At 37.0% G+C, this 72,089-nt stretch overlaps 1 protein-coding gene and 1 long non-coding RNA gene across 7 annotated transcripts; one reads left to right on the top strand and one right to left on the bottom strand.

Moving 5' to 3' along the window:
- Nucleotides 1-9,442: 9,442 nt before the first annotated feature.
- Nucleotides 9,443-31,058, bottom strand: LOC114281297 (uncharacterized). Of its 5 annotated transcripts, none has more exons than XR_014342275.1 (5): nucleotides 30,922-31,058; nucleotides 30,539-30,818; nucleotides 30,061-30,435; nucleotides 29,430-29,973; nucleotides 9,443-9,871 (listed from the first exon to the last, which is right to left on the bottom strand). It is a non-coding gene; the product is annotated as an uncharacterized LOC114281297 (long non-coding RNA). The 5 variants fall into 5 exon arrangements; XR_014342274.1 differs by lacking the exon at nucleotides 9,443-9,871 and adding an exon at nucleotides 26,374-26,578; XR_014342277.1 differs by lacking the exon at nucleotides 9,443-9,871 and having other exon boundaries at nucleotides 29,257-29,973; nucleotides 30,061-30,120; nucleotides 30,219-30,435.
- Nucleotides 28,643-42,321, top strand: LOC114281295 (DNA glycosylase/AP lyase ROS1). Of its 2 annotated transcripts, none has more exons than XM_028223741.2 (20): nucleotides 28,643-28,930; nucleotides 29,443-30,045; nucleotides 30,929-32,665; nucleotides 32,818-33,216; nucleotides 35,282-35,372; nucleotides 35,455-36,892; nucleotides 37,015-37,094; nucleotides 37,200-37,284; nucleotides 37,368-37,459; nucleotides 37,541-37,609; nucleotides 37,758-37,794; nucleotides 37,888-37,970; nucleotides 38,548-39,027; nucleotides 39,424-39,460; nucleotides 39,557-39,614; nucleotides 39,891-40,030; nucleotides 40,122-40,187; nucleotides 40,285-40,399; nucleotides 40,478-40,516; nucleotides 41,964-42,321. In XM_028223741.2, exons 1-20 carry the CDS (start codon nucleotides 28,915-28,917, stop codon nucleotides 42,086-42,088), a joined length of 5,790 nt encoding a protein of 1,929 aa, XP_028079542.2. In that variant the 5' UTR covers nucleotides 28,643-28,914; the 3' UTR covers nucleotides 42,089-42,321. The 2 variants fall into 2 exon arrangements, with proteins under 2 accessions (XP_028079542.2, XP_082747880.1); XM_082891754.1 differs by having other exon boundaries at nucleotides 40,332-40,399.
- The last annotated feature ends 29,768 nt before the right edge of the window (nucleotides 42,322-72,089 follow it).

The raw sequence follows: 72,089 nt of genomic DNA on the forward strand, positions 1-72,089 counted from the left end.
GCTCCATCCACAAAGAGCTTCCACATCTCTCCAACGAACAACTTCCAACAAGTGGAGGGGTCAGATGATGTCGTGGGGTCAAGAATGTTGCTAGTGTTTTCTTCAAGGTCCATGCTTGCTGACTGCCCCTCGCCATCTGATTGTACTGTCGGTGATTCTTGGTTTGTTTCTTCCTTGCTGTCTTTAGTTTGGTTTGCCTTGGAGTCTGACCGAGTGCTTTCTGCTAGGGGTTGCGCTATTCCGGCGTCAACTTCAATCCCTAGTTCGGTTGTGTCAGTTAGGTCGACTGGGCAGATATGATGACTACCAGGAGTAAACTCTGCGACGAAGTCTGCCAAAGATTGGGCCTTTACTACGGTTCTGGGTTGGAACTTGATGTCGAATTGTCCCAACTCTACTGCCCACTTCAAGATTCGCCCAGAAAAGTTCGCCCTCTCAAACAAAGCTTTTAGTGGAAAAGCTGTGAGGACGACTATGGTGTGGGCATGAAAGTAGTGTGCCAATTTCCTGGAGGCCATCATTAAGGCCAATGCTAATTTTTCCAAGGGCAAGTACCTTGTTTCGGCCCCTAGCAATGTCTTGCTGACATAATAGATGGGCAGATGTTGAATTCCTTCTGCACGAACCAACACTGCGCTAATTGCGTGCTGAGAGACTGCCAGGTACAAGAAAAGTTCTTCACCAGGTACTGGGGTAACAAGCAGTGGTGGGGAAGACATATATTCCTTCAAGCTTTCCAGAGCTTGGTCGCATTCTTCATCCCACTCAAACTTGGCCTTTAAAGCTTGAAAGAATGGTCGTAGTCTGTCTAACGACCGGCTTATGAACCGATTGAGCGCAGCCGCCATGCCGGTGAGATGCTACACTTCTTTGACTGAGTTTGGTCTCTCCAAATCCTGGATTGCTTTGATCTGAGAGGGATCTGCTTCTATACCTCGGTTGGTCACAAGGAAGCCCAGGAATTTGCCAGATCCTACTCCGAATGCACACTTGGACGCATTAAGGCGCAACTTGTGCTTCTTTAGGATCTCAAACATCTCGCCTAGGTCCTTGAGATGGTCATTCTCATCCTTGCTCTTGACCACCATGTCGTCGATGTAAGCCTCCATTGTTCTGCCTAACAATGGTTCAAACATTTTGGTGACCATCCGTTGGAATGTTGCCCCTGCGTTCTTTAGGCCAAAGGGCATGACCTTGTAACAGTACAGTCCTCTTGGAGTTGTAAAGGATGTGACCTCCTGGTCTGGTTCATGCATGGCGATCTGGTGGTAGCCGCTGTATGCATCCAGAAAGCTAAGTCGATTGTGCCCCGCCGTTAGGTCTACCAGTTGATCTATCTTTGGTAGAAGAAAGCTATCTTTTGGGCACGCTTTGTTGACTGTTTTGTAGTCGACGCAGACACACCATTTGTCATTCTTCTTTGGCACTACGACTGTGTTGGAGATCCATTTTGGGTAGTGCACCTCTCTAATTGCTCCTGCCTCCAGCAGGTTACCTACTTCTTCTGCCACTATTTCGGCATGGTGAAGTGTCGATCTGCGAGTGCGCTGAATGACTGGTCTGGCGGATGGGTGGACATTGAGTTGGTGACAGATGAAGTTTGGATCAATGCCTGGCATGTCGTAGGGTGTCCAGGCGAACACTTCGATGTTAGAGGTTAAGAATTCCAAGACCTCTAATCTCTCAGTGCTGGACAATAACGAACCGAGCAAAAAGAACTTATCCGGGTTCTTTTCATCTATTTTTACCTCTACCAAGTCCTCCACTGCTTTCTGATCCGCCGCTTTGCCGACATCTGCGAATAGCTCATTACTTTCTGGTTCTTCCACCGAATGAACGTATCCTTTGACATCGCGGCTACCATTCACCGTAACGAAGCATTGCTTTGACATGATCTGATCTCCATAGACTTCTTCAATTATACCGGTGTCGTTGGGGAACCGCATTACTTGGTGGTAGGATGACGCCACCGATCGCATGGCATGCAGCCATGTTCTGCCCAAGATGATGTTGTAAGTGGAGGGGACCTTCAATACCCAGAACTCCACTTGTTTCGTCACGCTTCCTACTCTGACTGGAAGAATTATCTTACCGACGGGCCATTCTGGCATGGAGTTGAATCCAATTAGGGGAGATACGACGGGCGCCAAGTCTTTGTCTTGCAGTTTTAATTGTTTAAATGTTTCGTAGTACATGATTTCACATGAACTACCCTGGTCGATCAGAATCCGCTTGACGTCAAAATCCTTGACTCGGAAAGTGACGACTAGGGCATCATTGTGAGGACAGTATATTCGATCCAAGTCTTTATCCGAAAAAGACATGACGTTTGTTGCCTCTGTTTTCCCCTTCTTGATGGAAGGTTGGGCACTTAGCACCTCTCTAAAGTGCTCAGCCTTTTTGATTGATCCCCTAAGCTCGCATACACGCTCAGGTTCAAAAACTCCATGTATCGCATTGATAATGCCTTGAGGCGGGGCGTCGATTGGCATCCCATTGGGGTTATTATGGTCCTGGGGGGCTGGTTGCGTCCCTCCTTCAATGTACTTATCCAAGTGACCTGCTGCCACCAACTCCTCCAGGTGCTGTCTCAATGGTGTGCAATTCTCAGTTCGGTGCCCCTTTTCTTTGTGGAAGTTGCACCGTGATCTTTCGTCATAGTCCTTTTGAGCTTCTCCTAGCTTGGCTGGCCACTTGCCGAAAGGCTCATCTCTTATTTCGCTCAGAATCCGATATATTGGTTTCTTGAACACCGTGGTTATAGCAGTACAGATTCTCAACCATCTTTTATCTGGGTCTTCTCCGTTATCTCGTCTGCCACGTCCGTTTCTGTTCTGTCGAACTACCGTATTGACCTTTGCTGAGGTTTTCTTTTCTAGAACTGCGGTCGCACTAGATTTTGCTTTGGCACACGCGCCATCCTCTTCTACCCTGATGTGCTGATGCACTCTTTCCATCAGGGCTTCCATGGTAAGGGGTGGTGTCATGGTGATCGAGTCCCTTAGTCTGTTCCCGACTGGAAGGCCTCTTTTATACTGTGCAATGGCGAGATTGGTGGGGCAGTCCCCAATCTGATTGAATGTCTCCCAGTAGCGACTATTGTAGGATCTTAGGGTCTCTTTATCGCCCATGTCGATGGAGAGTAGCTGGTCGATCTCCACCGGGGTTTTAGTGTTTGTTCGGAACCTTGTTACGAATGCTTCTGCCAATTGAGCCCAGGAGGCTATGCTGCCCTCTGGAAGTTTCTCGAACCAAGTCAAGCCTAGGTCGCCGAGGCTTGATGGGAATAGTATACACATTAAGGCCTCGTTTCGCCTGTACACAACCATGACCTGGCGAAAGTGGCTCAAGTGTGAGTAGGGATCCGTCTTCCCTTCATATGTAGTGAATTTGGGCTGAAGGAAGCCTGTTGGTAAGGGCGCGTTTTCAATCGCCGGAACAAATGGCGAAGTCTGCAGCCTTGCCAACGCTTTGTCCGTTGGTTCATAGGCAGGGCGCGGTATTGGCATTCCAACCTCGACGCTTCCATGCGTCTGAGGAGCCAACCGCTGTAAGGCAGAAACTCTGTGTGGATCCCGTGCCCTGGCATCCTCCTTGCATCGTACCTTTTCTTCGAGCCCGGTTCGTAAGTCGGATGATCTGGGCAACTCTGTCTGTCTAGATCTGGTTTGGTGCGAATGTGAGGGCCAATATGTGCTTCCTTCAGTGTACGATCTTTCAGATCTCGTCCTCTCAGACTTGGAGTGACGAGTTCTGGAAGACCAGGATTGAGTGTCGCCTGTCCTGAGGCTTCTGCTCTCTCCTTGCGAGGGTGTGGTATTCCTATTATGATTTTCTGAGTGGCGATGGGGCGTCTTGTTTTTGCGCCCCTCTCCTGTCGCCACTTCTTTTTTCTTCATCTGGCGCTTTAAGGCCTCCATGTCCGCCGCCATTTTCCTTATTAATTCATCTTGCTCCTTCACGCGGTCTTCCAGAGCTTGAGGATCAATCCTCCGCCTTTGCTTATCAGGACTTTGCGAACGAGAGTGACGGGGGCTGTTAGTTCGCCTCCCCCTAGTATCCCTCCTGGCGTTATGTCGTTGGAGCTCCAAATCTGCCATGGGAGGGATAGAAGGTAGTCCTTCACGCCTTGCGCCCCATTCTGGAGTTTGTCCGTCAATGGCGGACTGTGGCAATTCTTCAATGTGCGCCATTGTTTCTGAAGAGGAGAAGCTTAATCAAGAGGTTTTGTCCTGTCTGTTTTTCCCACAGACGGCGCCAATTGTACGGGAAAGAAATAAACCTTCTCGTATAATCCTGTTGATCAAGTCTGTGCTCCTCCATACGACGTCATCTTATCACCTGAAAACACAAACGTGAGCTAACCGGCGGGTGTGTGCCGGAAACCTCTCCGATGCCTAAGTCAGCAAATTTGACAAATAGACAAAGCCCTGTGTGTTCAGAAAGCAAAGTTGTGTTACCTCCCCAAATGTGATGTTTGTGAGCTTTTATAGGTTTCGTATGGCACAATCCTAGTAGGACTTCTATTCCTCCATGCAGAGTCCTCCTAGGATTCATATTCTTGAAAGATAATGCTTATCCTTCAACACCCCCCTCACTGCTCAAACCAAGTGAGATGGTTATTATCATGGCCGAACTCCCACATGACCGAAGTACCCATGGCTATGCTGAGCCACAGAGTAAGCCGTACTATCATTAGTTCGGTTCTTCCTCTCGTTACATCTTATCTCGGTTCTCTTATGCACGAACCATGGTGTGTTTAAACCGAGCTACCAAGTAACAAGGTTCTAGCTGTTTTAGCCATAATATGCCATGACCGGACTACCTCTAAGACCGGCCTAACTTCAAGTCACTGCCAAACCGGAGTGTCTTTACATTTATCTTGGGCCGAAGTAACTTTATACCTCTATTGGGCCGGAGTAACTTTATACCTCTATTGGGTCGGAATAACTTTACGACCTTTTTACTCAGTCCTTCGTATTGTGGGCCATAATGACCCATCTCCCAGCTCGGCCCAATTTTTAAAAAAATTACCCTCTCAGTCAGTAATTAAATAAAAATTTTCATCAAAATAATAAAATTAATTTTATTATATTATATTGATCACCGATATAAACGATTTCTCCCATCAAATCATATCAAACTATACTTATTAAAATAATTCATTCAGGTGTAGATTAATTATTATAGTATCTTTCAAATTTGAACAATTTTTTACAACTATAGTATAATCACTAATCTATGTAAAAATATTAAATTAGTCATTTATCCAATACTTAAAACATATTTAATCCATCCATTTAATAGTTTTATTTTTTTTTATTTTTTTTAGACTAACAAAAATATAAACAAAAATAATAATAATAAATACTAAAGTTTTAAAGATAATGACTTGGAATTAAAATTATTTATAATAAAAATTTACAAACTCAAGTTATAAAGAAAATAATGTTAATTAATTGAACTTAATAATATCATTATTTACTATACATATATATTTTATAAATATATTATATGTTGAATCGATCACACTACAAGAAAAAGCACCTTTGGCGACTAAATTTTTAGTCGCCAAAAGTTGACTTTTCATTTTTCCCGACTAAATATTTTAGTCGCCAGTTTTGTCGCGAATACATGGTCGCCGGAGGTATTGGCGACTGAAAAAGTTTTAGTCGGCAAAAAACAGGTCTTTAGCGACCAAAGCTTTTGTCGCCAGTAGTCAATTACATTTTTGAAAATTATACATTTAGCGACTAATCTTTTAGTCGCCAATAGTTAATTATTTTTTTTATTATTTATACATTTGCCGACTATTTTTTTCGTCGCCAATAGTCAAGCTTTTGGCAACCACACATTTTAGTCGCCAAAAGCATATTTCAGAAAAAATAAATAAATAAATAAAAATAAAAATAAAAATTACCTTCTCTTGTTCCCAAGTTTCGAACCACCAACCTCCCACATTCTAAACCTTTACCAACACTCTCCCCACTATGCCACTGCAACATCACATGAATATAAATGCAACATATATTATTTATATAGTATATTGACCGGTATTAATACAAAACTATATATATAAAAATAATTATTTTTATTTAAATATAATTTATGTAAAAAAAAATTATTTACTAAAAAAAATAGGAGACCACTTTTGGCGACTAAAGCTGTTTTTTAGTCGCCAATTCTATACTTTTTGGCTACTAATTACTTTTTTGTCGCTAAAAGAATTAATTCCCGCCTAAAACCTCCACTTTTGGCGACTAAACTGAATTTTAGTCGCCAAAACCCTCCACTTTGGGGGACTAAACTGAATTTTAGTCGCCAATTGTTGACTTTTAGCTACTAAATATTTTTTAGTAGCCAAAAATCTTCACTTTTGGCTACGAATTTTTTTTTTGTCGGTAAAACACGTATAATCGGCGACCAAACTATTTTTTAGTCGCCAAAACCTATACTTTTGGCTATTAAAATTTTTTTAGTCGCTAAAACCCATATAATCGGCGACTAAACTGATTTTTAGTCACTAATAACTATACATTTGGCTACTAAACTGTTTTAGTCGCAAACTTTTGGCTACTAATTCCATTTTAGTCGCCAAAAGTGCTACTTTTAGCGACGAAAATTTTTTTTTTAGTCGCCATTTGTGCTTTTTGTTGTAGTGTCAGTTCTAATTTAATTTGATGCACGAAGTGCTTGAACCAATACCGAATAAAAAATAAATTTAAAAAATCAAATTAAAAAACCACACAAAACCATCCTTATTTAAAAAAAAAACCAAAACAAACAAACAAATATAGCCAATTTGTTACGATTCAACCAATTTAATCAATTTTTTCAATTTTTATTATACAACCCTAACGCCCATAATAGACAATTCACAAGCTCACACGTGACAGGTGTCTGGCCTGATTCGCCAAGTAATTCCCTTAGGTCATGTTTGTTTGGGTGGACATGAGTTTGGAATTGGACTAATAGTCCAATAAAATTATTAATCCGATGTTTGGTTAAACAATTAAAATAGGGACTAATTATTTTAAACTTGACTATTAGTTAAGATAGGATACATAATCCAACGGATTCGTAGTCCTAGGACTATTAGTCATGGGAATGCTAATTCAGTCCGCCCAAACAAACATGGCCTTGGGGTGTAGTTCAATATCACGTGTTGGAGTCCTGCTTGAATAATGCTATATATATATATATATATATTAATTAGTATATTAATTAATGATATAATATAATTTAAGAGATTTTTAATATTTATAATTTGTATAATAAATAGAATCAGTAATAATATCATAATTAATATTGATACATTAATTAATATATTAATTAAAATATATAATACCACCAATCCTGCTTAGACGCACAACCGCCATTACTCAAAATGTACATATATACCCACTCTACATACCCTAAATACTCAACTACCTTCCGTATTGTGTATCTATCATGCCATTTATATGATTTAATAATACTAAATAAAATTTGACATTATTTTGAAGGAAAAAAAAAAAAAAAATTGTTTAAAAATCCGAGCTAAGAAAGGTATAAAACATTGTGAGTGTTTGGCAAATTAGTTATTTTAGTAGATTCTTTTATTTTTAATTATTTTAATAGACTAAAATTTTTGTATTTCAAAAGATGATTGGATTAATTTTTTTTATAATTGGATGTGATATTTATGAAATAAAAAGTGAAACAATTATAGATTTTATGTGACATTTTGTCTTATTAGCTATTTTATCCTATTTTATCTTTGTGAATTTTAACCCAAAAAGCAAAAAATAACCTTTGCCAAACAAGGCTAACGTGTCCAACAGATTGTTTTTGCTAATGAGAGCTCCACCATTAATGAAATAATTTGGTGAGAAATCTTTTTGTTTGTTTTGGACGACATTTTATTTTTAATTTTATCCCTTAATTTATCTATTAATTTTTTATCTGTTACTTTTTTTTTTTACTATCTATTCAAATTTTAAATTTTTTTTGATTATATGTTTAAATTTTTTTTTTTATATGTTCAAATTTTTTATCTGTTTAAATTTTTTGATTTGAGAATCTGTTCAATTTTTTTCACTTATCTTTTGAAATATGTTAATTTTTTTAACTTATGTGTAAGTTATATTTTTAACTTACCTGTGCAAATTATATTTTTAAACTATCTGTGCAAGTTATATTTTTAAACTATCTATCTCTCACTCATCTGTTCAAAATCATCAACAACAAATCCTATCTATTCATCGTATTGGTTCATCAACATCACCAAATCTTGTATGTTTATCATCGTCTTCGTCATCGTCGTCATCATCATCATCATCATCAACAATATAATTTTTTAAAAAAAAGAATAAACAAATTTTTGTTGAATGATACCATTAGATTATAAATGGTCCAAGTACACACACACACACACACACACACACACAAAAACAAAAACAAAAATATATACATATAGAAATGTATGTATGTATGTCTGTATATTCATGAGCTATACATATATAGAGAGAAGGAGAGAGATGGTGTGTACAAAAGCCATTGGCCCAATTACAGCCCAGCCCAATCCTCCGCCGCCTACAACAACAACGACAATCTAATGCAAGTCGACGAGGACAATAAAGAAATTGAAAACTTCAAACCCATATCTGTTTCATTCAAAACAAGCGACTGAAAATGCCGAACTTACCGCCGTGGCTGAGAGGCTTGCGAGATTGCCAACATCAACATTCCTCTGCTATGCAATCAAATTTGGTCACTCTGACCAGATCTCCACAGTACTACAAGGCCATGTTTGTTTGGGCAGACTGGATTAGCATTCCCATGACTAATAGTCCTAGGACTACGAATTCGTTGGATTCTGTATCCTATCTTAACTAATAGTCAAGTTTAAAATAATTAGTCCGTATTTCAATTATTTAATCAAACATTGGATTAGTAATTTTATTGGATTATTAGTCCAATCCCAAGCTCATGTCCACCCAAACAAACATGACCCAAGTGTGTAGCATGATTAGCAACGTCGAGTTGGAGCTGAGAGCCAGGCTAGACCGACACCGACGACGATGACTTCGGTTCTCCATTTATCCTAAATTTTTAGTTAAAAAATCCCTAAGAGAGAGAGAGATTCAATGGCAAATTATATAGCTCTATGAAGTAATAAATTAAAACCCTAAAGGAGAAAGAAAGAGAGTACCAAACTTGGATATGAATTGTTCCTAAAAACCTAGCTCGATGAGATTAAAAACACGGATCTTAAGTTGTGAAATGTTGAAGAAAAAGAGATACACCATCGGAGATATATGTATTCAGTGTATTTATATGTGTAGTCTATACATATATATATATATATATAGAGAGAGAGAGAGTCATATCCTCCTCTTTAGACTCAAACATTAGACTAGCGGAGCTCCAAGAAACTAAGATCGTATGGCGAAGCTCCAAGAAACCAATATCGTAGATGAAAGAATAGTGACGCCGAAAGAAGTGAATGTAACACCTTGACAATGAACCACCCTGATCCTATTCATCCGGGCATTCCCAATATACAATCGACAACAAGAACAAGACAAAATAGTAATGATATAACATTGACAACATTCCTTCCCTTTGAACTATTTCTAAGCTTAACAATATTGTCTCATTACATTCATAAATAAAATAAAATAGTTCAACAAGTAAAAAATGGAACAACAAAATCAATTATAAGCCAACTTCCCTCAACTTTGTCCGTTGTTACACCAAAATACAAATCGACATATAGTTACCAAAACTGTCTCAGGCATACACATAATATGATTTCAAACAAAAGCTTTCACATCCCAAAAGTTTTCTTCTCAAAACAGTCACTTAGAAGGGACTTCATCTTCATTTCCTGAAATTTGGTTAGTTTGGGGTGAGCAAAAGCTCTGTAGGTAATGTATTTAACAAGTTATAACATTAATTAAAAAACACATGATCATGCAATGCAAACGTTTGGTAAATTTTGTTATATATATATATATATATATGTATGTATGTAAAGATACATTTATACATGAGTATGAAATGAGCAAAATTAAGGTTTAATTAGCATTTTCAGATTTTAATGGGCGGTAAATATACTATGATATTCCAAGTAAGAGCCGCAATTCAAAATACATACATAGATATAGATTTTGTATACTGAAAATAGTCATACATTTGCTAATTTGCCAACTCTAGAAACGGCGCGCTCATGGACAACCAAATACATTTTTCCACATTCATTCGACAATATTCGCAGATAGGGCAATTGGACACCTTGATTCCCCGCGCAGGTACTAATTACAATACACAACTCAAAACCCAATCCGACTCACTACCCGGACTCTTAGACTATTTACCCCATTTCAACTTTCCATTGTTCATAACATAATTGTATCATAAGAGAAATTTAATAATGCATATGATGTGTGAATTTGTAAATTCTCAATTTTTCCTAAAATGAATCCAATTCACTACTTCACTATTCAAATATAGGGATTACTCATTTAACAATCACCAATTCAAGGTGTATATAGAAAAACATTTCAAATCATACATTTCAACCTCAAAGTTAAGCAATTACCTTCAATTTCATGTTTTTGAAATCAATTAAGCAAAACCCCGTTTTATTGAAAATTTTCCAAAACTAGGGTTTCATATAAAATTTAGAGATTTCCTTCCTTTCATGAAATGGAAGCTAATATTCATCATAAACAACAATAATCCTTGATAATATACACAATCCTTCCATAATCATGAAACATTGCTCATTTTTGTCCAATCCATTCACTAACACAAAATAATATGCATATATATATATATATATATCATGAGTATCTAATGAAATTACCGCATATGAGTTTCAAATTAAGGATATAACAAGTTAAAGACATCCTTACCTCAAGAAGAGAAGCTAAAGATGAGAATCCACGTGAAACTTCAACAAAATCACGAAACAATTAGTGAGAGTCTTGATCTAGGCTTGCTCCTTAACTTTCTTCAAAGATTTGGTGTGAATCTTGGCTAAAAGTTCAAGAAATTTAATGTTTCTTCACTAGGGTTTTCAAAAGATAGTGTTTGAGAGAGAAGATGTAAAAGTGGAAAGAAAATGAGTAAAAGTTGACTTTTTAAATCAGCTGTCCCAATAGACCGCTTAAGCGAACAGCACAATTTCACGAGGATCACTCGAGCGACCTTTCTTAAGTCGTCTCGGTTGCGAAATGGCAAACTACTGAGAGCTGCAAATCTTTGCTCAAGTGACCAAATGACTGCTCGAGCGGTTTGCCAAATTGTTACAACCTACCCTTCTTAAAGAATTTCGTCCCGAAAATTACCATAATCTCTGTCAAAACAACTCTAACAATTCTCAAGGAAGATGATTACTATTCTTACAATAGCTCTATTCATCGTAACATCATCACAATATATGGATTCAAATTCTCAAAGTATCAAAATTCACATGTCACTTATAATCACAATACAAAACATCAACACAAGACTTATATATGTCCCACTAACCACAACAAAATGTCAATACAATAAAGAGTAACAAAATCATACATCATTAAACAAATTAGGGTATTTCTCACGAACTTCGACTTTTCTTTCCCACGTGGCTTCTTTTACCCCATGATGATGCCATAACACTCTGACTAGAGGTATAGTTTTACTCCTCAAAACTTGCTCTCAGGAGTCTAGAATCTTCATTGGTCTCTTCTCGTAGGAAATATTTTCATCTACTGCAAGGTTCGTCCAGTCTAAGACATAAGATGGGTCGGGCTCATACTTGCGAACAATTGAGATGTGAAACATGTCATATATCTTGGATAGTTGTGTGGGCAAGGCAAGGCAAGGCAATAAGCAACTTCTTCCACTCGTTCAATGACACCAAAAGGACCGATGAACCTAGGTGATAGCTTCCCGCTCCGGCCAAATCTCATCAAACCTTTTCTAAGTGATATCTTCAAAAACACATGGTCACCTACTTCAAAAAACAATGGTCGTCTTCTTTAATCTGCATAGCTTTTTTGCTGGCTTTCTGCCATGATTAACCTCTTCCAAATGATAGCTACTTTTTATGTGCTTTCACGAACCAAATTTGGTCCAAGCATGAGTGAATCTCCAATCTCAGCCCAACACACCGGTGACCTACATGGACGCCCATATAAGGCTTCAAAAGGCGTCATCCCAGATACTAGCCTAAAAGCTATTGTTGTAGCCAAATTTAGCTAACAAATATTTTTTCCACAACCCTTTGAAATCTAGTACATACGCTCTTAACATGCGTTCCAAAATTTGAATTATGTGTTTAGACTGACCATCGATTTGAGGGTGGTATGTAGTACTGAAGGTCAACTGAGTCCCCATAACGATTTATAAACTTTGCCATAATCATGCGGTGAAACGAGGATCTCTATCGGAGCCAATGCTCACTGGAACCCCGTGAAGCCGAATAATCTCCCTAACATACAGCTCTGCTAAATAATCAATTGAATCACCTATACACATTGCAAGGAAATGTGCCGACTTAGTCTGTCTACAATGACCCAAACCACGTCATTACTCCTTTGAGTTCTAGGGAGACTCGAAACAAAATCTATTATAATATGCTCCATTTCCATTTTGCTACTAATAAAGGTTGTAACAACCCGATTGGTTTTGATGCTTCGCTTTGACTTATTGACAAGTTAGACATTTAGACACAAATAAGGCTACATCTCTCTTCATACCCCTCCACCAAAATTGACGACTCAAATCATGATACATTTTTGTACTTCCGGGATAGACCGCAAGACGGGAGTGATGAAACTCTCAAAGTACGTCATCTCTACAAGATTTTGGTACGAAAGGGCTATCTACATATCGAATACTTGAGTCAAAATGCACCCTTAACCCTTTTTCTTCTTTTCCTTGCATGATTTTCTCTCTAATTGCTTCTACTTCCGAATCATTTTACTGTGCTTCTAAAATTCGTGTGACTAGTGTTGGCTGAGCGAAAACTGAAAACAAAATAGCTTGACTAGATGATTCACCAAGTTGTACATCAAACTCACTTAGGTCACCCAATGTCTTCCACTCCCTTATGGCAAGACTAGCAACCGAACTCATCCCTTATGGCAAGACTAGCAACCGAACTCATCAACTTTCTAATCAAAGCATCGGCCACCACATTGGCCTTCCCAAGATAATAATGCAATTCAAAGTCATAATCTTCCATGTATTTCATCCACTTTTTTTGGCGCAAATTCAAATTTTCTAGGAGAATAAATACTTGAGACTCTCATAGTCTGAGAATATATCAAATTTCTCTTCATAAAAGTAATGTCTCCAAAACTTTAAAGCAAAAATAACAGTGGCTAATTCAAGATCATGAGTAAGATAGTTTCTCTCATGAGTTTTTAATTAACGTGAACCATACGCCACGACCTTACCTTCTTGCATCAAAATATATCCCAAACCCGCTCTAGAAGCATCGCAATAAACTGTATAACCCAACCCTATATCTGGGATAATTACGATTGGTGTCCAGGTCAATCTAGCCTTCAATTCTAAGAAAGACTTCTCACATGATTCATTCCAAACTAATTTCAGCCCCTTTCTAGTCAATTTGGTTAATGGTGTCGCTAGGATGGAAAAATCTTTCACAAACCGTCTATAGTATCCGTGAAGACCCAAAAAGCTGTGAATCTCAAAAACGTTCTTAGGTTATTCCCACTTCAACATTGCTTTAATTTTTGAAAAATCTACCGTAACTTCCTCTCTTGAGACGTGGCCCAAGAACTTCACTTCCGAAAGCCAAAACTCACTTTACAAATTTAGCATACAATCGGTGTTTCCAAAGCTTTTATAAAACAATGTGAAGATGTTTCTCGTGCTTCTCTTCAGAAGACGAATAAATGAGGACATTATCCACAAAGAATACCACGAACTTATTAAGATAATCTCGAAAAACTCGATTCATTAAATCTATAAAAATTGAGGAAGCATTAGTTAGACCAAATGGCATCACAAGGAATTCGTAGTAGCCATATCATGTACAAAAGGTCGCCTTAAGAATATCCTTCTCCTTCACTCGTAACTAGTGATAACTTGATCTTAGATCTGTCTTTGAGAAACAGCGAGAACCCTTAAGTTGGTCAAAAAGATCGTCTATCCGAGGCAAGGGATATTTGTTTTTTTTATTGTGAATATTTACTTACGATAGTCGATGCGTAACCACAAAGAACCATCTTTCTTCTTGACAAAGAGAGTCAGTGCTCCCCATGACGAGGTACTAAGGATGAATCCCTTATCTAACAATTCTTACAATTGCTCCTTTAGAACAAGTAGTTTTGTTGGAGCAAATCTATACGGCAACATGGAGATGAATGTCGTACCAGGCACTAGATCTAAAGAATCCTACCTCACGATGAGGTGGTAACTCGGTGAGATCCTCAAGAAAAACATTTAAATACTCACAAACCACCTTAGGAAATATCCCCCGAACTGTACTACCCTCATTATCGACAATAATTGCAAGAAGAAAACTAAGTTTGCCTCGACTTCGTGAGTCATACAACAATGGCAACCCTCCATCGGCTCTATCTCCTAAAAAAAAAGTCCCCAGCAGTGGTACACACCGTAACCCTTCCATGGTAGCAATCTATAACGACACGATAAGAAGACAACCAGTCCATACCAAGAATGACATCAAAACCCAACATCTCTAATAGCACTAAATTAAAAAGGAGTTGATGTTCAGCTACCTCAATTACATACCCACGACACCCCTAATTTAAGATGGCTTGACCCCGATTAGTGACTCAACCATGAGTGAAGACTTTAGTTGTTCTACTTTTAAACCCAATATGGATGCAAATGCAGATGCAATAAATAAATGAGATGCTCTAGTGTTTATCAATATGTTGGCCTAAGTGTTTTAGATAAGATAGGTAGCTCTCATCACTGATGGTCCAGATGATTGTTCAGAAGCAGTGACTGCATAAACTTGCCCTTGGAGCCTCTGTTCACCCCGATCACCTCTCAAAACGTTGGTCGGTTATGTTAACCGTGCTAATGTGGCCCCTTATACTGCCCTTGGTATCTGCCCAGACTAAACCGATTGGCAATTCTACCTCTGACCTTGGCCTGCCTTATAACTCCTAGAATTTCAAGATCTAAAAGCACTCCCCGTCCCGACTAGCTGTGGACAAAACCTCTTCATATGCACTGATTGCCCACAATAGTAACATGCAGGCAACTGGCCCCATTCCTTGGGCTTGGCTTTGAGAACAAATTTGTTGTTGATGACTAGGATTTTGTTTACGCTTTTGTGGCATTGCTGGCTATATTTGAAACAAATAACATAGGTAGGGCTTGTGCTTCCAGAACTTCTCACAAAAACAAACCCCGATGACTTAGCTTGTTGGGGCATAGATTGGAAGGAAGGAAGAAGAACCCCTAAATTTCTTAGAAGATCCAGTATCACTCTTGGATTTTGAGTAACTCGACATCTTATGCCTCTGCCTAACTTCCGCAGCTTCTAACATAATCTCTACATGAGCTGCGACCTCTACCTATCACCTTCATCAAAATTTTGGGCCTTAGTCTTTTCTCAAATTTCAGACACCGACGCTTCTCTGTCACCATGAGCTTAGGCGTAAAACGTGCTAAACTAGTAAAAATGACCTCAAATTCCTACACTAGGGTGTTCAAATGTCTAAGTTCTTATAACTGCTTCATCGACCTTCCCTTAGCCATGGGAGGTAAGAACTTCTTTTGGAAGGTGTGGGTAAAGGCCTCCCAAGTATGCTCTACTTTGTGTTTAACAGATTTCCACCATTGACCAACCTCCCCTTTTAATTGATAAGCCACCAATGCCACTTGAAATTCTATCACGGATGTCTAAGATCTCAAATGACTTACTAATCTACTCCAACTATTCGTCTACCTTCATTAGGTTGGGTTTTCCACTAAATTTAGCGACGTTTGAACAAAAAAATTTCTTTTTCAAGAAAGAGACTCGAGTTTCCCCTTCAATTGTCCTCGCCGCTTGCTTGGCTCAGAGTATTTCCATAGACTCAGGGAGAACTACCACCATTTCCCAGTCTAATGCCTCCATTGCATCCTGGGCCAGGAGAATAACCACACATCACTTTACCCTTACCCTTCTTCTTAGAGAGATAAATCTTGTTAAGCCGACATATCCCCACTACCTCTGTGTGGCCTGCCATGACCTCTATCACATCCAAACATCCTATATAGAGGTATGGAGAAAAGATTTAACTCAATCCATACATTATATGTCAACTCACACGTCACACGAGTTAGATACACCTATACATATGTCTATGTTACATAAAGCACACCACATAGTCATATAAACACATAGAGCACACACGGGTTACTCTCTTAAGATGTCGAGTAGTCCCGTGGCACTTGAAGACCTAGTAAAAAAAGTATTGATCAGGTGCATTTCCAAAATGATTTCTGTAACAACCCTCATACTGTTTACTGATTAAGGACTGATTGATTACCGATAATTACCGATTACTGCTAAACGGAACTGATAACTGACTGATAATTGAACTGAGTAAAGTACTGAACTGACTGACTGAAATTGGAAACTGAATTGACTGAGTATATGTTAGTTAATTGCATTCTATCTGTTTGAATGTCTGATTATCTGTTCATGTTTATATGTTTAAACTGCTAATTGAAGGCCTTATCGGCGGCCGAATTAGAAACCGATTGATGTTCCGTGACCCTCATAATTAATGTGATTTTATGGTATATTTATCTGAAAATTGATTAGGTATGATTAAATTAGATTAAATTAAGCTAATTAAAGAGTTTGACTTATTTACCATTTTGCCACTATCTCATATACACACACTTGAGCCTTATACTTGAATCAAAACACATTTGCTCAGCCATTTTCTTGTCCTTAACCGACCAAGAGAGGGAGAGGGAGAGAAATTGAGTTCTACCTTGAAAATTTGCTTAATCTTGCTTGGAATTGAAGTGTTGAGTGCTACTTTGAGCTCCTAAACCTTGAATACAAGACTAAGGTAGGACATTCATCTTCTTGTGGCTGTTCTTGAGTTCAATCTTGCATGATTCATGTTAATTTGTAGAGCTAAGTCATGATTTGGGTCATTAATGGTGAATTGAAGCTCATTTCTTGCATGCATGGTTGAATTAATGAGTTTTGGGTTGAATTCATGGTAAATGGTTACATGCATGCTCATATTGTTGTTATAGACCATGTTTCCAACTGATTTGAAAAGAAATGAGCTCATTTGAACAAGCTTTGAAGTTTTAATTTGGTCTAAATCCATGCATGTTTGCATGTTCTTCATATTTTTGAAAATGGGTTTGATGAGGCTTTAATTGACTCACCTTTGGGGCTTGAATTCATAAATTGAGCTTTGAAACTTGTTATACATTGAATTTAATGATGTTTTCCAGAATTTGGGCCCAAGAGGTCGAGTTTGGAGTGGTTGAATGCTTGGTTTGAGCTTGGGAGGCAAATCAGGAAATTCCAGATTTGGCTTCCTCGCTCGAGCGAAGGATTCCCCGCTCGAGCGAGCACCTTTGTCCAGGGCTCCGCTCGAGCGACCATCGAGCGACCATCGCGCGTAAAATTTCAGCATCCAGTACTTTTACTGTTTTGCAGACCGCTCGAGCGAAGGTTTCCTCGCTCGAGCGAAGCCTTTGATTTTGGACTTACGCTCGAGCGTAGAAAGTCTCGCTCGAGCGAGGCTCCTATTTTCAGCAAACTTTGCGAAATGTTTTCTAAGTGTATTTTTGCATCCTCATCCCATCCTAGGCATTCTTAGGCCTAGTTTAAGGCACCTTGATGAGGATATCATTGTAGAACACACCAAGGCAAATTAGGGATTAAGTTATGAGATTTCCCAACTGTGTAGCTTAGTGTGTTCAACCTGTGAACTGTGTAGGGTTGGCAACTGGGGAGACACGCTCTAGCATACTGTAGCCCAGAACTCTGTGAGTAACGATTGTGTAAAGATATGTTCACAAATGATTATCTTCTGAACAACTGAACTGTACTGTTTTCTGAATTGATTACTGTTAACTGAATGAATGTATGTCCTATATTCTGAATTGTATTGTGGCATCCTTAGCACCTACTGTTTACTGTTACTGTGACAGAAATCTCTGTCGGTTTCCTTGTGGAACCACTACTGTTTACTGACTGATGGCCATCATTACTGCTCGGTCTTTTAAGACCTACTGTTACTGTTATGCTAATGGATGTACCACATATGACTGTTTACTGTACTGAGCAACTGAATTACTGATTGAAATGAACTGTTTCCATTACTGTAAGGACATTCATTCTAAACCCCTTTACGCTTTATGTTATTCACTGGGCTTTAGCTCACTGCTCATATATATATGTAGGTGTACAGGCACCAGAACGGAGCTAGGAGCGTCAGGGTAACTCCAGTTTTGTCAAGCCAGCCTTTGTGCCTCACTGCGAGGTTCCGAGCCTACTGTTAAGGCTTAGGGGTGTTTTAGAATTTTTCCCCCCCCCCCTTCTGTACTGTTTTACTGTTTTGTATAGACCGTACTGTTTTGTACAGACGGAATGTTTCTGTACTGTTCTGTAGGGTTGAGTCCCTAGTTGAATGGATGTGAATATTGTGTATACTGTTCTGTACTGTTTATGTATAAATGTGTGAAAAGCCTTTTTGCATACAGACTGTCACAGCTCAATGGACACTATTTATTTACTGTATTGGCTTCCGCCAGGCCCTGTACTCTGTTTTACTGTATTACTGTTCTGCAGGCCTTCGGTAATCTCGGATTACTGGCCGGTTACGGTGCTAAACCCATAGGGCCGGGTTTGGGTCGTGACAGAGTGGTATCAGAGCGATACTTAACCACGAGTTATACCGCACACACGTGTCCAAATGAGCTATAGGGTGTCCTAGAAAGTGATTAGGGCATCTCATGAGCATGTCAAGTGTGTGATTACGTTATGACTGAATATCTGCTAATGTGTTAAACTGGTAAGCAAATGACTGCTTATGTTTAAAACTGTTATAACTGCTTATAGTGAAATGGACAATGCAAATGAACCTGAGTCCTCATCTACTGAGGCAAGAATGGAAAGAATGGAAAGAATGATAGAACTGATAACTGCTAGACTTGAACAACAACAGAACCAACAGCCCCCACCTCCTCCTCCTCCGGTACAGCCGGAACCTAATGCGAATGCGGATGATGGGGATATTATTGCTCTTACCCAGAAGTTCAGCAAAATGAAACCGCCATCCTTTCAGGGAGGCCTTGAACCGCTAAAAGCTGAAGCTTGGGTTCTGGAAACAGAGAAATTATTTGAAGTGTTTCCGTGCTCAGAAGCGAACAAAGTACTGTTAGCTACCTTCACCCTACAAGAAGAGGCTAGAAGGTGGTGGATGTTAATCCGTGAAACAAACATTGTTATGACTTGGGCTCAGTTCAAGGAGTCCTTCTTTGAAAAGTACTTCCCTCAGTGTGTTAGGGATAGGAAAGTAACTGAGTTTGAACAACTGAAGCAGGGCACAATGTCCGTTGCCGAATATGAAACAAAATTTACTGAACTTGCCCGTTATGCACCGCATATGGTGGATACTGAGTATAAGAAGGCCAGAAAATTTGAAGGTGGCCTTAATGTGGCAATACTTGACCGGATAAATGTTTTGAAACTACCAACTTTTGTGGGTGTTCTCGACCGGGCATTGATGGCCGAGTCAAACATTGCGGCAGTGAAACAATCTGAGACACCAACAACTGAATGGCATGGTAAAAGGCAGGGTTTCAAATTTAAGAAAGGCAAGCACAACCCAGCCAACAAGAAACAGAATACGGGGACAACAACTAGCCTCAGTCAAGGGAGTGGATTCATACCACCCTGTCCTGAGTGTGGCAAGAAGCACAAGGGAGTCTGCTACAGAATATCTGGAGCCTGTTACAGGTGTGGCAAGGTGGGCCACATGGTTAAAGACTGCCCCTCTGCTCCACAAGCCAGTGGTAAAGCTACACCAAGCGCAGCAGTGTCAAATGCTCCACCAAAGCCTAACCCTAAAACTACCGGGAAAGAGCCTATGAGGCAAGGCCGAGTGTTCGCACTAGTACCGGGAGATGTGCAGAATACCGAGACCGTTGTGTCAGGTATTCTCTCTATCTGTACTCAAAATGCATATGTACTGATTGATTCGGGGTCTACGCATTCATATGTGTCGCATGCCTTTTCACGGAAATTGGATAGACCCTTAGAACCCATGAACTATCTGCTAGCCGTATCATCACCCGTAGGGGGATCTATGACATGTGCTTATATGTACCCCGCATGTGAAATTATTGTTGGGGATATGCATCTGTTTATTGATTTACTGCCATTGAACATTGATCATTTTGACGTAATACTGGGGATGGATTGGTTACAAAAATATCATGCCACTATTGACTGTGTGACCAAGCAAGTCGTTTTCCGTCCACCTGGTTTGCCTGAATTTGTGTTTAATGGGAGTGGAGTAGTACCTCCTCCGTATTTGATTTCGTCAGTGAAAGCTGTTAAATTAATTAGAAAGGGGTGTAAAGGATATCTGTGTTCTGTACTGACTGTGTCTACTGATGATAGTGTTAAAACTGATGTGAATTGTATTCCTATAGTCAGGGAATTTCCAGATGTTTTTCCAGATAATCTTCCAGGAGATTTGACTGATAGGGAGATTGAATTTACCGTTGATGTGATTCCCGGAACACAACCAGTTTCTAAAGCTCCTTACAGAATGGCTCCAACTGAACTGAAAGAACTGAAAGTGCAACTGCAAGAACTGTTAGACAAAAAGTTTATCAGACCTAGCACTTCACCATGGGGTGCTCCTGTTTTGTTTGTCAAGAAGAAAGATGGCTCGCTGAGACTGTGCATTGACTACCGTGAACTGAATAAGGTAACTGTAAAGAATAAATACCCTTTGCCACGCATTGATGATTTATTTGATCAGTTACAGGGTGCGCAAGTGTTTTCTAAGATTGATCTCAGATCGGGGTATCATCAACTGAAGGTTAAACCAGGAGACATTGATAAAACTGCTTTTAGAACAAGGTATGGACACTATGAATTTTTGGTTATGCCATTCGGAGTCACGAATGCACCAGCCGCTTTTATGGACCTCATGAACAGAATTTTTAAACCGTACCTTGATGACTTTATTGTTGTATTTATCGATGACATATTGATTTACTCCAAAAGTATAGAACAACATGAACATCATCTGAGACTTGCCCTGCAAACCTTAAGAGAACAGAAATTGTATGCTAAACTGTCTAAATGTGAATTTTGGCTTGACCATGTTATGTTTTTGGGGCATGTCGTTAGCAAAGATGGAATTTCTGTTGATCCGCAGAAAATTGAAGCTGTGGTGAACTGGCCTAGACCAACAAATGTGACTGAAGTCCGAAGCTTTTTGGGATTGGCTGGATATTACAGAAGATTTGTCAAAGATTTCTCCAAAATTGCCCTACCATTGACTCAGTTAACTCAAAAGGGGACATCATTTGACTGGACCGACCAAAGAGAATCCGCTTTCCAGGAGTTGAAAACTCGACTTGTGACTGCACCAGTTTTGACTTTACCCTCAGGTACGGATGGTTATACTGTATTTAGTGATGCTTCTCATAAGGGTTTGGGATGTGTTTTAATGCAGAATGGGAAGGTTATAGCTTATGCTTCCCGACAACTGAGACCACATGAAAAGAATTACCCGACCCATGATCTGGAACTTGCTGCAGTAGTATTTGCACTGAAAATCTGGCGTCACTATCTGTACGGGGTGACATGTGAAGTATACACCGACCACAAGAGTTTAAAGTATTTCTTCACACAGAAAGAACTGAATATGAGACAGCGGAGATGGCTAGAACTGATAAAGGATTACGACCTACAGATCTTGTACCACCCAGGAAAAGCCAATACCGTTGCCGATGCATTGAGCCGGAAATCGATTGGAAACTTAGCATGTTTGCTTACAGGACAGAAAGAGTTGCTTTGTGACCTTGAAAAATCTGAAATTGAAATTGTTTTACGGGAACAAGGTGGAACCTTAGCTGCTATTTCTGCTCAACCGGCACTGATTGAGGAAATTAAAGAGAAGCAGCAACTGGATGACTTCTTAAAGAAGATCATCGAAGAAAGAGAATCTAAACCGAGACCGGGATTCAAATTTGAGAATAATGTACTGAAATTTCAAGAAAGACTGTGTGTACCAAATGATACTGAACTGAAAAGAAGAGTTCTGCAAGAAGGCCACAATTCGAAATTGTCTATCCATCCGGGGAATACGAAAATGTACCAAGATCTGAAACAGAATTTCTGGTGGCCGGGAATGAAGAAAGAGATTGCTGATTTTGTATCCAAATGTCTCCATTGCCAACAGGTCAAAGCTGAACATCAACGACCTGCCGGACTATTGCAACCCCTACCCATACCAGAGTGGAAATGGGAGCATATCACGATGGATTTTATCGTTGGATTACCTCGCTCCAGAAAAGGTATGGATTCAATTTGGGTTATTGTTGATAGACTAACCAAATCTGCTCACTTCTTACCTGTCAAGACAATCTATAATGCGGACAAATTGGCTGTTATCTATATTGATGAAATTGTAAGACTGCATGGAGTGCCTGTGTCTATTGTTTCTGACAGGGATTCGAAGTTTACATCGAGGTTTTGGCAAAGCCTACAAACTGCACTGGGTACTGAACTGAGACTGAGTAGTGCCTATCATCCTCAGACAGATGGCCAATCAGAAAGGACCATCCAAACTCTGGAGGATTTACTGAGAATGTGTGTCCTTGATTTTCAGGGAAACTGGGAAAGTCACTTGCCCTTAGCTGAATTCGCCTACAACAACAGCTACCATTCGAGTATTGGTATGGCGCCTTTTGAGGCATTGTATGGCAGAAAATGTAGATCTCCAATTTGCTGGGCAGAAGTTGGAGATGGGCCTTTGCTTGGGCCCGAGATTGTATATGAAACAACTGAAAAAGTGAAACTGATACAGCAAAGATTGAAAACTGCACAGAGTAGACAGAAAAGTTATGCAGATGTCAGAAGACGGGACAGAGAGTATGAAGTGGGTGATCACGTTTTTGTGAAAGTGACACCAATGAAGGGCCAGACTCGTTTTGGAGTCAAAGGCAAGTTAGCGCCAAGATACGTCGGACCATATGAGATCATTGAGAAAATCAATCCGGTGGCGTATCAAGTTGCGCTCCCTCCTGAAATGGAACACATGCATAATGTTTTCCACATTTCTATGTTAAGAGACTATCTTCGGGATCCCTTCCATGTAATAGAGCCTACCCACGTAGTGTTGAGTGATGACTACACATACGAGGAACGGCCTATACAGATTGTAAACAGACGGATCAAGAAACTGAGGAACAAAGAGATCCCGTTAGTGAAAGTTGACTGGCAGAACCATGATGGCGTGTATGCCACTTGGGAAAGGGAAGATGACATGGCTAAACGATATCCTGAACTGTTTCCACTGAATCCTGTTTTCTTCCAGAATGAAGGTAACTCGAGTTTAGGGGACTAAACTCTTTATAAGGAGGGGAGACTGTAACAACCCTCATACTGTTTACTGATTAAGGACTGATTGATTACCGATAATTACCGATTACTGCTAAACGGAACTGATAACTGACTGATAATTGAACTGAGTAAAGTACTGAACTGACTGACTGAAATTGGAAACTGAATTGACTGAGTATATGTTAGTTAATTGCATTCTATCTGTTTGAATGTCTGATTATCTGTTCATGTTTATATGTTTAAACTGCTAATTGAAGGCCTTATCGGCGGCCGAATTAGAAACCGATTGATGTTCCGTGACCCTCATAATTAATGTGATTTTATGGTATATTTATCTGAAAATTGATTAGGTATGATTAAATTAGATTAAATTAAGCTAATTAAAGAGTTGGACTTATTTACCATTTTGCCACTATCTCATATACACACACTTGAGCCTTATACTTGAATCAAAACACATTTGCTCAGCCATTTTCTTGTCCTTAACCGACCAAGAGAGGGAGAGGGAGAGAAATTGAGTTCTACCTTGAAAATTTGCTTGATCTTGCTTGGAATTGAAGTGTTGAGTGCTACTTTGAGCTCCTAAACCTTGAATACAAGACTAAGGTAGGACATTCATCTTCTTGTGGCTGTTCTTGAGTTCAATCTTGCATGATTCATGTTAATTTGTAGAGCTAAGTCATGATTTGGGTCATTAATGGTGAATTGAAGCTCATTTCTTGCATGCATGGTTGAATTAATGAGTTTTGGGTTGAATTCATGGTAAATGGTTACATGCATGCTCATATTGTTGTTATAGACCATGTTTCCAACTGATTTGAAAAGAAATGAGCTCATTTGAACAAGCTTTGAAGTTTTAATTTGGTCTAAATCCATGCATGTTTGCATGTTCTTCATATTTTTGAAAATGGGTTTGATGAGGCTTTAATTGACTCACCTTTGGGGCTTGAATTCATAAATTGAGCTTTGAAACTTGTTATACATTGAATTTAATGATGTTTTCCAGAATTTGGGCCCAAGAGGTCGAGTTTGGAGTGGTTGAATGCTTGGTTTGAGCTTGGGAGGCAAATCAGGAAATTCCAGATTTGGCTTCCTCGCTCGAGCGAAGGATTCCCCGCTCGAGCGAGCACCTTTGTCCAGGGCTCCGCTCGAGCGACCATCGAGCGACCATCGCGCGTAAAATTTCAGCATCCAGTACTTTTACTGTTTTGCAGACCGCTCGAGCGAAGGTTTCCTCGCTCGAGCGAAGCCTTTGATTTTGGACTTACGCTCGAGCGTAGAAAGTCTCGCTCGAGCGAGGCTCCTATTTTCAGCAAACTTTGCGAAATGTTTTCTAAGTGTATTTTTGCATCCTCATCCCATCCTAGGCATTCTTAGGCCTAGTTTAAGGCACCTTGATGAGGATATCATTGTAGAACACACCAAGGCAAATTAGGGATTAAGTTATGAGATTTCCCAACTGTGTAGCTTAGTGTGTTCAACCTGTGAACTGTGTAGGGTTGGCAACTGGGGAGACACGCTCTAGCATACTGTAGCCCAGAACTCTGTGAGTAACGATTGTGTAAAGATATGTTCACAAATGATTATCTTCTGAACAACTGAACTGTACTGTTTTCTGAATTGATTACTGTTAACTGAATGAATGTATGTCCTATATTCTGAATTGTATTGTGGCATCCTTAGCACCTACTGTTTACTGTTACTGTGACAGAAATCTCTGTCGGTTTCCTTGTGGAACCACTACTGTTTACTGACTGATGGCCATCATTACTGCTCGGTCTTTTAAGACCTACTGTTACTGTTATGCTAATGGATGTACCACATATGACTGTTTACTGTACTGAGCAACTGAATTACTGATTGAAATGAACTGTTTCCATTACTGTAAGGACATTCATTCTAAACCCCTTTACGCTTTATGTTATTCACTGGGCTTTAGCTCACTGCTCATATATATATGTAGGTGTACAGGCACCAGAACGGAGCTAGGAGCGTCAGGGTAACTCCAGTTTTGTCAAGCCAGCCTTTGTGCCTCACTGCGAGGTTCCGAGCCTACTGTTAAGGCTTAGGGGTGTTTTAGAATTTTTCCCCCCCCCCTTCTGTACTGTTTTACTGTTTTGTATAGACCGTACTGTTTTGTACAGACGGAATGTTTCTGTACTGTTCTGTAGGGTTGAGTCCCTAGTTGAATGGATGTGAATATTGTGTATACTGTTCTGTACTGTTTATGTATAAATGTGTGAAAAGCCTTTTTGCATACAGACTGTCACAGCTCAATGGACACTATTTATTTACTGTATTGGCTTCCGCCAGGCCCTGTACTCTGTTTTACTGTATTACTGTTCTGCAGGCCTTCGGTAATCTCGGATTACTGGCCGGTTACGGTGCTAAACCCATAGGGCCGGGTTTGGGTCGTGACAATTTCGATTACTGCAATAGACACAAGTCATATCCCAAGAGGTTAACTCAATGGCCATATAATCACACAAACAGATAAAACACAAAGCAAACTAACGCCCCTTGCTAACATGATAGCCATATGCGATAAAGTTGCTTTCCACGAGCTCCAGGTATTCAAACCTGGTTAGCTCTAATACCAATTTGTAACACCTTGGCAATGAACCACCATGATCCCGTTCATCCAGGCATTCCCAATATACGATTGACAACGAGAACAAGACAAAATAGTAATGATATAACATTGACAACATTCCTTCCCTTTGAACTATTTCCAAGCTTAACAATATTGCCTTATTACATTCATAAATAAAATAAAATAGTTCAACAAGTAAAAAATGGTACAACAAAATCAATTATAAGCCAACTTCCCTCAACTTTGTCCGTTGTTACACCAAAATACAAATTTACATATAGTCACCAAAACTGTCTCAGGCATACACATAATATGATTTCAAACAAAAGCTTTCACATCCCAAAAGTTTTCTTCTCAAAACAGTCACTTACAAGGGACTTCGTCTTCATTTCCTGAAATTTGGTTAGTTTGGGGTGAGCAAAAGCTCTGTAGGTAATGTATTTTTCAAGTTATAACGTTAATTGAAAAACACATGATCATGCAATGCAAACGTTTGGTAAATTTTGTTATATATATACATATATATAGATAGATACATTTATGCATGAGTATGAAATAAGCAACATTAATGTTCAATTAGCATTTTTAGATTTTACATGGACGGTAAATATACTATGACATTCCAAGTAAAAGCCGTAATTCAAAATACATACATAGATATAGATTTTGTTTACTGAAAATAGTCTCACTTTTGCCGACTCCAAAAACGGTAGGGCGATGGGAGCAAAAAAAAAAAAAACCTTTTTCCCTTCCACATTTGCTGACTCAAGAAATGGCGGACGTAGACACCCTAAACTATGTTTTTCCACATTTGCTAACTCTAGAAACGACGGGCTCATAGACACCCAAAAATATTTTCCTACATTCATCCGACGATATGTGCAGACAGGGCAATTGGACACCTTGACTCCCCGCACAGGTACCAATTACAATACATAACTCAAAACCCAACCCGACTCACTTCTCGAACTCATAGACTATTTACCTACTTTCAACTTTCCACTACTCACACCATTATTGTATTATAAGAGATTTAATAATGCATATGATGCGTGAATTTGTGTATTCCCAATTTCTCCTAAAATGACTCAAATAATCCTCAATAATATACACAATCCTTCCATAATCATGAAACATTGCTCATTTTTGTCCAATCCATTCGCTAACACAAAAAAAAAAAATACATATATATATATATATAAAATGAGTATCTAATAAAATTACCACATATAAGTTTCAAATTAAAGATATAACAAGTTAAAGACACCTCTATCTCAAGAAGAGAAGCTAAAGATGAAAATTCCCGTGAAACTTCGACAAAATCGCGAAACAATCGGTGAGAGTCTTGATCTAGGCTTGCTCTTTCACTTTCTTAAAAGATTTGAGGTGAATCTTGGCTAAAAGTTAGAGAAATTTTTTGTTTCTAGGCTAGGGTTTTCGAAAGATAGTGTTTAAGAGAGAAAGGATATATAAATGTGGAAAGAAAATGAGTAAAAGTTGACTTTTTAACTTAGCTATCCCGACAGACTGTTAGAGCGAACTTTTCATCGCTTGAGCGAACAACATAATTTCAAGGGAATCGCTTGAGCAAAAAACAACAAGTTTTAAAAGTTTTGCAGTGTTACGGTGGAAATACTAAAAGCATAAAATCTACGCTTGAGCGACCATTTCACCGCTCGAGCGATCTCGCTTGGAAAATGACAAACTATTGAAAGCTGCGAATCTTCACTCAAGCGACCAAATGACCGCTCGAGCGGGTCTACCAAATTCAACTGTTACAACAGAGGTGAAGAGAGATTTGATGAGAGGAGATATAAAGGTCTGAGAAGAGAGAGACTAAGATATGAGATATAAGAGAGAGAGAAAGAGAGTGAGAGAGAGAGAGAGAGATAAAATCAACGTGTGGAAGGAGCAAAGGAAATGAAAGGATAGTTTGGTCATTTTGCAAGAACTTGTCTTTATGGACAGTATTTTAGAGCATGAACTTTGAGGCAACGAAAATTTAAAATTGAATTTATGAATCAAGTGCCAAAAAAATAAAAAATGTTTGCATAATTTAATTTCTTATGACAATTCTCGTCACATCTCACCATAAATACAAATACAATCTATATCTACGCAAATAAAATAAGATTTTACTTGTTTCTAGTTGAAAGCTCTAAGCAATCGGGATCTCTTACCGGCAAGAGTCATTAAATACCAGAGCTTATGAAAACTTGGTTGAATCTTTTCATAAACTCATATTAGTAAGAGTTTTATGTTTCAACTGTTTGATTCAGTTAAAATTTTCAATTAGACACAAATCATTCCTAATAAAATATATAAAATAAATTTACTTGAGTGTGATTCACATCTCAATTAAACATATATTTAATTTCATATACTTTTCGAGATTTTTTCAACTATGGAATTTTTTTAGATACAAATGAGTTCGTTCTATGCATATGCGAGTCTCACCGTCTCGTACTCCGGGAGAGAAATTGCAAAGCTCACGTGCATGAGTTAAAACACAATTTTATACTATATATGGATTTAAAATAAAAATTGAAATTACGTATAAGGATTTACGGGAAAAGAAGTTATCAGTTCGGGAGCTCTCTCTCTCTCTAAAAAGCCCTGGTCTTTCCATTTGGTTTATTATTTTCCCTACTTTCTCTCTCTTCTATGGAAAAGACTCTACTTCTGTTTTTCTTTGCCGTCCAGTGAGAGAACCTGCAGATCTCCGGCAATGACCCACGATTCTGGTAATTCTGACCTACAAGGTCTATCTAATTCATACTTATTCTCATTATTTTTCATATATATAAATATAAATATGTTATAAATGAAATAGGATATTGAGATTTTCTTGCTTGTTTTCTGCAATCTCTATCCAAGAAAACAAAATTTCAAAACCTACTCAAATTACTGGAATTTTTATTGGATTTTCAATGCTTTTGATGCGCGTGAGCAACTGGGTATGTCTGTTTAGGAGATCTGTCAATTAAAAGGGGCTCTTTCTCGTTTGAATTTCAGGATTCTGAAGGGTATGGGTTTGATTGATCTTGTTTTAGCACAATCTTGGTTCTAATTTCTTTTCTTCCTTTCTTTTTTTTTTTTTTTTTTCTAGGAAAATAATTCCATAGGATGGGGTTGGTAAAGGAAGAAAGTTCACTGGAAAAGTCTGTTATTTGGATTCTCACCTCAAGAGAATCTTTTGCCTAATAATTGAAAAACTGGGGAAAGAGAAGATTGGGTACTAACCTGTTTTTCACAGCCTCGGAAATGGATTTCAGAAGAGAGACTATGATTCCGGAAGTGAAAGATTACCAGATTCACAGTTCTTGGGTTCCAATAACCCCAGTGAAGCCCATTCTGCCAAAACCGCAGCCGATCTACGCAGACAGGCAAGAAAATCAGCTAGGCCATGAAAATTTGATTGTAGCAGAGAGATTTTCAACCGGGTTTGCAGAGGAAACTCGAGCCCATGGAACAGTTGCATGTTGTGATTCAACAAATTACATTGACTTGAACAAGGACTTTGATGATTGGGAGGCAGATTTTGCTGGGAAATCCCAAGTAACTGGTGATGAATTCAGCATTTGCAGTGAATTTTCCATGGATACAGACAGGATAGGAAATGTTCCTTTTGGAAATCTCATGGCCCTGGCTGATGTTGCTGCTACAACAGATTCTGCAAATGCTGCCAGGGAATGGAATGTTAATGCAGAAAACAGTTGTTTCATTTCTATTTTTGACTCTCACTTCGAAGGTAGTCGATTTGAGAACTGCTCCACGACTTCGTCCCCTGCAAACCAAGAGATCTCATTTGGATCAAACCTGTGGAGTAACAGCAATTGTGCACTGGATAGGCCTTTATGTGAGTATTACTAACTTTGCCTTTGATTTGGTGATTACTGTTTAGTTAAAGCTTCTGTTGCTTTCACCTGTAACTCTTGAGAGCAAGAAAAATACATAGAAACACAAACATGTCAAATAATTATATGTAAGGATCAAACTGCACAGTTTCATAGGTGTAGGACCATTAAGTACCCCAATGTCAATGGGGTTTGTGAAACGCCACCAGCTCCATTTCCAAAAAGAGAATCCATGTGCTTGTTTGGCGCAACTTTTATCAAGCTAAAAGCTCATAATCAGAAAACATAAATTAAAAGCACATCTCCACCTATTTCTCAATCATGAGTTTTTCTTCAACTTATTTTAGTTTTTTCTGCCTCATAAGTTGTAATCAGATGCTGCACCCAACACTCTAGAACAGATTTCACAAAGAACAAAACTATAAGCATCTCCATAAGCTGCACCAAACAACCCCCACATATTCAATAACATGTGAAAATCAGTTAGCTACATACCTTAAAAAAACTGCATCTGGATTTAGAACCAAAGCAAAGAAAGTGAAACACGAATTGGTATTTGCTTATCGTGTAATGTATCATACATATTTACATGATACACCTTTGCCATGCCATCATTCTGATTGTTTCCTTTTACCCACAAACCATTGATACCCGGGACACTTTCACCATCACGCTGACTCCACTTGCGGCAGCTGCGGCGGTGGTGGTGGTGTTTTTTATGCCTCATTTGAAATCTGACTCTCCCAGACCCCATGCATTGGGATGTTTTCTACACCTGATTCAACAACCACCAGATGAATAACATTCTTACACTACAAAAATCACGTCAGATTTTGTTAATATTTATTCCTCAAATTGATGAAATGTAATAACTGTACCTTACAGACGGAAATTACGTTCCTGCCCAAGCCACCTATGATCTCAACTTGCCACCAGGAGCATTAACAGATGCATTCACAAGCAGGAACATCACTGCCCAGTTTTCACCCATAACACCAGATCAGTCCAAGAAAGGAGAAACCAAGCACGATTATGATATTCACAATTTAAACATGGATGAAAGAACAAATCAGGCAAGGGACGAGGGGAACGAAGTTGCTATTAGGGTTGAAGTGGACGAGCTCCACCATGATAAAGAACAGCAACGACTACCAAAAGGTTTGTCAAGTTCTGCTATTTCAACACAATTGCACGAGAATCACAACCCTGACAAGGAAGGCAACCCTGGCATTGACCTGAACAGAACACAACAGAAACTGAGAAGAAAAAAGCACAGGCCCAAAGTGGTTATAGAAGGCCAGCCCAAAAGGACTCGAAAGCCAGTGACCCCAAAGCCTGTGGCCCCCGAGGAAAACACAACAGGCAAGAGGAAGTATGTCCGAAAAAATGGACTCAACAAAACCCCAGGCACTCCCACAGTGGAAGTGACAAGCAAAAGTACTCATCCAAAAACAGCACCGCGTGTAACAAGATCCTGCAGGAGAACATTAAATTTTGACTTGGAAAGCCCAGTGAGAGAAGAAAGCTCTTCATACAGGCCACATTCCAATGAGAATGCAGAATCACAAGCACAAAACTTTTATACCAGAGTTGAATCAAAATCAACTGTTCACCTTGGCCAAGGGATAGAGGCAATGGTTGAGAAGACACAAGTGGGCATTGCTTATGAACTTAACCGCTCCATGAACAAAGTGCTAGAAGATTACATAGCAATGCCAGAAAGACAAGCCCCATGTCCCCCAACCCCAGCCAAAACTGATCGATCACATGAAAACTTAAAGGGTCATGCCCGAAATGAGCATACAAGAGGAAAATGTCAGATAGTTTTCTCCAATGAAACACATGATAAACAGGGAAGCATTGTACAAATGATGATGAATACTGATATCCAATCCACACCGAGGAGTCCAAACGATTCCATCTGCAGCAGCAGTGCATGTTTGACCGAGGGAGAACAAGCAAGGGGATTAAAGAGGGTACATTCATGCACAATTGATGAGGCAGAACCCATCCGCACAAATGTGATTGGACGTCATTACAATTCTTTGCATGAATATCTGGCAAGATTTCCAGCAAATGTATATAACAATAACAGAATTCCTGGCATGCATTTTCCTACAATTTACAAGAAAAAGAGAACTGAGAAAGCGCACAGTTCAACTATGTCCAACATATTGTCTATTGAGACTGCTGCAGAAAATAGTGCGAGACGAGCAACACCATGGCCTCTGAACAATGCCTGTGCAACTCCTTATACAACAGAAACCAATTGCAGGTTTTCTACTGCTCAATTTAACACTACCAGAACCTCAACCAAAACTACTCCACTTACAGATGCTCAGGGTAAACAGAAAACTTTCGAATGTAAACTGGCTTTGGACCAGAAAGGAAGGATGACAAAGAAGAGATCCAAAGGCCCTACTCGGGTACGCGACTTGGCTTCACTAATTAGAATTATAAAGGGAAAACAATTGCCAAGTTTTCCTGCTAGAGGGGAACCAATACGGGGTAATAAGCAGCTGTATGAAATTTCACATCACCCTCACACATGCATGGAAGCACTGGTTGCAGACACTCGTGCAACAATGACAACAAAGAAGCGGACAAAAAGAAACTCTACTGGTATGTATACCTACAACCAATCCTTTTGCAAGTCAATAGGTACTTCCTAAGTAAATGATTATAGATTCTTTTGTTTATTGAGGGGCACCCATTCTGTTAAAGTGATTTCTTTTCTAAATACACCGAGGCATTCAATGCATGTCATCTTCCAGGTGCAAAACAGAAGAGAATCCCCACTATTGATGCAATAGTTGAGTATTTAAAGTGTCTAGACATCAATCGGGAAAGCAAACAAGTCACATATCAAGAGCAGGGTGCAATTGTTCCTTACAACTTAAGATTTGAAAAGAAAAATGCACTAGTTCTTTATAAAAGAGATGGAACGGTGGTGCCTTTTGAAGGTTCATTTGGTCTTGTTAGGAAATGGCGACAGCGACCTAAAGTTGACCTTGATGAAGAGACAAATAGAGTATGGAAGCTTCTTCTGGAAAATATAAACAGTGAAGGTATTGATGGGACCGATGAAGAGAAAGCAAAATGGTGGGAAGAAGAACGACGAGTGTTCCGAGGGCGGGCAGACTCATTTATTGCACGCATGCATCTCGTACAAGGTATCAATACAGATAATCATTTAAATGTCTACACACCACTTAAGTCTCAAATCCTTTTTTAGGAATGCTAAAATCATATCTTATTAAGTAGCTAAATATATGTTGTGACACAACAAAATTATCACTTGGAACTAGATATCATTCTAGTAGACAAAGGATCCTAAATACACAGAAAGAAACTTTGAATCCTCAAGGAAAAGAAGAATTCTCAAAGAAGAATTAATTCTATTGATAGAAGTTGTATTTTTTACCCTAAAACTTCTATAGGTATTTAGGGCTCGTTTAAAAATTGACTATTTTAATTGACTTTTTGACTTTTTATAAAAAGACATGCAAAAAAATAGAACGATGTGACAATTTATAACAACTTTTTAGCTTTTTCACTATTTTACTCACTTCCCAAACAAAGCCTTAGATAATAACTTAAACCTTGGAAATCAATCAATATTGAACACCAATCAATCTAAAAATTAAGAAACTAGCCTAATTCTTGAAAAATAAGTAACCTAAAAATTAGCGGGAAAAATAAATGCAAATTAAATAATAATAATAAATAAAACCCTAATAATTCTAGGATATTACATGATTTTCCTAGACAAATACTATATCAAAAATATTTAAAATAAAAATATAGAAACATTTAAACTCTTGTCCTACATCAGACTTTTCTTCAAAAGAAATCTTCCTCGAGTTCAAACCAAAAAATTTCCATCTTCCATGCCAAATAAAAGATGCTTGGAATGCTTTAATTGTTAGTTCCTCTTCCAAAAGTTGTTTACAGTATCTTTATGCTTCAACTGGTTGACAAGATCAACTAGACATGCATTGGGATTGGGAATCAAATTAAATCATTCCATACCAAGACAATCAACAAAGTGAATTTTATGTTGCTATAGAATTTTCTCAACTTTGCTCCGTCTTAGATTTGGTTGAGCCTTTAATTTGTTACATACACGGTCTTAGTATAACTCAATCCCAAAAGCTAGCTATTGTGGTGGGTGCCCTCACACTTATATGCTTACCATTGCTTTAGTACCTGAGGCGATGTGGAACTTCTCTTCACACAATTATCAACCTTGGAATACCAAGTGTGTCCCCATTTAGTTTTTTTTGTTGCATTTAGAGACTCTGTTAACTCTTCTTTTATTTGCTCTTCGTCATTGAGTTCAACCCAATCTCCTTTTGTGAAACCATCACAATAATCAATAGGAGATAGTTTTGTCCTCATCAAATCTTGGCTGACCTCAATTGTTCCTAGATCAAAAAATCTTGATTGACCTATGCAATGAATCTCTTCATAATAACAATCATATGCATTCTTCATAATGCAACTTTAGAACTTATGTTTTGAAACATTTATAAGATGCATACATATATATTTTAATGTTTATTTGCATTCTTTAAAATGCAATTGTTGCATAAATGATATCTTGATGTTTAGATTATGGAATGTATATATTTTTTTTTTATTGTAATTAGTATTTTTTTTTCTTTTTCCATTACCTTTAAATAAACTACTCATATGTTTGACATATCATAAATTTATCATAATATAAACAAATTAATTAATTAACTTGTGCCACACATATCATGTCTTGCATTTTTTTAAACACCATTGTGTCCGCACAACTGTATCGTGTCTGTGTCTATGTTACTTAGAATATATACAATTAACTTCTTGTAGCCATATTACCTTGGCAACTAGTGGTAAAAACAAAAGATATAAGAGATTTCAAAATTATAGACATAGATAGCAGTGATAGCTAATGCAATATGCCAAAACTCAAGTTGTGAAAACCTTATCCTACTAGCAACTTAATGAAAGAGATTGTGTATACATACAAACTTATCACTAAGTTGTAAGACTTAAATACCTGGCATATTGTTTCCCAAATATCTACTTCTATCTTGGACCTGAACAAAGAAAGTATCAAGAAGCCTAAACAGTCATTACGTCCACAAACATTTAGGGCACGCTCTTCCTTTTCTCAAACTTTGGAATGACAGGAACATTGGTTCATTCAGCAAATTTTGTTATATTTACAGTGCAATGTAATGTTCACAGGAGATAGACGCTTCTCTCCATGGAAAGGATCAGTTGTGGACTCAGTGATTGGAGTTTTCCTTACTCAAAATGTCTCAGACCATCTTTCTAGGTCAATTGGAGTTTCTAACTTAACAAAAAAATTAACACCAGTTGTAATAGAAAACCTCTTCACTCTAGTTTATTCTTTGCAGTTCTGCCTTCATGTCTCTTGCTGCACACTTTCCGCTTGACAGCCCATGCTTTGAAGAGACAAGTATATTAGTCGAAGAACCAGAAGTGTGCATACTGGACCCGGAGGATTCCATCAAATGGCATGAAGAGAAGTCAAATCAACCAGCCTATGACGGGAGTTCTATAACACTGCATGAAATGTATTCAACTGTAGAAAAAGTTGTCAGTGGAAATGAATTTCTAGGAAGCAGCAGCGGTGGTGTAAAGTCAACAGATAATTTGAAATGTAAATCCTCAGATATTTCCGGAAATAGTCTAGAGATATACCATAAATCATCAACAGACACAGTGGTGAATCAGCTCACAGAAGCAGTGGCAGGTTTCACGGGAGACAGAAGAGAAACAGATGATGTACTTTCTTCTCAGAATTCTGTCGGTTCCTCTCAAAACTCTGTGGACTCATCAATGGCTCAAACCACTGAAAGAATAAGATCATTTTTGCATGACAACTCAGAAGCAAATCCAGGAACCAGATCAAATCCCAACAGTCTTGTTGGCTCTTCTTTTGTGGAGCTATTACGGAGCGCAGAAACCTTGTGTGGAATTTACAATCACAAGACTGGAAATGCATCGTCTTATGAAGAAAATGGGTCCACCTACAAGGATGGTTCAGAATGTGACACACAAAAACAAAACAAGGATAACTTGGATAATAAAACCTCCTCATGGCAGATCATCACTTCCAATAATTATTGTTTACAAATGACCACTGACTTGGGACTGAAAGTTGAATCCTTCACAATGTTGGGAGAAAAAAGCTTGTCTTCTGATATTTCCAAGAAAAATGAAGAAAACTGCACAAGTGAACAAAGTGAAGTAACGGCAGAATCTGTAAGCCGGACTATGGTTCGAAAGGTCATGGCTACGAGTTTCCAAGAAACACCAAAATCTCCCAGTGAAAACAATCATGCATGCAGCAGAATTCACGGAAAGGTGAATAGGATCTTCCAGTCTCAATACAGACCAGTTGGGAATCCAAAGGATAACATTGAATCACAGACTCAAGAGCAAAATCGTAGAATGCAGCAAGTTCTTGAGGCTCCAAACCTTTCAACAGAGACCTTGGATGTCACACAGAGCACCACCGTAACTAATAACCCAGAAAACACAGAACATAAGGCAGTTGAGTCAAGTTTGAAAGACCATGGATATCTTCCTAGCAAGGCAATTAATTCTGATACTTCCAAAGTGAAGAGGGTTAGGAATGGAAAGCAGAAACAGAACACAGTTGACTGGGATAGCTTAAGATCGCAGGCACAAGCCAAAGGTAAAAGAGAAAGAACAGCCAACACAATGGACTCGTTGGACTGGGAAGCAGTACGGTGTGCAGATGTTAACGAGATTGCTGACACCATCAAAGCAAGGGGAATGAACAACATGCTAGCAGAGAGAATTAAGGTAAATATATTCCATAACAAACCATCTCATATTCCATTGTTTAAACTGCAGATGGATTGCCTTTGTTATGACACTCAATGTATAGAAAAGTCATTTAACTGATGATAGTTGAGAAAATGCAGGATTTCCTGAACAGGCTGGTTAGAGAACACGGAAGCATAGATCTTGAATGGTTGAGGGATGTTCCACCTGACGAAGTAAAGTAAGCCCGCAGAAAATTCTCAGATCATTCTATACGTTACAGAACAATTTCCATATGATAAAAAGAACAATGAAACAAGTACTTACAGAAATTTTTTGCTTGTAGAGAATATCTGTTGAGTGTAAGAGGGTTGGGCTTGAAAAGCGTGGAGTGTGTGCGGCTTTTGACACTTCACCATCTTGCTTTCCCGGTAAGTTATAAGTTAAAAGTACACGACATATCAAAATAAGATGGATGAATCTTAAACATTTTACACTTGTAAATCTTCAAAAGGTTGACACAAACGTTGGACGTATAGCTGTCAGACTAGGATGGGTACCCCTTCAGCCGCTGCCTGAGTCACTACAGTTGCATCTTCTAGAACTGTGAGTATTAAGGGCCAACTGATTTACATCAGTACAATGGACATTCACAATAGCAAAGCTAATGTTGCTGTTCCTACATAGGTACCCAGTGTTGGAATCAATTCAGAGATATCTCTGGCCACGACTCTGCAAGCTTGACCAAAGAACATTGTAAATAGATATTTCTGTTGGCATCTATACCCAAACTGATTTATGCATACTTTACATATATATGAATTGGCAAGAACATTAAATTATTTATTATTTATTGTTAAATTATGCAATGGCATTTACTCATTCATAATGCTATTTGTCACAGATACGAATTACATTACCAGATGATTACTTTTGGAAAGGTAAGTAGTATTTTCTAGAAATATGTGGTGATTTCCCCCTAACTGATGATTAATTACAAACAAGGTTGGCAAGCATTCATTATAATTTTGCAGGTGTTTTGTACCAAAAGCAAACCAAATTGTAATGCATGTCCAATGAGAGGAGAATGCCGGCATTTTGCAAGTGCATTTGCAAGGTTTGTACATCATCTGCAATGGATCTCTACACCTAAATCACCACACATGCCAATATCTGAATGAGATTTCTGTGTGTTGAGTTTTTCTTTTTCTTTTTTCTGAATGCCAATATCACCTATGTTCTACAAATTTTGAATTTTTTTCAAATGATCAATCACAAACAAATGATATGTGGAAAATCATGACCAGCTGAATGATAATCATCAGGAACATAACTATTACAGATGAAAATACAAATTGAAGGCACATACATTCATACGTATATATACATGCATGCATGTGTTTGTGTGTCTCTATACATATTCAGATACTAAAAGATAAACATAAGCAAGAAAAGCAACTTAATCCACATTTGTTCTGATGAAAATCATATCATAATTGATTCTAGGACAGTAGATTTGTTTGGCAACTGTCAAATACATGAAATTCACTTCATCATTCTGGTTATTAAAATACTGCATGTTATATAAGATATCAAAGGCTCAGTATCACAAAGCTTTGCAAAAACAAACCCATAATATCTATGTTAAGCATATTCTGATATACTGAATGACTAATGAACCATGTCGGATGCAGTGCAAGGCTTGCCCTCCCTGGGCCAGAAGAGAAAAGAATAGTGACTGCAACTGAAAACAAAGCAACTAATGAGGTCATCAAACCATTGCAGCTACCTCTACCTCTACCTCTACCTCTACCTCTACCTCAGGCTAATCAACAACTGCAAGCACAATCTCAAATCAATAACTGTGAACCTATTATTGAAGTGCCAGGAACACCAGAGCCTATTGTTGAAGAACCAGCAACGCCAGAGCATGAGCAACCACAAATACCAGAAAGTGACATTGAGGACGCGTTTTGTGAAGATCTTGAGGAAATTCCTACAATCAAACTCAATATTGCAGAGTTGACTCAAAATTTGCAAAACTACATGCAACAGAGTATGGAACTTCAGGAGGGCGAAATGTCAAATGCTTTAGTAGCTTTGACTACAGAAGCTGCTTCAATCCCTATGCCTAAACTCAAAAATGTGAGCCGGCTAAGAACAGAACACCATGTGTAAGTAGTCACTTCCCGCATCTCCAAAAGATTGACAAAATCATTAAAGCCATTAACCTCTTACTAGATAGAATAAGATTCCTTTTAGAAACAGAAAATAGGAGCCAACTGTTCATGATCCTCTCAGATAATAATTGATGAAGCTAGGAAAAGCCTATTTATATTACAAGAGTACTAAACCGAATAGAAAACAAATTCATTCCAAAATTATAGCCAAACTAACCATGATGAGAAAGTATGTTGCAAAGTGATGAGGAAAATGTTACAAAAAAAAATTTTAAAAAAAATCACTAATTAGCAAGAAAGGATCCTTATCAACTAAATTATTTTCCCTAGAATGTAATGGAGTGTTGAATCCTTGCTAACATATACCAATTGCTTCCTCCCATTCTGCAGCTATGAGCTTCCAGATTCACATCCTCTACTGGAAGGGGTTAGTATCACTGCATCTACATTTTGAGAAATACATTATTCGACTCTCACATGTCTAAATATATTTTCTATTTGAATAAACTTGCTAAAATTACAGTTGGACAAACGAGAACCTGATGACCCATGCTCATACCTTCTTGCTATATGGACACCTGGTAAGTACAAAATGCATACACACATATCACCCAACTCGTTAAGATAGCTCAAAACATTGAACAATTGTACAACAGGATCATCCATCATTATTTAGGGGACATGGAAAATTAATGATTAGCTCATTCATGCTTCTAGCATTCTAAGCAACCCACTCAATCCCTATGCAACTAGGCAAGTAGTTGAACGTGGAAAATTGGACAATTAACTCAGTAATGTTTAATCTGACTCTTTGGGTTCATTAATTGATGCTACTGAATGTGTCAATGTTCTGTCAGGTGAAACTGCAAATTCAATTCAACCACCAGAAAGGAGGTGTAGTTCCCAAGAATATGGCAAACTATGTGATGAAAATACGTGTTTTTCATGCAATAGCTTCCGAGAAGCAAACTCCCATACTGTTCGAGGGACCCTTCTGGTGAGGATATGCATATCATTACTATGTATAGGATGCAACAAACTAGTTACATCAAATTTCATCTGATACTTGTGACACATCATATGAACAGATACCATGTCGAACAGCTATGAGAGGGAGCTTTCCACTCAATGGTACATATTTTCAAGTTAATGAGGTAAATAATGATACCTATATTCAGCTAATTCGAGTTCTCTCTCTCTTTCAAACACACTTCTTCAGATAGGCAGTAGTAAAGAAGATTTCCTATGCAGGTGTTTGCTGACCATGACTCTAGCATTAACCCAATTGATGTTCCTAGGGCTTGGATTTGGAATTTGCCAAGACGCACAGTTTACTTTGGAACCTCTATACCTACAATATTTAAAGGTAATGAACAGTAAAGATTGATTGTCATTCATGATCTTCATTCCAAAAATGAAATTCACGTATTCTTTTGTATATTAGGTCTATCAACGGAAATTATTCAATATTGCTTTTGGAGAGGTATGTAAAAAGCACAAACTTATGTTCTTCTGGTTGCTTTCAGTAGTTTTCAACTTATGTACACAACACAATACACACCAAAGCAAATAAATAATAATTGTACAATACTCTACAAAACACCATATAATGCACATCCACAAAAATTATCATAGCCAACCTTCTCTTGTTACCATGACCAGAAGACTGAAAAACTAACAAAAACAAATTAACCAAATCCAACTTGCACATAAGCCAACTTTACCCGAACCAATTTAACAAAGCCTCAAAAATATTATATTGTCCTGGGGATTAACCAAAACAATGATAAGAAATTGGAAATCTTCCTAGATATGTTCTTGACATGTCCCAAGTGGGGATTGGGGCCCTTAAAACTAGCATATGGGAATCCATATTTTATATAATGGTTAACTTTTAAAAATTACACCAACTTTTTAAAAACTAGCAACTGTGTATTATGCCTTCTTTGTGGCATGATGTAAAGTGTTGTTAATGGAAATATTCTTACGGTCTGGATAGCATAATACAGCTTAAGAGATAAAACAATTGGGTTATTGATCATCAACTTCTACACATGCATCCAGGGCCAGGGCCAGAGCCCGGGGGGGGGGGGGGGGGGGGGGGCACCGGCAGGGGCCCTGGTCCCCGCAAAAGTCTAAAAAGCTTTTGTAATATATAGCTATATATTTTTCGATAAGTTATTTGGCGGTCAGAGCAATATTTCACACCATTCATGTGGTGACAATTGTCTAGTTGTCTCCAAAAAATCAGCATATAAGTGCTGGTTCCCACTGTTTCAACCAATAAAAACCAAACTGTGGCACCACATATACTTTCCCAAGACCAACATATTAATTTACCCCCCACCCCCACCCTTGGAGCAATATTCCACACCATTCATGTGGCGACAATTGTCTAGTTGTCTCCCAAAAATCAGCATATAAGTGCTAGTTCCCACTGTTTCAACCAATAAAAACCACATTGTGGCACCACATATGCTTTCCCAAGACCAACATATTAATTTTCCCCCCACCCCCACAAGAAAATTTCTGGCTCCTACGCTGCACGCATTGACACAATATATTCACAACAAAAATCCCAAAGGGCAGATGAGATGGTCAGGAACCTTTCTCGTAAGTTCGAGTCAATCCCATGGGGTAACCCAAGGATTTATTTGGACAAGGGGACTACATGTGTCTGGGATAAGTTGAGCGCTCAAAGAGGCCTGGATATACCCGTCGATCAAAAGAAAGGGGGAGAATCACAAGCATAATCTCAATCTTCAAAAGTTGGAAAAAAATTGTCGCCTGTGCAAGCTATAAAAAACTTATTTCACACAATAAACTACACGACCCTGGTACTTTTTTGGTCAGCAACATGTCCCAGGTATATATATACAATACTTCTCTTTATTGAGTAGCATGTATAACCTGCTATTTTTATTTTGCAGGTTTTGTTTGCGTAAGGGGATTCGACCAGAAGACGAGGGCACCCCGTCCTCTCTTGGCAAGACTACACTTTCCAGCTAGCAAATTAACTAGGACAAAAGGTAAAACTGATGACAAGCAAGAATAATGCACTCACTATAATTGCCACCAGATCCAAACAATGTAGATGGGCACCATCAGACCAACATTTTGCGGCATGACACTCAACAAGAGTGACTATGTTGATTGGAGGGGACAAATGAGGATTGGCTAACTTGTTTTATCCCATGATGAATGGGCATGTTGTTTATGTATAATGAACACAATCCTAGTTATTTAATTCACGCTCAAAGTTGAGCAATTCTTCAATAAGCAGCAAAATAACACACCATCCAGTTGCTGTTTTTCTTTTACTAGGCAATTTTTTTTTTTTTTGTTGTTAGGGTCTGCTCTTTTATACATCATACACAGCAAAGAAAGAGACCAAAAACCCAGAACTAGAAAGACCAACATGACGTTAAGAATATTATTGAGCAATGTTGGCATCCCAAAAATAGTAAAAGACAAAATTTAAAGTTCACACTGAATTTTAGTGAATGAATTTGTTGGGACATGGTGGTGTTAGCAATCTTCCGTTGATGGGGCTATATGGAACATATAGTTATCCGTTGTTTACTATCGAATATGATGGTGTTAGTTAGGCCCATTATACCATGATCAATATAGAAATATGACCAGGTCGTGACACGTCTCTAGGAGCACGTATTTCGGCCATGCTATATGCATTAAAGTGAGAGTGGGTTAAACCATACGCGTAGAAAGTTTAATTCCATTGATGGGAAAATATGGAATAGGGCTTTAATAAATATGTGGTTAAGGTTCCCACTCCAAATCCTAGCCTCATATGTTTCCCATCCCTGTGAGACAAGAAGAGTAGGGTTTTGGAGGCAAAAGAAGATAGCCAACAAGATGTATACCGCTTGCATTACCTCCATCAATGGCATCACTTGCACATCTATTATTCTTTATCTTAATTAGACTTGAGATCTTGGGTATGGATCTCTATTAAAATCCTACAGGAGGAAGCATAGTAATTTAAACTACAATACTGACTTGTTATCTAGGATACATTTAACCTTTTGAAAACTAAACTCCAATGGTTTGTACTAAAAGACAGACCAAAAAAATTAAATGTCTACCAAGACCCTTTGAGCCAAACAGTATGCAGATCAAATTTTATTGTTTCTTTAAAATATAATGCACCTGATGTTCTTAAAGAAGCCAAACTTAGAAAAGTGGGAAGAGAGAAAAAATTTTAATTGATTTAGGTATGTCAATTTAAAACTCCGTCATAAAGTATGCAAAGCAGTACTTCTGGAGAGTCATAAGCATTCCAGTGTATAATTAGAAATGTCTATAAAACAACAAATTAAACCCAACAGAAGTTTATGGGACAGAATGTTATTAGTTGAGCATAACTAAAATGCAGACAATGCTATGACAAGAATAAGAAAGAATTGATACAATTAAAAATGGGCAAGTTACAGAAATTGGATAATAAGATAAAACCAGATAAACTACTTCGGCAACAGGCAGCAATAGCCAGTATCCCCATCCGTAAGAAGCAACACAATTGAGAATAAGGGTTTACATTTTTTGCTACAGATGTAATTTAATTCAATGACATCAAAAATGGGATTATAGAATGCCTATAAAGTGTATTGCAAAATTAGAACAAGGTAAAATGTTGAGCATAATAACATAATGGAAAATTACAAAACCTCCCTTAAAGTACACTGACCTCTTTTTTAGTAAAGCTAAAGAAACTAGAGGTCCAAAACTGATGAAGATGATATAAAAGTACAAGAATAAACAAGTAAAAATTACATATTTTAATATAAAACATATGACAATATTATTTTTTTTCATCCATGTGACTAACAAATTACTGATGAAAAATGAGTTAATTGTTATGTCAACCTTTAGGGAACCCAATGTAATTATGTTAAAATTCAAGGGAGGTCAGTGTAATTTACCCATAACATAAAGACATGCAACAGAACCATCTTTGATATCTTACCTCAATTTTCAAGGAAGTTGAAGAAGGATGGAAGGTTGTATTTCCCATAGAATTTATACATTAGAAGTGAAATGCTTCCCAAAAATGACAACTTGCATAAACCAAACCACTTAAAAGAGGGAAAATTCAATAAAATTAAACGGGCAGTCATGTACAGGGCTATGGCATCAATAAGCAATCTTAAGGTAAAATGAACCCCAAAAAAATAAATAAATAAATAAATTGACTAATGATCTATTTGGATGAATACGGATTTGAAATGCATACACAATCGCTTGAATTTAGATTAAACAATTTACCTATGAATTTCAATATTGAATTAGATGACTTTATAATGATGAATTTAAAATAACTATATAATAATAGTTTTTAAAATCAATATAAAAATTCTATATTAACTACAAGTATTCTACTAATATATTTACTATAATTTTTCTCTCTGCTTAACTCAAATTTCTTGATTTAAAATACACATACACATCCATCAAAACGGATCCTAAAGATACAAGTAAGAGTAAATCAATGACTCCACAAGCCAACCCCACAATCAGAGAAATAAAACAACAAAAATCAAAAATCAAAAAAAATTAATAATCAAATTGATGTTTCCGAAATCGAACATTGTAAAGGCCGTGATTGTTAAAATCAAGCTTCATTGTCGACGATTCAATGCGTAAAGAACTTCAAACTAACAACAAAAACCTCAATTGCGTTACAAGGTTAGGGAAGGGAAAAAAACAAACAAACAACCAATCAACAAAACCACAATCTGAAACAGAGTTAGGAAGCAAAAATGGTTGGGATTGAAAACGCACCTTTGGAAATCGAATGAAACGGTGACATAACGATCGAGCTCAGAGAGAGAGAGAGAGATGATCGTATTTGCATTTGGTGAAGTGATGGAAGATAAAAAGCTTGTTTGTTTGGTACGTCTTGTTGAGTGTGTGTGTATGAGAGAGAGAGAGAGAGAGAGAGAGAGAGTTGGGTAATTTTGCCGCCAACGCAGCTTTTGGTCTTCCCTCCGTTTTTTGGGGTGGAGTGTTTTGAAATGACGCGGGGTGGAGTGTTTTGTCAAACCGGACTCAAATCACCTGACAACTTTTTTCTCTTTTCATTTCAATCCAACCCTGCCTCGGTGGTGACCTCGAGCTCCAGTCTTCATTATGATTTATTTAGGCCTTGTTTGGAATTTTGGGCTTCTAGTTACACTTTTCAGAACGGTTGGATTTTTATTTTTATTTTTGTTTTTAAAGGGTGTCTTTAGGTCTACAAAATTTGTATTGAATTATTATTTTATTTTTATAAAAAATTATTAGGTCATATTTGTATCAATAATTTATTTTTAAAATTATATTTACGGTTGGCACAAATGTCATCTGGTCAATTAACTATTGACATCTCATCAAAGTGTTTTTTTTATAAACGAAACACTCGATGGGCTTGTTTGGTTTGTATTTGAGAAACATGTTTTGAGAAAAAAAGTACGAAAATTTGTTTGGTTTGATTTTTTTTCAAAAGATGTTTTGAAAAATTATTTTGAGAGAGTTTTGAAAAAAGTGATTGATTTGATGTGTATGAGAGAGAGATTTGTTTGGAAAACTTGTAAACCAAACAAGTTTTGGAAAAAAATTTTGGGAAAATTTGTTTGGTTTGATTACTTTTGAAAACTTATTTGTAGAGAATTTTTTCCAAATTTTTTTGAGAAACACAAACCAAACAAGGCCGATGAGTTTTAAACATTAAACAGTTCGAATTATTAATGTAGATTTTGTGGTAGACTCACGATGGCCTAACAGCACCTTCCAATTCGATATGAACTGGAGAGAGGTCTCTCCATTTTAAAAATTATTTTTAGATGTGTTTTTGTTTGTTTTTACTTAGCTTTTTTTTTATATTTTAGCCATTTTTATTTTTAGATATATCAATATTAGATCTATCTAAAAAATTAACTAATATATGAAGCAAAAAAAAAATTACTAAAAACAAATGAAAATTTGAAAAAAAAAAAAAAGAAAAACGAAAATGCACGCCAAGTTTTATTTGAAATTTTATTTTTTTAATATTTTTATTAAATTTTGTGTTTAATTTTGAAATGCATCTTGATTAGGTCATCTAAAAGTATAAAAAAAATTAATTAAAATATCAAAAAAATTATTAATAATAAACAACAATTCATCTAAAGACAGCTTTTAAAAAATCAAATCAAATCAAACAAACATTCATCGTTAAAAAGTTATTATTAATTTTTTTTTTTTTCACATCTCTTTATAAAAATAATTAAAAATCATTAAAAAAATAATTTCTAAAAACAATCCGAAGCTTGGTCTAGGAAAAGTATGTTTTAGTCCCCCAAAAAAAAAAAAATTACTCACAAAACTAAAGGGTAAGACCTCATTTGGGAACAGATTTTTTTAGTAATTTTTTAATTTTTTGACTAAAATATAATATAAAAAAATTAGTATGTTTTGGATGACTTTTTGATTTTTTACCAAAAAATGTGCAAAGAATAGAGAGAAAGTAATCTTTGACTTTTTTATATAGGTTGTTGCCTTTTTTATTTTTTAAGTGACTTTTTGACTAAGGCCAAGTTTGGCATAATTGAAAAAAGACAAAAAGTCACTATCCTATTTAAGTCACATCATCTTATTTAAGTCACATCACCTCTCTAACACATCACTTTAAACCCAACCCAAACCCAACTCATATTTCATAAAAAGTCAAAAAGTGCACTTGTTTAATCTTCCCAAACTAGCCCTAAAATCACCACTTGCCAAACAAAGTTGATCGGATTTCTCTCATATTCATATCTTAACATAAGAGAACTTATAACATGAAAATGACTTAATTATCACATCGATCTAATTTTTTTCATAAATAATATACATTATAAATGTGTCATACAAAATGAACGATTTAGACCATTGAAACGGGACCTGTTGTGACAACCCTCACCACTGATTAGTGCTAATCTATGATTAAGCATGTTAACTGACTGATTGATTGAAATTTTGAGTTAATTGATTGAGTGTGTTAGTTTAAATGCATGTCTATCTGTTTGATTGTTAAATTATCTGTTCATGTATTATGTTTAAATTGCAAATTGAATGCCTTATCGGCGGCCGAATCTGAAATTGATTAGTGATTTATGTTAATTAGCATTTATGTGATTTTATGGTATATTTAATTGAAATGTGATTTGGTATGATTAAATTAGATTTAATAATGTTAAATTACATAAGTTCAACTTATTCACTGAATTGTCATGCTAGTGGGCCACTTTCTCCAACACCTTGAGGCTTGAGTACACTTAGACATACAACATTTCCTCAACCATCTTCTTGAGCTCAACCGACTAGAGAGAGTGAGAGAGAGAGAAAAACTTGATTTCAACCAATTGCTTGGAGAATTTAGAGAATTTGAAGGAGTCTTGCATAATTGAGCTTCTACACTTGTAATTCAAGGTCTAAGGTAGGAGAACCATCTTCTTGAGCTTGCATTTGAGTCATATCTAGCATGATTCATGGTGGATAGGAGCCTAAGGTCATAAATTGGTTTAAGATGGTTGAATTGAAGCTTGAATCATGCATGCATGTGCATTTCTTGAAGTTTAGAGTTGTTTTTATGGGAATTATTGCATGCATGTCCATATTTGGGTTATAGTCCATGAATTCATCATGTTTGTGAGTGAATTAACTCATTTGATCATGCTTTGAAAGCTTTGAAGTTGATTAAATTCATGCATGTTGCATGTTCATCATGTTTTTGATGTTTTATTTGAAAATGGTGTTTAATTGACTCACATTTGGGTTTTGATTTTACAAATTGATATTCAAAACATGTTATATTATGGGTTTAAAGTGTTTTTCCAGAAAATAGGCCCAAGAGGTTGAGTTTTGATGCATTAGAGTTGAGTTTTGAGCTTGAGGTTCAAATCTGAAAATTCCAGATTTTGGACTCACGCTCGAGCGATGAACTCCACGCTCGAGCGTACGCCTTGTGTTCATGCAGACCGCTCGAGCGAGGAAAGTGGCGCTCGAGCGTGAAATGTGTGTATCCAGTACTTTGCATGTATTTACAATCCGCTCGAGCGAGGACTTGTGTGTCAAGCTCGAGCGTGGATTGAGCGCCCGTCGAGCGTGATTTTTGTGCATCTAGTACTTTTACTGTAGCTTACAGTCCGCTCGAGCGACGGAAGTCACGCTCGAGCAAAGCTCATTTGTCTGCATGCCCGCTCGAGCGTAGAAAGCCACGCTCGAGCGAGACCCTTGTTTTCTGAAAATTATGAAAAATGTTTTAAAGTACATTTTTGCATCCTCATTTTATCCTAGGCACTCCTAGGCCTAGTTTAAGGCATCTTAACGAGGATATTGATGTAGAACCACGGCGAGGCAAATTAGGGATTAAGTTATTATTTTCCAACTATGTAGCTTAGTGTGTGTTCGTTCTGTAACTGTGTAGGTTGGCATCCGAGGACGCTCTAGCTGCTTATAGCCCAGTGCTCTGTGAGTAACAATGTTGTAAAGATATGTTCAATTGAGATTATTTTCTGAACAAATGACTGTACTGCTTTATGAAATGACACTGTTTACTGAATGAATGTTTGTCCTATTTGTGAACTGTATTTGTGGCATCCATAACAATTTACTGTTACTGAACTGTTACTGCTACTGTTACAGAGATCTCTATCGGTTCCTACGTTTGGAACCACTACTGTTTACTGATATGATGGCCATTATTGACTGCTCGGTCTGTTAAGACCTACTGTACTGTTTTGCTATTGGATGTACCACATATGACTATTATAGTTTCTGAATGACTGTTATGGCATAAATTATGAGCCACAAACTGAATAACTGATATACTGATAAACGATTGTTTTCAATACTGAAAGGACATTCATTCTTAACCTATTTACGCATATGTTATTCATTGGGCTTTAACTTACTGTTTATATATATATATATATATGTAGGTGTCCAGGCACCGGACCGGAGCTAGGAGCGTCGGATTAGCTCTTGTTTTGTCAAGCCAACCATCATACCTCACCTTGAGGTTCCAAATGTTGCCAAGCTAAGGCTGCTTCGGGGTGTTTTAGGTTTTCTATTTTTGTCTCTGTATTGTATAGACTGCATAGACTCGTACTGTACTGTTATGGTAGGGATTTGGTCCCTAACCCGAATGTTTGTATATATATGTATAGTACTGTTTTGTTCTGAATGTGTATATGTATGAAAAGTTTTTTTGCATACAGACTGTCACAGCTCATTGGACATCTTTTAATTACTGATTTGGCTTCTGCCAGGCCTTGTACTCTGTATTACTATCTTACTGTTAAGCAGGCCTTCGGTAATCTCGGATTACTGGCCGGTTACGGTGCTAAACCCGTAAGGGCGGGTTTGGTTGTGACACCTGTGGTGAGCTCTACAGATCTTTTAAATTCTCCTATGTTGATATGTAAATATGAGAAAAGTTAAACCCTTAAGTATTAAGTTTAATCACTATTTTCATATTAAAAATTGTTCATTTAATACTGCAAAGTGAAAATCTAACTGGATAGGAATGAAATGGCTCTCAACGCTCATAACGGCTCTAATATCGATTTGAACGAGGCTTCTCTTGAAGAACAAGACCATCTCCAATGAAGTACTAAGAAGCTCAAAGCTAATGAAGAAAATGGTGATAAAAACATAGTTGATCATTCATTGCTGAAGGAAGCTATTCCTAAAGGCCCGACCTTAAAAGCACCCGCGATTAAATCTTTCAAAGAGGCACTCACTAATAGACGCCTAAACGAAAGGGCTTTTGATAACAGTCTAGATCGCCTCTCAACAGACGATGAAGATTCACGGGCAAAAGATTTGGGAAAGGAGTTGAATCTTGATGAGGAGCTAAATTTTGGGGTCTCTTGCATTAAGCTCCCAAGACCATGGGAAGATTGCCATATTATCAAGCCTTTGGGTCGAAACATAGGCTATAAGTTGTTTATCATCAAACTGCTAAAAATTTGGCACGTACAAGGGGATTTTTGAAGTCATTGATTTAGGGATTTAATTTTTTCTTATAAAATTCAAGATGAAAGATGATTATGCAAAGGTCTATACGGGTGGCCCTTGGATTATCCTTCATCATTACCTAACGGTCCGTAAATGGACTTATGATTTTAAACCTTCTCCAGCAAAAGAAATCTCCACAGCCATATGGGTTAGATTCTTTTTGCTTCCCATTGAATACTACAATGATAAGGTATTATTTCATATTGCCAAAACAATTGGAAAACCACTCAAGATCGACATCAATACAGTTACTTCTACTAGAGGCAAGTTTGTTAGGGTTTGCATTGAGATCGATCTAAATCAATCATTGATGACCCACTTTGCAAATTGGAAAATATATGTATGGTATTGAGTATGAACACATGCATTACTTCTGTTTCATAGTTGGCTATCGAGAAAGAGAGTTACGGTGTTACTCTAGCAAGCATCACCAGCGTCATCACACCTAACACAACACCTGGTCAATTTTTGACCGTTGGAATTGCAAAGATAGAGAGGCCCATGAAGCCTAAGGACGGGCCTAATTCTCTTAACGATCCACCCATGGATAAACCTCCAGACTACTTTGGTCCGTGAATGTTGGTAAGCAGGAGAGGCCCAAAGAATAAGTTTGTAAACCAAACTGAGCCCAGATTTGGTTTTAAGGAAAACCCCATGTCAAAGGGAATGGAAGACCAACTCAGCCAAACATAACTCAATGAGAGAGCTCATCATTGCTTTTACCCAGCTATTATAATAAGACAACTGAGAAAAGTATAGACCCAAGTAAGAAAACATCTTCTCAAAACTAATTTTTTGCCTAGCAGATACAAAAAAGATGATGGATTACCATACTAATGTCAGACCTCTCCTTTGCTCTACTCTAATTACAACTAGTATCAATACCATTACTCAACCACATACTTTAGTTCTGAGCCCATCACTCCACAAAAATAAGAAACCCCTAGACTTTTCAATTTCCTTATCTGAGCTTTCGATTCCATCAATAAGTGTTGAGGAACATGGAGATCCCAGAAGAGAATCAACACAGAATTCAATTTAGCTCAATCTACCTTGCGTTAGATCAAGAGAAATAAAACAACTAACCTAGTAAGTTTCATTTAGTGGATCAAAGAGGTTCGCGTTATCATAGAGAAAAATGAGATGAATCACTATGGTAATAAGAACACCATAGTTAGATTAAGTTCCATGAGCTTATATGTGTTCGATCGGCTGAAAGTGATAAAGATAATAGGAACCCTTGATTTTGTTCCCTTCTCATCTTTCCCTAATTATGTATCAACGAAGCTACTTATATAGAATTGCAGGCAACAAGGCTTTTAAAAGAACCATGAAAGAGCTTGAGAAAACTCACAAGCCTTCTTGGTGCTAATGGGGACTAAGGTTGAACTAAACTCGAACTAAGCTCTATGGATCAATTCTTTAACAAACTAGGTTTTACAGCTTTGTTTCATGTTGACCTAATGGGTAAAAATTGTGGAATATGGGTTTTTTGGGGCCCCTTTAGAGCAATTGTGAAAGCACTGGAGGTTAATGCTCAGTTTATACATGCAAATATCAAGAGGGATAATTTTGAAGACTGGATCCTTTTGGTTATCTATGCCAGCCCAAACCCTAGAAATAGGGATATTCTCTTGGAAAACGTGGAAGCTATTGCTGACAACATGAACTCACCCTAGCTTGCGGCAGGAGACTTTAATGATATTGATTCCCAAAATGAGAAGAGTAGCTTCTCCACCAACACTAGTTAAGTCAAAACCTAAAAATTCAATGCGATAATGAATTGTTGTAACCTTATGGACCTAGGATGTTCTAGACCTCATCTAACTTGGACTAATGACAGACAAGGCATGGCTAAGACTTAATTGAGCTGTTTGTAATACTGAATGGCGTCTAGATTTCACTGAAGGGCTGTTAGGGACCTTCCTCGAACCTACTCAGATCATTCCCCTGTGGTTGTATACATGTAAGGTATGTCCCCTTCTAACCCTCTAGCTAGGCCTTTTAGAATGGATTCAACTTAGTGTAGGCGCCGTGCCTTTTTCAAGTCTCAAGCCCATTCCCATACAAATGTTGTGTCAACTTGCTTTAACCAACTTAGAGTCACCACTTAATTTTATAGGGAATTAATAAACTTTTAACAATGAAAACTAAGTTAAAGATCGATCCGTCATAACTAGAGAATTTTAGGTTCGGGAACTTAGGTACAGAGGGAGAAGGTCATTGAATGATAGTAACCCATTTTGTTCAATCCAAAGATTGGCCTCTACTAACTTTCTATTTTACGATTTTAGTAATTAATTATTTCAAACAATCCATTATTAAACCCTAAAATCTTTACTAATCCTAAAGCTAGGTGATTTAAATAAAATAAATATCATTTATTTTAGATTCAAAGAATAAAGCCTTGTTTTCCAAAACAAATAATGATTTTCCATAAAAATAGATTTTTAATAAATCATGGCCATAAACTTGAATTAAAATAAATAATATTAATAAAAACAAACAAAACATCCAATTTTACACCAAAAAGTACATAGACTTGCTTTATAGAAAACACAATGTAACAAACAAGCACATGTTACGAAGATTCAGGAAACTTACTCAAATGCCCACTCAAACATCTTACATGCGAAGACATAAAATAAACATGATCCTAATATGCAACTAGACATACAAAATACAAACCTAAGCTTGGTTTAATGGCTACTAACATGATTTCATGCATAAAAGAGCAACTAACATATAAATAATGTAAACTATGATACAATGATGCTTTAAACTGGGCTACATGCGAGATGATTACATGATTTATCTAACCCTAAGCACGTTGTTTTATTAAACTAAACAAAACATGCAAAACAAAGCAAAAAATGACAAAAATAACTAACCTACGTGATGGTTATGCCCTGGTAACAACCTAACTATGATTATATACTAAAAATATGAAATTAAAAGAAATAGAGGACTTACTCGCCGATTTGCAACAAATTGAAGAACAAGCAAGAAAGAGGTGAGAAAATATAAGTTTTTTTTTGCTTGAAAGCTTCCATTGGGTTCTAGCCTCACTTTGATTCAAGCTCTTCAAACCTCAGACACACTTTGTTAATGTTGCTATAGGGTTTAGGTTTTTCAGAATTAGGGTTGAGAGTGAGAGGAAGCAAGTTTATTCACTCAAAAATTCACAAAACTTGCTTAAAAGTCCAATCCCTTCAAAAGAGAGGAGAAGTGGTGTGTTTATAGGCAAAAATGAGCCTTGGGGGTCAAGAAAATCCCCCTAGGGCTTCCCCATTGCTAACTTGCGCCCTCCCTCACCGACGCTTAATTCACAATTTAGTCCAAGAAAAATAAAAATTTGGGTTTGTCAAATGGAATTGTAGCCGCACAAGGCATGTGTGGCTGCACATCCTTGACAAACTTTCGTATTTTGGACATAACCTTCTCATCCGATATTGAATTAAGAGGAATCAAGCGGCATTGGAAAATGTTACCCAAAAAGCAACCTAAGAGGGGGTTGAATTAAGTTTCAACAATTTAAAATAAAATAATACCCCAATAAAAATTACCACTAATACAACAAACAAGGACAAGCACAACTATGGATTAATTAGTGAAAGATCAAGCAACAAGGCAATGAAACATAGCTAACACAGTGAGTATATCAAATATATTGGTTAGCTATAACAGTTAAGTAAAGAGATAAGGGAAGAGAAAAATGTAAACACAATTTATATAGTTCAGCTTCAACCAAGCCTACATCCACTCCTCAAGCTTCTCTTGAGATTTTTCACTATCTTCTAGCTTCACAAGGGTGCTAGCAACCTCTCAACACGTGGAGCAATCCTCCACAAATTCTAGCTTTAGAGGCTTGCTAGAGACCTTAATTTCCCTAGCTTTACAGGCTTGCTAGTGAGCTTTACAAGATGAGTGTGATGTTTTTGCTTTCAAAGAAAGCTTACAATAAATATCTCTCACAAATAGATATACAAGATGAAGCTCATTGATTTTGTGTAAAAACCTCTCAAATGTGGATATGCTTAATGTTAAGCTCTGTGTGTCTTCTGAAGGAAAGGGAAATACAAAAGATTTACTCTTTAGAGAATAGAGAGATGAGATTGATGATAAAATCACACAGCTTTTCTTGGCTAAAATCTCTTTAAAATTTTTTGATAACCTCTCACGGGTAGATGGGCTTAAGGCTATAGCTCAGTGTTTGATTTTCTGAATGAAAGATGAACTCAGAAGAGTGCTGCTTCAGATACTTAGAGAGATGAAGAAGATGTGAATGATCAAGTATCAAAATATGTAAGGCACATTGATTGTCTCTCTCTATATGTTTTTTTTTTCTTCAGTAATAGGAGTACTTCTATTTATGAAAAAGAAATGTATCCGTCGTCTGTTGCGTGTGTTAAGAACAATGAGTAAGATTTTGGTTAAATCTACTATACTCAAATTTTCATTTCCTATATATGATTAGATCTTGAAAGAGTTGAAGATGGATCTGATCGAAGACCAGCAAATTTGAAAAAGAGCCATTATAGCAGAGTGGTCGTCCAAGGCCAAGCTTTGTTAAAAAATTATAGGTGACATTTCACTCTTATCCAATTTTTAAACTACTACCCTCTTTTGTTCTTTTACTGTTAGAGTTATATTAGATATTTTATTTTATTTTATTTTATTTATTATTATTATTATTTTTTCAGGTTTACCTTATTTTATTTTTAAATTTCAACTTGATTTCTTTTTTTTTTAATCTTCATTTGATGTTTATTGAATTTCTCTGTACCTCATTTTTCTGAAATTTATTTAAATTTTTCTTTCTATATTCTTATAGTTCATCCTCAAATTTAAACTTGATTTTTTTTAATCTTTATTTTATATTTACAGAATCCACTCTCGCTCTTGATTTTCAGTTAAATTTAGGCTCCGTTTGGTGGAGTTTTCAAAATCTAGTTCCACACTTACTTTTGAGTGTGGTGTTTGTTTAGGGTTTTCAAATCATAATTCTACACTCATTTCTCAAAACTCAATTCAAAACATAATCATTACTTTTCAAAACTCATAACCAAACACATAATTCAAAGCTTTTTTTCAAAACTCCATTCAAATCAATATTTTAAAAATATTTTAATTTTGTTAAGATTTTAAATATTTTAATATTTAAATATGTTACGATTTTTTTAATTTTTAATTTTTTAAATTTTTTGAATATTTTTAAATATTACGATTTTAATTTTTTAAATTTTAAAATATTTTATAAAAATAAATTCAAACTCTATTTTATAAAAATATTTTTAAATATTTTAATTTTTTTTGTTATATATTTGGTTACGATTTGAGTGTAGAGTTGTGAAAGTAGTATGGAGTTTCAAGTTATGTGTTTGGTTATGAGTTTTAAAAATAATTTTTTAATTGAGTTTTGTTTTATGTGTTTGGTTACGATTTGAGTGTAGAGTTGTTTTTAAATTTAAAATTTTAAAATATTTTAATTTTTTAAATATTTAAATTATTTAAATTTTTACGATTTAAAATTTTTGAATATTTATTTTAATTTTTTACTTATTAAATTTTTTAGATTATTTAAATTATTTAAATATTTATGATTTAAATGTTTTGAATATTTATTTTGAAAAAAAATTATTTCCTTTGTAGTATTTTCAATTAAAAAATTGATTAATGTTATTTTTTTGTTAATAATAAATTTTTTTAATTGAATTTTAAAAAGAGTTTGGTTATGAGTGTTGATCAAAATTTTCAATAATGTGAAAGTAATGTGTTTTGTTATGAGTTATAACAATTTGAATTAAGTTTTGAAAACTCTTTTCAAAACTCATAACCAAACAAATTTTCTTACTTCACATGTCAAATCAAACTTTCAAAACTCAATTCTGCACTCAATTCCACACTCAATTCAACACTTTATTCAAAAATCATAACCAAACAAATTTTCTACACTCAAATCATAATTCTAAAACACACAAACTCAAAATACAACTCATATTCTCAAATCATAATTACAAAATTCTACCAAACGGAGCCTTATTCTTTTTCGAAGATTTATATAATTTTATCTTTCTCCTTCTTCAATTTTTATTTTTTTATATCTTTATCTTATATTTATAGGATTTCACTCTTCATTTTCAATTGAGTTTATCCGATTGATTACATTTAAAAAAAATTAATTAGTTCTGCATATCTATATAAACATAATGAAATCACTCAAATCTATTATTTAAATACCTAATTAAATTAACACCATAATATTTAGTTAATTATAACCAAACACTAAGGTATAAGCAAAAATATTTTTGATTATAACTAAAATAATAACAACTAGTATAAAAATGAATTATAACCAAATAACCAAGGGTCATCACTAAACATCACCGAAAACATAACCAAACACTTTTTTTTATCATAAACAAAATAAAAGCTATGAAAATTCATAGTTATTATTCTAATAAGTTATAACTAAATATTTACAAACATCGTAACTCAATAGAATTTCCACGGTTTGGGGAGGCTGCTGTACACCATGTGCAGCAGTGACTGCTGCACTGTCAATGGGTTCTTTTTTAGATCCATTTTGACGATCCAAAACTGTTTAGTTTTTAGAAGACATTGTGGGTGTTTGGCAAATATGTTTTTATGTAGGTTTTTTTAGTTGTAAGATATTATTGGAGATTTTTTTTTTTATATTTTGGAAGATAGTTGGATTTTTTTGTGGTTAGATGTGATGTTTGTGAGATAAAAAGTAAAATGATTATGGGGTTAGATGTGATATTTTATTTGTATTTATTTTTTTTGATTTTGTAAAACTTTTGTCTTGTAATAGAAAAAATCAAAAAAAAATCCCAAACCCAAGTTCTCAAACACCACCATTAAGTAGAATATGCATACAAAAATTCAAGTTAATCAGACTTCGATATATTTTTCATCAAAACATGTGTGTATTCATATTTATACTTAAAATTAAATTTGCTATTCAATTTTTTAGATACAAATATATTTTAGATGAAAATAATACCGATCTCCGATTAATTTGAATTTTTATAAGTATGTTCTATTCAATATCTTTTAAAAAATAAACAGTTTAAATTATCATAATAGTTGCCAAATAAGACTCGCAATAGTCACTACTACACATCCCAATCCCAAATTTCCGCGGTCCTTATCGGTCTAAAAGGCTTATCAATGGTTTTGATTTGTTTATTGGTACTGTGAAGCTTGCAACCTTAACGCTGTGTTTGGTTGGGGGATTTGGGAAGGGAAATGGAAAGGGAAATGGAAATGAAAGGAAAAGGAGAAAGAATTAATAGAATTCCAAATCCCAACTATGTTTGGTTGTGTTGGTTATAAAATAGAATTGATGTCCTAAAAGGTCTCCTATTTCTTTATTTATTTCTCACCCCCTTTCTTTTCCCATATATTTTTTATTATAACCAAACATAAATAGGATTACATTTCTCATTCCTTTTCCAAATCCCACCCCAAAAACCCCAACCAAACACAGCATAAAAGTATATCAACTGAACACCCAAGAGGGAATAATCAATTCATTTTTGGATTTAGATGCATTGAACATTGCCTCTCTCTCAATAATATTTTTATGTCCGTTCAACTACTTTTGTTTGATTGGATTTTATAAGGAATCTGCTCATGATTTTCTAATATATCTCACTCCTTTGAATTTATACTTCAATTCCCTCTTGTGAAAAATTTGATTTGTAAATAAATTCCCACTTTAAAAAAATGATCTACTTGTGTGGAAATTAATTAATTTGTTATTTATTCGCATGTATGTGTTTGTTTTTTTGCCTTATTATAAATTTATGCTAAGTATACGGACAAAAAAAATAAAGTTCCTAGCCATTTTTTTGATCAAGGAATACTTTCATTTGTTAATACTTCAGAAGATTAATTTGTCGTTTAACTCTTGGATTCCGAAACTTTAAAATACAAAATACATATATTTGATTTATTTGTCTTCGCACAATAAAAAAATTTATAGCAAATTTTTTAATATTGTGTTAGTTGCTATTGCCCAATTCATGTATGTTAATGTGGGAACATAATTTTTGAATGACAACACGTGGCCGAAGTGTCACCGAAGTGCCAGCCGAGGTGCCACATGTCCTGATCATGACGCTGAGGTAATCTCGGCTAGGCCGAGGTTGTCTATGAGAATACCGGAATCCGAGATAAGCAGATAAGGGACAAGAGTCCTAGAATGGGAGAAGACTTCAGTTTGGATAAAAATGAGACTCTTAGAGAGTTTATCCTAATCCTACTGGGAGTCCAAGATTAGCAGTAATCCTAAGTCCAATAAAGCTAAGCTTCTATTGGGACTAGGATTGAGTTTGCTATAAAAGAGAGGCACCTCCATGGGTCTAAAGTATGCTTTTGGTATTTTGAATAGTGAGTTAAGCACTATTAGTTATCTTTGAGAGATATTTTGCTGACTTGATCGTCGGAGTGCCTCCGGGTGGACGACCCACCGCCGGAATCTTTTTTTTCTGTTGCAGGTCGTTCGGGCTTAATCTATTCTGCCGGTGTTTTCCAGTTGAGTACTAAGTTGGCAGTGTGGTCAGAAATTGACACACACAATTTGGCGCCATCTGTGGGAAAGAAAGAAGAATAGATGGCCAACGACGGACAGAAAGAGAAGGTTGGGAACGACACCCCTACTAAGAATGGGAAACATATTGACTCAGACGTTGAAGAAGTCAACTGCAATGAAGAAACTCGTGATAGGAATCACGGAGAAGAGGATGTCGGCCAGGAGGGCGACGTACCGAAGAAATCAGACTGAAACGAGTATTATAACGAGGACGGCCTCCAGGTGTGGAAAGAAAGATGCTTACGAAGGGACGACGAGATGAAAGGAGTGGCGAACAAATTGGCGGACCTGCAAACGGTTGTCAATTTTATGATACAGAACAACATCATGCAGCCACTGTTCCTGTCACAAGATATGCCGATTCCAACAGCTAAGAAAGATGCCCAAGCAGGGGGGCAGAAGACAACTCCTACGACTCCTCAGCACGATAGGACCAAGGAACATTCTCACCAGGCTTCAAGAGAGGTCGAACGAGGAGAATCAAGAAGGTGAGATTCACAAAGGACACATCGCATCAAGGAAACTGACTCAAAATAACATCAGCATGTTTAGGGGAAGGACCTCTGTTTCGACGCGACCAATTGAGGGAGGTCCAAAAGGACTCGCAATGACACGGGAAGTAGTACACCAAAGAGGCTGAAATCCGGAGATAGCCAAGCTCCTGGACGAACCAAAGAGGATCTGAGGGATTACCTCCAGAAAAAGCGACAAGATGCTAATGTGACCTCACCTGTCAAACCGAGGACACTGTCCTTGATAGAATTTGACAAATTTGAGGTGCCGAAAAGGTTCAATATGCCAAGGTTTCAGATGTACGACGGTAAGTCAGACCCGAACTTTCACGTCGGCTTGTACCTGAACTCGATGGCATTGTACACCGAGAATAAGTCGTTGCTCTGCAAGGTGTTCCCCTCATCCTTTGGAGAAATTGCATGGGATTGGTTTCACAAATTGCCGAAAGGAACTGTGAAAACCTGGGAAGGCTTGACCGAGATGTTTGTGGCCAGGTTCGTGGCAAACAAGCTACAGCCATTGAGGGTGGGCGCCCTAATGGCCCTGAAGATCAGCGAGGATGAAAGCCTTAGGGCCTATGCCAAAAGGTATTATGAGGTGTTCAACCGAATACCAGGATGCAACCAAGAGGTGGCAGTCGTGTTGTTTAAAAGCAGCTTGAAGGATGATTGCCTGCTTCGAAAATCACTGGCAAAGACATTGCCAAAAAGCATGGAGGAGCTAATGGCCAGGATAGAAAAGTATGCCAGAGCCGAGGAGGACACGCCGGGGACAAAGGCATCCAAACCAGAGAAGATGAATGATTCGCCGTAGCGAGGCCGAGATAACACTGGATATGAGAAAACAAGAGCTCAGCCTAAGTAAGCTAATCCCGGATTCCAGATCTCGGATCCCAGATCCTAGAAGACTAGATCTCGGCCTAAGATGACTGAGTCCGAGAAGATAAGAGTTTACCGAGATTATGTTTAACACTTGTTGAAACTTGAGAAAAGTTTACAAGTTGAAGTTAAACCGAGATGATGTTTAACACTTGTTGAAACTTGAGAAAAGTTTACAAGTTGAAGTTAAACCGAGATGATATCTAACACTTGTTGAAACTTGAGAAAAGTTTACAAGTTGAAGTTAAACTGAGATTATGTTTAACACTTGTTGAAACTTGAGAAAAGTGCACAAGTTGAAGTTAAACTGGGGTCATGATTAAATGAAGGAATGATATAGGTTTTATCACCTCAGGATGCCGAGGTAATAGAACCTAGGGGGCAGTTGTGGGAACATAATTTTTTAATAACAACACGTGCCCGAGGTGTCACCGAAGTGCCAGCCGAGGTGTCATGTGTCCTGGTCATGACGCCGAGGTAATCTCAGCTAGGCCAAGGTTATCTACGAGAATACCAAAATCCGAGATAAGCGGATAAGGGACAAGAGTCCTAGAATGGGAGAAGACTTCAGTTTGGGTAAAGTTGAGACTCTTAGAGAGTTTATCCTAATCCTACCGAGAGTCCAAGATTAGCAGTAATCCTAAGTCTAATAGAGCTAAGCTTCTATTGGGACTAGAATTGAGTTTGCTATAAAAGAAAGGCACCCCCATGGGTTTAAGGTATGCTTTTGATATTCTGAATAGTGAGTTAAGCACTATTGGTTATCTTTGAGAGATATTTTATTGACTTGATCGTCAGAGTGCCCCCGGGTGGACGAACCACCGCCGGAATCTCTTTTTTTCTGTTGTAGGTCGTTCGGGATTAATCTATTCTGCCGGTGTTCTCCAGTTGAGTACTAAGTTGGCAGTGTGGTCAGAAATTGACACACACAGTTAATTATCACTTTATACTTCGTTTGAAGTAATGCTTTCAAAACCGGACCGGTGAGCAAACTGGAAAATGGATCGGGTGGATGGGTCACCAGTTCAACCGTTAGGTTAAAGCGGTCGAACCGTGACGTCATAATTAATATTATATAATAAAAAATATAAATAAATAAAAATATATATAAATAATCAAATAAAAATAAAAATTGTTGCATAGTATTTATTAATAACATTTAATAAAGTCATAATTGATAAAAAAAAAGTCACTAAACCAAACAACATTATTAAAGGTACATTATTAAAGCATACTAATTATTATACTAACCTAATTATTAAAGCAACATTTTACATATTATATTCTAACAGCCCCCCTCAAACTCAAGGAGGATAGAAACCAACCAACTTGAGTTTGGAGAGAGTAACAAAACAGAAAAATAAAATAAAATAAAAATGGATAGGAGACACTATATGGTCGTGTCAGACCGTTGTAGAAGACTGTATGGTTATGGCAGACCGATATAGAAGACAATTTATGGGGTCATGTCAGACCGTTGTAGCAGACAATGTTGTGACAGTTGTTGTGACAGTTTACGGAGTCTTGCTGGACCCTTGTAGAAACTAACCGGAATCAATGTCGGGACAGTTTACAGAGTCTTGTCGGACCCATGAAGGAGCTAACCGGAATTAATGTCGGGACAGTTTACAGAGTCTTGTCGGACCCATGAAGGAGCTAACCGGAATCAATGTCGGGATAGTTTACAGAGTCTTGTCGGACCCATAAAAAGTCGCACCCTCAAAAGGTGTGCCCAATCTTTCAAAAGGCGTGCCATCAAAAGACGTGCCCAATTCATAAAAAGGCGTGCCATCAAAATGCGAGCCCAAGTCATAAAAAGATGTGCCGGACATGATGGCGAGGCGCGTCACCACATTGGCTTGCGCGCCCGTTTTGTCGTCTGGCGTCAAGTGGCGCGCGATGCGCGTGTCTGCCTTGGCTATTTAACCAAGACGGATGCTGAGGCTGAGGCAGAGGCTAAGACAAAAAACTGGCTAAAAACCTCTGAGAAACTCTTCGTTGTCTTGAGAGAGATACTCTGTAACACTCTGTAACCAACCCTTCTCTGAAACACTCAGCAACCCATAACATGGCCTCTTCGTCCCGTAGTCTGCTCACTCTCTTTCCTGACCTCAACGAGTCCACAAAAGAGGTAACTGGTGCGGTTGCCCGTGAACCTCAACCAAGCGCCCCTGAGTTTGCTCCGCTGACCTTTCCTATGCGGTCTATGGAGCAAAGAATGGCATCACAAACAGATATTGAGGCCAATCAGTATACTTTGAAGTCATGCGTGGAGACCATGACGGCGGTCACAAACTTGTCGCACCGGCTTCAGAGTAGGACAAATGAGGTGCAGCAGTTAAACGCCCAACTGGCTCTGCTCCAACGCATGTATAAGGATGCGCGAGCAGAGATAAGTGTGCTAAAGGCAGAAAATAAGGAGCTGAAGCGGAAGGCCACCGTGATGTTCCGATTTGAAGGGCCGCCCTATGCTGTAGTGGAGGAGCAGGGTGGAGTGAACGTGCTCGGTGGCGTGGGAAACACGGAGACAACACCGGCAAGGGCCGCCCAGGACAGAGGTAAGAAGAAAAGACCGGCGGAACAGGCGAAGAAGTGAGGTTGGTGGGTGGCCGTCTGCAGAAAACAAATCTTTGGGTGTTGTGTTTTTTTTTTTTTTTTTTTGTGTGTAAAATTGTGATCGGGGTTGATCCCTGAGATGAATAAAATATGGTTTGGTGTGCAAAGCGATATGGTATGAATGGAATTTGAAAAAGATGAAAAATAATGTGAAAGAAAAATAAAGAAAGAAATAAGAAGAAGTTTTGGTGGGAGAGATGATGATGTTTGTTTGTTTTTTTTTTTTTTTTTTTTTTTTTTTTTGTTTTTGTTTTTTTTTTTGAAAAGAAGAGATAAAAAAAATAATAATAAATAAATAAATAAAGAAACTGTCGAGAGAGTGAGTGAAAAAAAATGTGAAAGAGATTAAAAGTGGTTTTGAAATCAAACAGAGGAGATTGGGAAATAAAGAAAGTGGTTCACGTGATTGTTTTTTTTTTTTTTTGTTTTTTTTGTTTTTTTGAAATGAAAAAGGGAAGATAAAATAAAATAAATAAAGGTAAAGTGGGGTGCAAAAGGTGAAGGAAAGGTGTTGGGGGCGGTGGTGTAATGTTCAAAAATAAAAGATAAAAAATAAAATAACGATTTAAAAAACCAGTGATAGTGTGTGAATCTGTGAGTTAATATTACATATTATAATATATTATAATGATATGGTGGGAACAAGCACGAGGTGACAACGGGGAGACCACATAGGTGAGAATAAAAACAACATATATATATATATATATATATAAAGAAAATAAGAAGAAAGGTGGGTGGTGGAAACAATTATGGTGGGGGGACAAAAAAAGAGAGAGAGAAAACCGGTTTCCGATGCCATCACTATAAAGGAACACTCAAGCTTGGCAATTACAATTCCTTCGAGGGAGTTCTGTACTGCAGACCACACTTTGATCAGCTCTTCAAAAGGACTGGAAAGAGCGTGAGTGGGTGGTGTAGAGAGAGAGAAACCATGTCTCCCCCCTTCTCCAATGGGTGTGTGTGTATGAATCACATATATGCCTCTGTGGGAGTTCTGTGGAAGCCGAGGATTGTGAAGCGAAGTGTGTGGCCTCCTCTGCAAATCTCGGCGAAGGTAGGGAAGAAGTGCCAGAACGACGGGCCGTCCATGACGGCGTGATTGACGGTGCATCCGACGAAGATTCCGTCGCCGAGCTCCGTCACCTGCACAGCGGCCAAGGGGAAGAACTCTTTGAACCAATGGGGAACATCAACAGGGCTTAAAAGGTGGTCGATGAAGATGTGTGTGTATGCCGAGAGGGAGAGGTGATGGGTGTGTGTGTGAGCTGCTGGGTTTGTGTAGCTTGGCTGGTTAGAGCTTTGGTCTTATGAGCTGAGGGGTGCGGGTTCGAGCCTTACGGGTTTGTGTTAGAGAGAGAAGAGAGAATGGTGTCTATGTGTGGCTGGTCTATGTTGGGTTTGTCCGGCGGGCGGCCAAGGCGAGATTGCCACCCGCTGGTGGAACGAAAATATTAGGTTCTTAACCTAGCTCTGATACCATGTAAACAATGATGTATTATTGATTGATTGTCTCTAATGGTGTGTTGAGCTCTCTCATTTATAGAGGAGAGGGAGAACAATTACAAACCGAAAGTAGAAGCACAAACCAAACAACATTATTAAAGGTACATTATTAAAGCATACTAATTATTATACTAACCTAATTATTAAAGCAACATTTTACATATTATATTCTAACATAAAGAAATTAAAATTTTAAACATTCCCTCAAAATAAATTGATTGAATGATAGATTTAATTTTGGAGGGAAATGAAATTTTCAACTCTCCCTCCAATCAATATGTTTCAAATAAATTGATTGAATCCCACATAGAATTTGTAGGTTCTCTTTGAAATTTTTTTCCTATAAATAGGAATAGACTTTCATAATCTTCTCAAACTTTCAATAAGACTTTTCCTTACGAGAGGAGATTCTTGAAATAAGAATTTTTAGTTAAAATTTTGAAATATATATATATATATATATATAAAAGAAAGAAAGAGGGAGAAAAGAAAGAAAGAAAATAAAAAATAGGAAAACCGAAAAAAAAAATGGTCTGACCCTCCTGACCCGGTCTGGGTCACCGGTTTTATCGGTTCGACCACTGGGTCATCGGGTTTTCCCGATTTTGGCCCCACTCCGGGTTTAGGGGGTTGACCGGACCGGAACAAGGCCCGGTTCCCGGTCCAACTAGTCTGACCGGCCGGTCTAGTCTAGGTTTGAAAAGAATGGTTTGAAGTATATTATACTGTTTTGATTGTAAAAATGAAAATCAAGTAAGAAAAAAATATAGACAAACACTTGATCGTGTTGTGAGACTATCGTGGATTCATCACGGGATCTATCTTGATAAAATCGTTCATCTTGTTGAGTTTTTTTAGAAGAACATTATGCAAAAATAAAAAATAAAAAATTCACGTCAATTAGATAACCGTAACATCATCGAATCACATTTTATTTATATAAAAAAATAATAATTGACGCCAAATATGATTTTTTGAGTAAACCATCTATTATTTTTAACATACATGTAATATAATCATGCAGTTATGGCTATACAATCAATATGATTTTTTTTTATTTATTATTTTGGCATAGATAATCTTTTTAAATGACTTTGTAAGATGAACAATTTGAATTATTATGGTGAACCCAGTGACAGGTCCACGATTGCTTGAATTTGACAAAATATTTCGCGTTCTTTATTATTATTATTTTTTGTTCAAAATCTGTTCGGTATGGAATTTTTAAAAATAGTTTTATGATTTTTTAATTTGTAATTTATTTTATTTTTAGTAGTGAATTTTTAAAAAATTTTAACCATTTTTTAAAACTTTTTACATTCAATTAATATAGATACACTTACAAGTATGAAATTTGTGAAAAAAATATTTTAAAAATTCATTGAATACAAAAAAAAAAAAAAAAAAAACAATACATAAAATAATAAATGGTTTACTCTAAAAATCATATTTTGTGTCTATTTTATTTTTTGTATAAATAACATGTGATTTGATGATGTTGTTATGATTTCTTGATCAACATAAATTTTTTGCATGAATGTTCTTCTAAGAATTTTTACAAAATAATAATTTAAATTATTAAGATGGATCCATGATGGGTTAATGGCCCTTGACAACAAATGGGTGTTTGTTTCAGCTTTTCAGAACTAACTTATGGCTTTTAGCTTTGAAAAAGTCATTTTGGACTGTTTGGTTAAATTTATTTTAAACAGTTCCTGATTTTAACAGCTTATTTTAACTCAAAAAGTTAATTCTGAGAAACTGTTCACCCCTTACTTCTGATTATCAGCTTCTGCTGTGGACGTGTTAATTTATGGTTATACTCTTAAATTTTTTTATTTTTTATTTTTTTAAAAATAGAAAAAGACTCAAATGAACTATAGATTATTATTATTATTTTTTATGAGAAATATAGACAAACAAAAAATAAAAATTAATTGAAAAAGCTATTTCACAGCTTATTTAACAAACACTACTCAGCAACTTAAATCTATAATCCAACAGCTACACCAAACAGATTAACAATTTCTGATTAAAGTCATAATCTATAATCTGTTAAGTTATAATTTATAAACTGTTTTAACAGTTACACCAAACAAGGCCAAGATCTAGCCCAATAGGAAAGAAAACATGCTATAAACCCCATTTTTATTATCCTAAATTTATTTCGAAAGAGATTGTGTGGTTAGGATTGAATTTATGTGGTATAAAGTTCATATGTTGAATAAATTTAAACTACAAGATGATGATTTTGGATAATTTGTAGGTAGTTAAAATATGAATTTGTAGTATTATTGATAGGAAAAAAGCTTGGTCCTATTATATTTTTTTAGTGATTCCTAAAACATGATATCCAAATTCTGTAAACATAAATTTCAGAACATAAACCTTACACTTTGGATCATTTACCATGTGTATTATCAAGAAATCAAGACAAAATGACATACCTGAATCCATTGATGAACGGTTAAATGGAAGCGTCTGATTGTCAATAAAACCTTAATATTGACTTTATTAGAGTCTTCTAATCCTTTCCCCTTTGGTGCCTTATGTTTCTCCTTGAGAGAATTTAGAAACAGTGTTCTTATTTTCACTTCACCTTAGGAAGGAATAGGGACCATAACCTTTTAAAGGTTGTAATTGGTTTTCATAACTGAAAGGTAATGAAAACCAATAAATTAACCATTATTGGCTTTAAAACTGAAAGTAATGAAAACCAATAAATTAACCATTATTGGTTTTAAAACTGAAAGGTAATGAAAACCAACTTTAACCAATATGTTTTAATTTCTATTTCTGCCCCTCATAGAAATATAAATTGTACAACTAGTATCTACACATTAGGTCCATAACACATATACCCTTAAGCCTATTAACTAAATTGAATCACTTAAATTGTAGGCTTCTTATAAATGATAACACCACATTTAATTATGTGGTCCCATTGAGACATTATCTAACAATCTCCCATTGGACCACATATGTATCTTGAAAAATGTGCTTAACTTTAGTGAGCTCAGAAATTTGTTATCATAACTTGAGGGTATCCAAACAATCTTGTCCATTAACTATATTAATATAGGATCAAAGCGGTCTTCGTTACATCAATCGTAACTCGACCCACCAATGGTCACGTATACAAATATAGCTAAATGACATAGATCAATCATGGATGCGTAGCATGGAAATTACATGTAATGTGATCCATACATGCCTATGTCCAACTGGTCCTACTTAACTTTATTGAGATCAATACTTCACAATACGTAACAGAGCGTAATAAACTGAATACTTCATTTCTGCAGAAATTAATCTAATTACATAGATAAAACTCAAGGCTGACATAAAGCAGTAATATAAATACAAACTCCCACTAAACCAGAATGTTCTCAATAGAATAACACCCATATGAGCAGTGTGCTCATGAAAGACCTTGGGTGGTAGTTTCTTCGTAAGTGGATCCGCTATCATGGAGTTTGTCCTAATGTGCTCTATGGAAATCTGTCCACTCTGCACTCTTTCTTTTACAACTAGGAACTTGATATCAATATGCTTTGATTTTGTCGAGCTCCTGTTGTTATTGGAATATAAAACTGCAGACTTATTGTCACAATATATCTTAAGTGGTCTTTCAGTGCCTTCCAAAATACGCAACCCAGTGACAAAATTCCGCAGCCATATCCCTTGGTTTGATGCCTCATAACATGCTACAAACTCTGCAGCCATGGTGGATGAAGCTATGAGCGTCTGCTTTGCAGACCTCCAAGAAATTGCTCCGCCAGCTAACAGATAAATATAGCCTGATGTGGATTTCCTACTGTCTTGGCATCCAGCAAAATCGGAGTCGGAATATCCAATGACCTCTAACTTATCCGATCTCCTATATGTGAGCATATATTCCTTTGTTCTCTGTAAATATCGCATAACACGCTTGACTGCTTTCCAATGATCCATGCCAGGATTACTTAAATATCTGCCTAACATGCCAACTATAAACGCAATATCCGGACGCGTACATACTTGAGCATACATTAGACTCCCTACAGCTGAGACATAAGGAATCTTCTGCATTTCTTGAATTTCAAGACTGTTCTTCGGGCATTGGCTGAGACTAAACTTGTCTCCCTTAGCAACCGGGGTTTCACCTGATTTACAATTTTGCATGCCAAATCTAATGAGTATTTTTTCGATATAGCTCCTTTGTGATAATCCCAGAATACCCCAAGAACGATCTCGGAGTATTTCGATTCCTAATACAAAGGAAGCATCACCAAGATCTTTCATTTCAAAATTCTTAGATAGAAATCTCTTGGTGTCATGCAATAAGTTTATATCGTTTGTGGCAAGCAATATGTCGTCAACATATAAAACCAAAAATATGTGTTTACTCCCACTGAACTTGTGATACACACATTCATCAACAACGTTAGTTTCAAAACCATACGAAGTGAGAACTTGATGAAATTTGAAGTACCACTGACGAGAAGCTTGTTTGAGTCCATAGATGGATTTAGTTAATTTGCAAACCATATTCTTTGGGTCTCCTGACACAAAGTTTTCTAGCTGCACCATATAAATTGTTTCTTTAATGTCACCATTAAGAAAAGCTGTTTTGACATTCATCTGATGCAACTCAAGATCAAAATATGCAACAAGCGCCATAATTGTCCTAAAAGAATCTTTCGAAGAAACTGGAGAGAAAGTTTCTTTAAAGTCAATTCCTTCTTTTTGAGTAAAGCCTTTGGCTACAATACGTGCCTTATACCTCTCCACATTACCATTTGAATCCCTTTTGGTTTTAAATATCCATTTACAACCTACGGGCTTCGCACCAACTGGTAATGAGACAAGTTCCCAAACTTTATTGTCTTGCATAGACTTATATTCTTCATTCATGGCTTCTATCCACTTATGAGAGTTGGAACTTTCCATGGCTTGACGAAAGTTGATTGGATCATCTTTCGACATTCCATTTTCTACCTCATGTTCCTGGAGATATACAATATAATCATCTGAAAATGCAAATCTCCTTTCTCTGGTGGATCGCCTTAATGGCACAGATTCTTGAGGTTGAGGTTGTAGAGTTTGTTCCTCAGGAACAATTACCTCATCTTGAATGGGGGTTTGAACTATATTATCTTGAACAACATTGTCTGGTTGAGGATTCGAAATTACTTCTCGAGCAATGACAGGTATAGGAACCTGTGATTGGTCAAAAGTAGTAGTAGGAAGTGGGATTACTCCTGCTTCCTCCTCAAAGACAATGTCTCTAACTGGATTTCTCCCCCCAAACTCAACATCCTCAAAAAATGTTGCAATTCCCGTCTCAAATATTGACCTATTTGTGGGATCATAAAACTTGTAACCCCGAGATCGTTCGGCATAGCCAATAAAGTAGCTGCTAATGGTTTTAGAGTCCAATTTTCGTTCATGAGGTTTATAAGGCCTCGCCTCAGCAGGACACCCCCACACATGCAAATGTTTTAGACTAGGCTTTCGCCCAACCCAAAGCTCATAAGGTGTTTTGCAGCTGCTTTAGTTGGCACCCGATTTAAGATATAAGTTGCTGTCTTTAGAGCCTCACCCCAGAGGGACTCTGGTAAAGTAGAATGACTGATCATACTTCTTACCATATCCTTAAGAGTCCGGTTTCGTCTCTCAGATACACCATTCATGCTAGGTGATCCTGGCATGGTGTATTGTGGGACGATTCCACATTCCTCCAGGTATTTTGCAAACGGTCCTGGACGTTGTTCACCTGATCCATCATATCTGCCATAGTATTCACCACCACGGTCAGACCTGACACTTTTAATCCGTTTGTTGAGTTGTAACTCAACTTCGGCCTTAAATCTTTTGAATACGTCCAAAGACTGTGATTTCTCATGGATAAGAAATAGATACCCATATCTGGAATAATCGTCTATGAATGTGATAAAATATTGTTGACCATTCCAAGACGCCATAGGGAATGGGCCACAAATGTCCGTATGAATTAGTTCTAAGACATTTGTAGTCCTATGGGCACCATATTTCTTTATTTTGGTCTGTTTTCCCTTGATACACTCAACACATACATCAAAATCTGAAAAATCAAGAGAGTCCAAAATTCCACCAGACACAAGGCGCTCAACTCTAGATTTAGAGATGTGACCTAGGCGTTTGTGCCATAATGAGGCTAAATTTTCCTTAGTTAATTTACGCTTTGTACCTCGTGATTCCACGTGTAAGGTTGCATTATAAGATGCAATAGTTTCGAGTAAATATAGATTATCAAACACATTAAGTAAACCAGTACCAATAACATTGGAATTAATAGACATACTAAACTTCATATTTCCAAAAGAACAATAATATCCCAATTTGTCCAATACAGAAACAGAAATTAAATTCCGTCTAAAGGACGGTACAACAAAAGTGTCTAATAAATCCAAATAATAACCAGTTTTCAGTAATAATCTAAAGTGCGTTATTGCCTGCACTTCTATTGACTTGTCATCACCCACAAAGATGTATCTTTCAGCATCAGCTGGCTTTCGGTAGTTTAGGCAACCCTGCATAGAAACACATATGTGAGTAGTAGCACCAGAATCTACCCACCAAGTGTTTCTTGGTACTGAAGCTAAATTTATTTCAGAACAGACCAAAACATGAAATGGACCTTTCTTTATACACCAGGCGACGTATTTGGCACAATCCTTCTTTCTGTGTCCGGGCTTGCCACAAAAGAAACAACCATCCTGCGTTTTCTGTTTCTTTGGTTCCGGATCCTGAGGAATAGCAACTTCCTTTCCCTTATGCGTTCTTTTGCCCGTATGCTTGGAGGTGCTTGCTAGATGAGCACTTTCAGTCCTTTCTTGCTTCAATCTCTCTTCCTCTTGCACACAAAATGAAATGAGCTCATTGAGAGTCCATTTCTCCTTCTGGCAGTTATAACTGACCTTAAATTGGTTAAATTGTGCAGGAAGAGAGATGAGAACTAAATGCACGAGCAAATCATCAGATAGGTCGAGCTTTAGTGCCTTAAGTTTTGAAGCAAGATGAGACATTTTCATGATGTACTCGCGAACATTACCCTTGCCTTTATACTTTATTGAAATCAAGCTTGCTAAAAGCGTGCTTGTTTCAGCCTTATCGTTTTTAGCAAAACGCTTTTGAATTTCTAAAAGAAATTCACCGGCAACGGTAACATCCTCTGTTATTGCACCCCGAAAAACTTCTGGAATCCCACGCTTCATGATCATAAGACTTAGCCTGTTAGAACGATCCCACTTTTCAAAGTACACAGTTTCCTCAGGAGTACTTTGTGTAGTGAGAGCATTCGGTTTTGGCATCCTTAATGCCAAGTCTATGTCCATGCAGCCGAGAACAATCAATATGTTCTCTTTCCAGTCCTTAAAGTTTGTTCCATTTAACATTGGAACATTGTTCATGTTGGCAGAGATTGAAGTAGTCGACATTAAAGCTGAATCGAAACAGATAATCTCTAAATAAATTAATTTAATGACAACATCTCAAGATACCTAGCATAACATTAATACCAAGCCTTTGGGTAGTGATATTAACTGTAAGTGGTATTCTTGTTGTAATGATCAAACATTGACAATAAGTTATGTCAAATAACAAATCTATCTTTTGATGGATTTATTATTCACATTAGGTTTCCTTGACAATTGGCACATGTTTATCACCACAAAATGTGTGTGTAATTCTGCCAAGTCTTAATCATGTCTTTGGACCGATAAATACCCGCATGAGATACACAGACATGAATTTCAAAACATTCCATATAAAACAATCTAGACAAGAGAGATCACTTTTGTGACATCTTGTTTGAATTGACTTATATTTAGAACATTAGAAAATTAAATTTCCGTAGACGT

Source organism: Camellia sinensis, chromosome 10 (genome assembly GCF_055761805.1).
Source record: "Camellia sinensis isolate YWXY chromosome 10, ASM5576180v1, whole genome shotgun sequence".
In the NCBI taxonomy this organism is placed as follows: Eukaryota; Viridiplantae; Streptophyta; class Magnoliopsida; order Ericales; family Theaceae; genus Camellia; species Camellia sinensis.

Bases quoted from the DNA above. Each gene is read 5' to 3' on its own strand.
- LOC114281295 (XM_028223741.2), top strand. The intron at 37,095-37,199 runs GTAAGCCCGCAG...TTTTGCTTGTAG, and splicing joins GTTCCACCTGACGAAGTAAA to AGAATATCTGTTGAGTGTAA. The intron at 39,461-39,556 runs GTTAGTATCACT...CTAAAATTACAG, and splicing joins CACATCCTCTACTGGAAGGG to TTGGACAAACGAGAACCTGA.